General features: G+C 34.9%; 2 protein-coding genes across 3 annotated transcripts; one reads left to right on the forward strand and one right to left on the reverse strand.

Moving 5' to 3' along the window:
• Positions 1-3,387: 3,387 nt before the first annotated feature.
• LOC140958705 (uncharacterized) lies at positions 3,388-6,031 on the reverse strand. Of its 2 annotated transcripts, XM_073416261.1 has the most exons (3): positions 5,840-6,031; positions 4,584-5,566; positions 3,393-3,889 (listed from the first exon to the last, which is right to left on the reverse strand). In XM_073416261.1, the coding sequence occupies exons 2-3, from the start codon at positions 5,256-5,258 to the stop codon at positions 3,608-3,610; spliced, it is 957 nt and encodes a 318-aa protein (XP_073272362.1). In that variant the 5' UTR covers positions 5,259-5,566; positions 5,840-6,031; the 3' UTR covers positions 3,393-3,607. The 2 variants fall into 2 exon arrangements, with proteins under 2 accessions (XP_073272363.1, XP_073272362.1); XM_073416262.1 differs by having other exon boundaries at positions 3,388-3,880; positions 4,584-6,031.
• A 61,456-nt stretch (positions 6,032-67,487) lies between these two features.
• Positions 67,488-67,859, forward strand: LOC140959363 (uncharacterized protein At1g15400-like). Its single transcript, XM_073417216.1, has one exon. It carries the CDS (start codon positions 67,488-67,490, stop codon positions 67,857-67,859), a length of 372 nt encoding a protein of 123 aa, XP_073273317.1.
• Positions 67,860-72,089: the final 4,230 nt, after the last annotated feature.

A 72,089-nucleotide genomic window follows, 5' to 3' on the forward strand; every position in this document is an offset into this window, starting at 1 on the left:
GACATAAATTTTCAATTTTTTTGACGTTTATACACATTTATAAGACGTGTTATGAATTCTAAGGGGATCGTTACCAATACGAGACGTTTATGGGTTGTAAAAAGTGTCGTTTGAGTAGTAAACGAGGGCTGGACAGCAGGGAAGGAAGGGTATGTGGGGGCTTGAAAGTTAAGGTTTTCCTTGCATGTTATGGGTTGTAGTGATCGGTTTTGGTCACGGCTAGGTTGTAGGGTGCGCACGGCTGGATTCGGTTGGCTTGGCTGGTCCAGTAGGGTCTAGGGAGGATGGCTAAGGGTCGGGACGTGGTCTGGTGCAGCCGTGGTCCAAGATGGCTTGGGTGAGTGTATAAACATGGCTTAGGATTCAAAAATGACTTGGAAAAAAATATGGGCTCGAACCATGGTCCACGGGGGTTGATTCATGGTTCACGGGGGTATTTTAAGGATGAAAAATCTATGTTTAAAATTTGGGAAGAAAATTTTAAGTGTGGAATTAAATCGGGTTTAAAACGTCTCACGATTTTGTTATTAAGTTGAATAAATCGAGATGCTCGGGTTTAATTCTAAGAAAAATATTAGAAGCCAAATTCAAGCTTATATGATGTTATGGGTTAGGCTCGAGTCAAGAAAAGTAAGAAAAAATCAAAATCGAGAAGTTTGGAGTCCAGGGGTAAAATGATCATTTTACGTCTCGGGTAGTTCGAAAGGTCTGGCAGTGTCTCGGAGAATCATAATACATGATAAATGATATTTTAAATATTTATTTTGAAAGGCTATGAAATTTTATGATGAAAATTGACAAAAGCTAAAAAACGTGTTGCATGTCTGGTTTACAAAAAAATTATATTCATGCATGTATTTTTATAAGTGATGAATATAATGAAAGGTTGAAGGAGGTGACTTAATTGTGACTAATACAAAAGGATATGATGTTATGTAAGGCCAAGACTCAGTTGACGGGTGAGAGTGTCGCTGATGTCCTCACCGCCTGGTACCGTGGTTATACGTAGATGAATCCATCGATCTACAACTGATACAAAAGTCACAATTAATGATCTGAATTCAATAAAGAGAAACATATATGTATATGATAAGAGGAAAATTATATGATGAAAAAAGATTTAAGTTATGCATGTTCATGTTAAAGCTATTTTATTAAAAGTATTTTTCATGGTTGCTGTAGATGTATATGTATTATTTGTTATTTATGGTTAGAATGTGCCGAGTCATTAGACTCACTAGGTTTGGATGGTTGCAGGCGAGGATGATTTTGAGGGAGGCGCTGATGCTTGAGTGGATCGTGCCCGACAGTACACTCCCGAGGGGCATTTATTTTCCGCATTAGATTACGATTTAAAGTTTTAACGTAAAGATTTAGAGGATTATTTTAAATTGACATATGGTTTTGTGGTTGACAATTTATGAATTTTTATGCATTTAAGATTTTTAAATGTTGAGTTATTTAAATGAGAGTTCGAATTTCATGGTTTACGATTATAAAAACAATTTCCTAGTATTTATTTAAATTTTAAAGTTAAAAAATAAGTGACGTTTCAAAAATACTTTGATAATTATAAATAATTTGAAAACACCCACTTAAATAGGATTTCTCACTGCCAACAAAAATTCTTAGTATGCTTAAATATTAATCAAAATAAGTAATAAGACTCTTACTCTCAATTACAAAGATTTCACAGGAAATCTCTAAGAACAAATTGATCTTTAATAGATCATATAATAATTTATCAGTGTATGTTTGCTTTGATCAGTTTGGATTGCAGAAAGCTTTTTCAAAAAATCTGAGTATAGGAGAATTCAGAAAATCAGAGAGTCAAGTAGAGTTTAAAAGCTTGTCTAACTGATCTATGTATAGATTTCATATGCAACGACCATCTTTAAAGATTTCGTTGTTGTCATATCATCGTTCTTTCTGACAGATTTAGGTAGTGAACATGAATTCTATCATTTTGTTGGGAATCAGTGACTGTTATTACGGAAAACTTTATTCGATATTTCAGTTAGGCTCTGATTCTTAATCACTGAGTATATTAATAATCTTTATATAATTTTTGGATATGAGCTGACTGATCGACTGAATTAACTTGCTATCAGTTGAGCTTCATCAGTTGTCTTTTGTTCAGTTTGCCTATCAATATCTTTTTTTTCCTTTGAATAACGCAATATCAGTTAGGCTCGGTTGTCAATTGAACTCTGATTGACTTAGAAAATTTTTGCTCGTGAATATTCAGTTTTTTTTTTTGAATTCAGTTTATTAAAGTTTTGTAATTATATATTAGATCAGCAGTCTTGTTAAATCATCAAAACTAAAATATTCACACACACATAGATATTAATGTATATTTACATATGATTTTTTGGCTATAATGTTAATTCTACTACATTTTTGTTAAATGATATTAGTTAGATGTAATAAAGAAAATTATTACTATAGAGTTGATGTTATCTTTATATGATAATGATATTAGGATAAATTATTTATAATATTTTGTTATTTCTTCTATAATGTTTAATTTTATAATTTTTATATTTAAGTTTTTCATTTATTGTTCTAAAAAATTTAATAAATATACATAGTTTATTCGAAATAATTCAAATTTGAGAAAATGCAATTATAGATTGCAATAGAATATTTAGGTAGGATATGAATATCTAATCTCCCGATGGGTATATGGATGAAGATGAAATTGAATACTCGATTAAGATGAAGATGAATATAATAAATAAAAATAAAGACACAAGATTTAAAACTCTACTCAAACCCGACTAATTTTCATCCCCACCTACGACCTTTTCAAATTCGATAATCGTTTGACTCAGCTCAAGGAGAATAGCGACGTTCAAATCTCTGTTAAAACTGGCCCATCCAAAAATTACAGTTTTCCCAATATTTTAGTTTTTTTTTAATCAGTTTCGGTTTTGAGTTTATAAAAGTTCAGTTTTTTTATTTGGTTTTCAGTTTTAAGGGTAAAAAAAAGGCCGAAGCAACCGAGAAAATGAAATTTTAAAATTCTTTATTTTTGTTGTATTATGCCCAAACATTTCATAAGGCCTAGAGTTTAAATAATACACAATATAAAATAGGATTTTGAAAATATGTCTTCTTTCACTCACTTGCCTTCTCTTTTTATCTTCATTTTTCTCACTTTCTTTCCTTTTTCTCAATGAGGAACGAATGCAACGTGCCACTTGCAAAAAAAACGAAACGTGATACTCTCTTTTTTATCCTGCTTCTTCCAAATTTTGACTATCCTAAAGGTTCTAAATGATTTTTAAAACTTTTAGAAGCAATTCAATATCACTTGGTATTTTGAAACAACAACAATATTTTTTTTATCCAATTTATATCTTGGACCGTAAAAACCGAACCGAAACAGAACGGTTCATATATCGAATGAGGCATTCGTAAAACCGAAAACAAGAAAATGAAACAAAAATATTGTAAACCGGATGAACGGTATGGGTGAGTGTTAAACTAAATTAATAGTAATGGTGTCTATGCAATGTTCTAAAAAAAATTATAAGATGGAGATGAGTGATAAAAATGCATACTGAAGAAGAACATTCAATCACCAATTACCACTTTTAGTTTACTTGCTCCTCCCCACTGAATGCACATACTTGGCGGTTGATCGAGCTAAAACATCAATCGGGTCAATGCATTTTTGCCACAGAGGATCTTCTGGGGGTAAAACCTCCCGAAATTCATCGGAGGCAAGAATGACTCTGTTGACAGCTCTCACTAATAGAACTTGCAAGGCAATTCTGAACAAATTTTGTGCTCCTTCTGTATCTTTTCTTTTTAATGCTTCAACTGCTGGGATCACTGCATGTTCCATGGTTGCTTTGTCCGGCCGTATAACCTCAAATCCCTCAACATTAATATCACATATTAATATTGGACAGAGCATATGCCATTCTACTGAGAATCGTAAATGCTAGCAATGTTGCAGTTCAAAATATCCGTTTCATACAACCTGGTACTTGTAAGAAAGAATCAGAAATCTCAAGTCGTAAGCAAAAAGTAAATCGCTGAAATTGGTTAAGACTCGCCGATAGAAGCTGGAATCATTGATCAACCATACCATGGTTCATCCGTTAATAGGTCTTGTACACACCGCAGACTAACTGACCATGCCCATTAGTGGTTACCTTGAGAGTAAAGAGGAAGAAAAAGGCAGAAGTAGTAACTGGAACAAGGGCAAACCCCAGGAGAGAGGATAGCCCCCAACCCCCCTCCCTACAAACAAAAAAATTTAAAACTGTGTAATATCTGTAAACATTCAAGTTTTGCCTTCCAAATTCTAGCAAATGTCTTGTCCTCTCTCGTCATACTAATCGAAAATCCTAGATCTACCCTCTTAACTAGTTGAAGGACACCCATTTTATCTGGTGTTGTGCATCGAGAATTTGGTATTATATTCCAAGATAAAAATGCATGCAGCACAAAAATAAAGGGACAATCACAATATATAGAACATAACAAACTTATAATTTGTCAATCATCATAAGGAATAAAACTACTCCAAGCACATGAATCAGTTGAAAGGGGCAAACTCAGAATACCTCATTTTCAAGATTTTCTTGATAAAATCTAGTCACAATATCAACATGGGTAGCGAGAACACCTATACGCAAAGGGCTTCCAGCTTCAAGTGGCCTCAACTTAGCCTCCTTGAGTTCATTAGCCACACACACACCCATATTCAGGACAGGAACAGAACATCCCTCGGCAATTTCGTCATACCAAGAATGCAATACATGACAAGGCATTACGACACAAGAAACTCCTGATTTCTCAAGAAAATTCCTCTTACACCTTAACTTCTCAACCACTGAACTTTGAACAACACGTGTACTTGTGGGTTTTGCAGGATTAACATTAGGAAAAGAACCTCTTTCAGGGGATAAAAGATCCTTGCTTAGAGCGGGATCCGAACATAGGACAAAAGGGAGGCCGTTTTCTTCATCATCCAACTTAAAGTTGACCAACTTTTTAGCAAAACTAAGTGTGGAGTCCAATAAAACACCTCCAAGTATCCCAATCCCACTGCCTTGACTTTTTACGGGACCATTGAAATTCCTGTCTTTTGAAGATTTATTCAACAGAAAACTTGTGTTACTGTCAACTGGAAGCTTCACAGGGGATGGGTTTTTCTTCTCTTTCGTATGTTTACTCACACAAAATCTTATACTCCCATTTGTTATATAATTGAATAATGATGGGAAACACAATGACATTCTTGAATAAAGTTCACAACTAATTCAAAATTCAATCAATAATCTTAATCATAAAGATCTCAGATGTTCAAGCACAAATCTTGACGCTGGTAAAAGAAAATACCCACTAAAATTGGGAGCCTGAAGAACAGATGATGCAAAATCAGCTTCCATGCAGACATTTGCTTCAACTGAATCAGTTTCCCAGCGCCGCCCAAGACTTCATCCTTTCCAAAACATGGAACAATTAACCCGTTCTTTTTCAAGAATTTCTATCGAAGATCTCAACTTGACCAGCAGCCACTTCAGTTTGAGCAAATTTACAGTTCCTGTACAAAACCCCTTTAAAAAAATCGAACCCAAAGAATCTTGCTCTTCCCTTTGAAATGTCAAGAAACAACCAAAGAGGCCTTTAGAAGCAAGTGGATTTCGAGAAAATGAGGACCAAAAAGGATCCAACTTTAGAGAGTTCAACAATCATGCACCAAAAAATTAATCTCATAAATTTTCGAAAATATTTTCACAAAATATGTCGGATTGAAATGTTTGTATTAGCCAACAAATCACACACAATCTGTGACAGAATGGAAGGGAATCTTCACCTTTAATGTATTCGATAACAAATCCTTCCCCCTCGTCAACAATAATTCAACCATTTTGAAACAAAAAAACTAGAAAACAAAAGTAAAATTTAACTTATGCAAAATGCTTCCAACATAAAGCATGAGAGATTGGTAAGGTCCTTTAAAAGATGAATCAGACTACCGCAGATATGTGGGCCAATCTTTGGTACAAGCATATTGATGTTAGTGTAGATGTTCTGTAAGCCAACTGTTAGCTTGAGAATTTATTGTAATAAACAATCTTTATTTTAATATAATTTTTTTTAATGGTTTCTTAAACTTTATCTGTATACCCATGCAAGCAGCATAGATAAAGTCCTTGATTATGTTTTAATACAAATGAATCGTAATTCGATGTTGAAACTCATTTGTAAACACTGCATATTCTAAATTCGTTCCTAGTCGATTCAGCCGCCTAAAACAGGGATAAAGGTCGCTTGAGCCCGAGACTAGCATCTGTGATGTTGTGTACTGCGTTTCTTGGTAAGGACATAGAGATATCCAAACATGCAGATGGGTAGTCATATGATGATTATACCGAACAACCCTCCCTTGGACTTTCCAAGTGGTTATCATTCATCGAAAGGATATGTCCGTGGTTATGATTATATACCATTAGTCCTTACGACCCAGGACAACACTAAGGCTCCATATGCTAGGGCTGTGCTTTGACTCGTTTACCGGCTCCAGGAGAGTTATCAAGTGGCGAGGTTGGGTACAATTGCGACACATATAGGAGTCATTGCATTGTAGTCGGGGATTCACCGCTCACCTACGGGTGTGGATATCCTATGTGATATGAAGTAATAATAGTGCATGGAATCTCTAGCCAGAGTATGAGATGTACGTTGGAGAAAGAGTTTTCCAAATAGTACACGCGATGCCACTATTATATGTGTCACATAGTTATCGAATTAATATGCAACCCTAGATGAACCAATGGTTGCAGATTCGATCGGGATATATGAGATGAAGGGAACGTACTGGACGTTAATCATAATCGACTGGTTCTTACAAGCACTATCAGTTATACCTAGGGATCATGGGGCGATGCTACTAGACGCTCTTACCATGATCCGCTGGGTGCAATCAGAAATGAGTTCTGGCATTCTTGATCAAGGTGTTGATGAAAAGAATGGGGCTAACTAGGGTAAGCCCGAATAAGAATAAATGTTATTCTGAATCACAAGGAGTTGTGAACCCACGGCTAGCTGTATCCCTGAACCATTGAGGGTCACACAAGTACTGGATCATTTGTTCCCGTTGAGAGAATAAATTCAAGTAGTTGAATTTATATTATAGTAAATTCAAGGAGTTGAATTTATGATAATTAAAATTTGAGATAATAAATTCAAAAAGTTGAATTTATAAAATTTAAGAATTTAATTTATTAAACTCAAAAGTTGAGTTTATTAAATATTACATTTTGGAGGTGATAAAATTCAAGGAGTTGAATTTACAATTTATATATTAAATTAAAATGTTGAATTTATAATGGATTTAATTTATTAAACTCAAAAGTTGAGTTTATTAAATATTAAATCAAAATTGGTGGGAAGTATGTTTAAATGGGTTTGTAGGAGTACAAGTCCAACATACTAAATAATTAAAGTTTAATGGACTTTGATTAATTAATTAAACTAGTTGGACTAGTCCAATTAATTAACCAAACTCATTAAAGTTAATTAAATGGGTCCAATTATTTTATTATGGTAATTAGACCATAGATGTTTTATTTAAATGAGAGACCTTAAAATAATCTAGCCTCCATAGACTCCCCATCCTTGAAATTCTCAAAATATATATGTGCATCGAGATTGCATTTGATAAGGCATGCATTTAGAATCTTAAATTTATTTAATTAATTGGATTAATTAAATAAATAATGGATTAGAAAGATATTTAGAATATTTTATTCTAATGGCATGCAATTTTCGAGAATAAAAAGGAAGAATTCATTCGAAACTTTTTTCTTTTGAATTGAGAAAAAAAAATTTTGAGCTCTCGAAAATCTCTTATCAAAACCAAGAAAAATTTGGTCACTCTAAGTTTGAGAGTTGTGCCGGTTTTTAGTGTTTATTTACAACGAAAAATATTTTCTAATTTTTCTAGTGCAAATTAGAAGAGGAACAAATAATCCGGTCGTGGACCTGATTCGGAGATCGAAGAAAGTTCGTAGGGATTTACAACAAGAGCTAGGTCCGCTAATACCGGAGTAGTTGGAGCCAAGTGAATTAATTCACTAAAAGTATAAAAGTTCTAACAAGCTATGTATGTTTTGATTTTGAAAACCATACGAACGTCCAATCAAATATATTTTGATTGTCAAAATAAAATAAAATTTTAAAACTTCTAATGCATTTGAACGTGTAGAAAATGAGATCCAACAACTAAACCAAGAAATCTCTGGGGAGCCTCTCTCCCCTAAATGGCATGGCATGGCTTCTATCCCATGTAAATACAATTACATAGAAGTCCCACCCAAAAATTGTACTAAAAAAAAAAATAATAATAATAATCTCTGGGGCCCGTTTGGAAATTGTGAATAGTAAGGAGAAAAAAAATAGTAGTATAAATTTTTTTTTCTACCCATAAAAATAATTTCAGAAAAGTTGAACTTCTACAATTAAAATCAATATTTTCAAAATATATTTAATAAAATTTATTCATCATTACTGAAAAATAATCTTGTCTATACATTTGAGTACCTACAAAATACTTCCTAATCAATCTAAAAACTATACAAAAGCCAATCATATTTTCATTCTTTATGAATATCATTACAAGAATTCTATATATTCAATATGAAAATAATCGAGTTTTACCGAAAAATTGAAAGATCGTAAAAATAAAAAATTGTAAGAGTGGATAATTACCTTTCTTCTACATTCAAATTTTATTAAATTGAATGGATATAACTTTTACTTGTTGATGTTTTTAATTTATTATTTTAATCTCACTTTTATACTCAATTTTATATTTATATTTTTATTTTTTCTCAATTTAAATTGGGCTAAATAATAAAAAGTTTGGGCAAAACTCTGCTGACCAATATCCCAGCTTTGTCCCAAAGTAGTTGTATCCTTGGCTATAAGTCAGCCATTTGCTAATAAATTTTACCAAAATTTAAACAATAAAAAAATCCCTTTTAAAAGACAAACCATGTTGTCCAAAAAAAAAATTATACAATTTGAAAATAAAATTTTGATAGAGTCAAAAGCAAACAATGTTTTCATATACAGATTGGTTAAAGTTTGGTAGCTATCTTCTCTCCATCACACGACACTCTCACCGAATGAAGAATGAGAGAATGAAGAATATATTGTGTAAATATTTGTGTGTAATGATGACAATTTCAGAAAAAATAAACTTTTACAAATTAATAATATTAAATTTTTATTAAAGTACTCTGATTTATCAAAACTTTCTTCCTCTCTCCCAGGGTTTCCTCAGGCGGCTCTAGTGGCATTCTTCATTCTACCTTGGTTTAGGATCGACGTGAGGAGATCTCAAACCCGTGGCCTCTGATATCTATGTATCCAGATGAAGTGATATGACAGGTGGAGTCAAGTAAACTAAAGAATTGAAAGCCCACGATTGAGTCCAGTCCAATACATTTCCCCATTAAGCTAAACTCGATATCTATTGATAAGATTTATACGGATGAAATCATTGTAACGGTGAAACAGAATTGTTAGATATGTGTCAAGACCTGATTTGCTGCAGTTGTGTATATATGTTTAGCATCTGCTTTGGAAATCAACATACGAGTGGTTATGAAATTCGATTCACAAATTGTTCCTTCTCTCTTTTCTGTTTTCTAACTTGGTATCAGAGCCATCCATGGCTACCACCTTTTTTTCAGTGGACGCTATTGTCCAAAACACTAATTCCAATATTGTTCTCATCAATCCAGCCAACCAAATCAATTCTGTAAAACCCAGTGATGATAATAACCTTCTATGGAATATTCCATTAGGGTCTTGGTCTCGAAATTTTCATTATGGAAAATCTTCATGTACCATCACCAGTGATTTCAACAGAAGGTGATTCTGAATCTATAATCCTCAGTTTGTTACTTGGTGTCGATAAGATCAACTTCTATTCTCTTTTATTCTCGCCTCTATGACTGAGAGCATGCAAAGCCAGATGATTGGCTACGACATATCCACGCAACTTTGGACGAGAGTGTCACGGATTTTTGCTTCTTGTTCCAATGCACTATAAACTTTAGCTTCAAACCATTAAGAAAGGGGGCTTAATTATGAAGGATTATGTAGCCAAGATGAAAGGATACATGAATGTTCTCGCAGCATGTGGACATGCTAAGTCTGAAGAGGATCAAATTCTTTACTTACTAGGTGATGTTGGTCTAGAAAATGATTCAGTGGTTGTGCATGTTACCCCCAGAGTTGATTTCATATCCTTCCCAGAGGTTGGTGCCCTGCTGTAGCGCATGAAGGACGTTTGGATTCCTTTAATGTTTCCAGTGATAGTTCCACTCCTACTGTCAATATTGTCACTGGGACCTCATTCAAAAAGACCACCATTCCTTATCAGTCATTCCCATTTTCTCCAAGAGGTTGGGGTCGGGGACGGTCTAGCCGTGGTGGACGTAAACCTTGGCAACATAACAATGGTCGACCCATTTGTCAGATTTGTGGAATTTATAGTCATGTAGCAAAAATTTTCTACTATAGGTTTGACAAAGACTATGTCGAGAAGAAATTCAATCCTTCCTCATATCCTGGTGGCCTTCGATTCCCACCACCACCACAGCATCATCGTCCTCCTCATCAACATCCAGCTACTGCCTTCACCACAACTACCTCTGAATCTGTGAATGAAGATTGGTGGTTTTATGACTCCGGTGCTTCACATCATGTGACTAATAAGTTCGAAAATTTGTCCATTGGTTCCGAGTATTCTGTTAATTGTAAAGTTCACTAGAGCAATGGTGCGGGTTTGGATATATCTCATATTGGTCACTCAAAGTTTCAATCACCCTCTTCTCGTCGTACCTTTCTGCTAAAAAATATTCTTCATGTTCCTCTTATTACTAATAACTTACTTAGTGTTAGTAAGTTTGCTCAAGATAATAGGGTTTTCTTTGAATTTCACCCGTTCTTTTTGTCTTGTGAAGGACCTCACAACTTGAGTAGTTCTTCTCAAAGGGATCTTGCATGAAGGACTCTACAAGTTTGATCTTGGTTCACCACTTTCTGCTTCAAAATCTGGGCTCCCCTCGCCTTCTAATCCGATTTCCTCTCAGCATCCTCCGCGCTTACTTTCAATTAAAAGGCCTTCTCATGTCTTAGATGAATGGCATTTACGATTAGGTCATACTTCCATAGCTGCTGTCAAACATATTATTTTTCGTTGTAATGTTTCTGTTCCTAAAAATGATGTTATCAAATTCTGTTCATATTGTGAACTTGGTAAAAATCACTCTCTTCCTTTTCCTACTTCGAGCACTGTTATTTCTGAGCCTTTTGCCCTTGTATATTATGATGTTTGGGGACCAGAAAATACGACTTCATGTACTGGTTTTCGTTAATATATTAGTTTTGTTGATGCCTTCAGTCGCTTCACATGGATATATTTCCTTAAGCTAAAATCTGATGCCAGTAATGCTCTTCTAAAATTCAAAAAACTTGTTGAAGTTCAATTCAATAAACAGATAAAATTCTCCAAACAGATTGGGGTGGAGAGTTTCGGTCACTGTCTTCTTTTTGACAAGATAATGGAATCATACATCGATTATCATGTCCTTACACATCTCAGCAAAATGGAGCGTAAACATCGTCATATTGTAGAAATGGGACTTTCTCTTCTTGCTCATGCTTCGTTGCCCTTTAGTTATTGGGAAGATGCCTTCTCTACAGCTGTCTACTTAATTAATCGTCTTCCCACCACGGGGTTATATGGTAGCATTCCTCTTATCTGTTTATATAAGCATAATCTTGATTATTCTCTTCTCAAAATTTTTGGTTGTCTATGTTTTCCATGCTTATGTCCGTATAACAATCATAAAGTTGATTTTCGATCCACTCCTTGCACCTTCTTGGGATATAGTGACAAACACAAAGGATATAAATGCTTGAGTGCTAATGGAAGTTTTTATATATCTAGGAGTGTCAGGTTTGATGAAAATACCTTTCCTTTCAGTCGTGAATCTCAAGCCTCTATCACGACCGACCATCATAAGTCCTCAGATCTCTTTTATTTGTCAACTTTGTCCCCATTTACTTTTCATCCTCCATCACCTTCCATTTTCACCTCCAAATCCTCATCATGTCCAATTACCAATGATGATTTATCCCTTGTCTCTTCTAATTCTCCAGCTTCTACGCTCATGTCCTTTTCTTCCGTGTCTTCGTCCACCATGCTCTCTCCAGCTGTTGTTTCTCTGCCCAAAGTGAACTATCACCGAATGACTACTCGTGTCAAGGATGTTATTTTAAAGCCAAAAGCTTTTCTTGCTGCCAGCACTCCAATCTCAGAACCCTTAACCTTTCAAGAGGCTGCCATGAATCCACAATGGTGTCAAGCTACGGACAATGAGTTTCGTGCCTTATTGGCTAATCAAACATGGTCCTTGGTTGATGTTCCTAATGATACACCTATCATTGGTTGTCGTTGGGTCTTTAAAACTAAGACACATCCGGATGGTTCTATTGCTCGTTACAAGGCTCGTCTTGTAACCAAAGGATATTCTGAAACTACGGGGCTCGATTATCGTGAAACCTTCAGCCCAGTTGTGAAACACACAACCATATGTACAGTTCTTAGCATTGATGTTGCTGAACGATGGAAAATTAAACAAGTGGATGTCAACAATGCTTTTCTAAATGGCAATCTCAATGAAGTGGTGTATATGCACCAATCACCAGGGTTTGAAGTCAAGAATTCTAATACCAGATTGGTTTGAAAATTACATAAAGCAATTTATGGGTTGAAATAAACTCCTCGGGCGTGGTTTGAACGTCTCTGGAGTGCATTATTAACCATGGGTTTTGTTGCGTCCAAAGCTGATGCTTCCCTGTTTATCAAAATTGGTTCTAATTCTATTATTATGTTCTTGTGTATGTCGACGACATATTAATTACCAGGAAGTCATCATGGTCACATCAACGAGTTAATTCGTCAGTTGGACACTCAATTTTCTCTTAAAGATCTTGGTGATCTTTCATATTTTTTAGGCATTGAAGTTCTTCATCCAGCTGATAACTCTATGTTTCTTCATCAGACAAAGTATGCTCGAGAATTACTTGCCAAAACAAAGATGTGTAATGCGAAAGCCTTACTTGCTCTGTTGTCCTGTGGTGTTAAATTGTCCTCCAGAGATGGTGATGTTTTTGAAGATGTCACACTATATCGCAGCACAGTTGGGGCACTCCAGTATTTAACAATCACTAGACCATACATTGCCTATACCATCAACAAAGTCTGTCAATTTATCCAAGCTCCTCTCCATACACACTGGAAAGATGTCAAACGCATACTTCGGTATATCAACGGTGCTCTTGGTTTTGGTATTAGTTTGGATTATTCCTCTTCCTTTAATTTAAGAGGTTATTGTGATGTTGATTGGGCAAGTGATCCTGATGAAAGAAGATCTGTTTCTGGATTCTGCTGGTTTCTTGGGAATTCCCCTATCTCTTGGAGTTCTAAGAAGCAAACGATTGTTTCTCGTTCAAGTGCGAAAGCCAAATATCGTAGCTTGGAAAATGCTACATATGAATTGTTATGGATCTGTTCTTTTCTTTCAGAATTACATGTCACCTCCTCACAACAACCTATTCTTCGATGTGATAATCTAAGCATTATCGCATTAAATGCTAATCCGGTTTTTCATTCTCGTACCAAACACGTTGAATTGGATCTCCATTTTGTGAGGGAAAAAATTTTGCCAAAATCTCTAAATGTTCGACATGTCCCTTCGATTGATCAAACTGCGGACATTCTCACTAAGCCTTTAACAGCAGCTGCTTTTGCTCGTTTAAGATCCAAGCTTCGAGTAGTCTGCTCACTCCTGCTCAGCTTGAGGGGCCAAGTTAAGTAAACTAAAGAATTGGAAGCCCATGACTGAGTTCAGTCCAATACATTGGCCCATTAAACTAAACCCAATATCTATTGATAAGATTTACACTGATGAAATCGTTGTAACGTTGAAACATAATTGTTAGATATGTGTCAAAACCTGATTTGCTACAGTTGTGTATATTTTTTCAGCATCTGCTTTGGAAATCAATATACGAGTAGTTATGAAATTCGATTCGCAAATTGTTCTTTCTTTCTTTTCTATTTTCTAACTGGTGGAAGCACTCAAATTATCATGACAACCCAGTGATGAACCAATATTAACGATCGGGAAAGAATCTTTGAAAATCGGTGAAGAGCGTATTGGGAATATTCTGGTGGCTAAAATCTTATCCCCCAAGGCAATTAACCGTGAGACTTTAGTGACTCACATACCTCGTATTCTGCAAACCACCAAACATACTGAAGTCGGTTCCATACGAAACGTCCACTACTCTTTTTTCTTTATAATATAGTAAAAAAAAAATTCCATCTCTCGTCCGAACANCCTCTCAAAAGCATCATAAGTCATAAAATCTTTAAGTAATCATAAATCATAAACTTAATTTATTTGCGAAAAACTAGCGACGGTCCTCGGGTTGTGTGCATCTTCAGTCCATCTGATTCAACCATCAAGTCCTCTATTAACATCAACATCATGTTCACCTGCATCGATCACACCTAAGGAGTCTATTGACTCAGCAAACCTTAACCATGATAACAAGTAATACATATACATTCACATGTAACAGTGAAAATATTTTTAATAAAATAGAGTTTCATGAATATACATAAACTTAAACATTTTTCTTTCAACATATCATATCATATTTCCTTTCATTATATACGTATATGTGTCCCTTTCATTGAATTCAGATCCTTAATTGTGATTTTCGTATCAGCTGTTAGTCGATGGATACATCTACGTATAACTATGGTACCAGCGGTGGGGACATCTGCGACACTCTCACCCGTCAACTGAGCCTTGGCCTTACATATTATCATATCATTGTGTCATCATATTATTCACAATCAATTCACCTCCTTCAACTTTTCATATTTTCATCACTTATAAAAATTCATGCATATATAAATCATTATCTTTTAAACCAAGCACGCAACATGTCTTTTAGCATTAACATTTCATCATAAAAAAATTTCATAAACATATAAAACCATTTTTAGGTGTAAAATAATCATTTTACCCATAGACGCATAATTTTACATAATTATCACTAGACCTCGAACGACGTCCCAAATTATTCTAAACTTAACCTATTACCTTAAAACACTCCCTTAAATATTCCTTAGGCTTAAAATTTATCTTTTCAATAATTTCCTCGATTCGTTTTTAAACTTAGACGTACATCCCGATTTTGACTCGTATTTATCCGAAACTTAACCAAAACTTATCAAATTTGAACCATAGCTTAATGAAACTTAAATAAACCATATACGACCCAAATCAAGCCAATCAAGACCCATGAACAAGCCTAGGACACCTACTGAATTGCAGCCCCTATTTTTCGAAAAACCCTAGTGTGTATTCCCATTCAACCCTCGGCCCTAACCACTAACCAGCCTGTCCGGCCCTTAGCTAACCTTCCTAGGACCATGACCAAGCCCTAAGGACCCTACTGGACTGAGCCTAAAGGACCTAGAAGCCCCAGCCCCTCAACCCAGTCGCATGGCATGCGCACGGCTCCCACATGCCATGCGATCACCTTTGCCCTTCGAGCCAACCCTCATGCAGCCATCTTAGGACTATCATGCAGCCCTCTTAGGTATCCTAGTCATGCTCTAATAGTAGCTAGAAACCGTAACCAACAAGGACTCCTAGCCGAGGACCCTTAGCCGCTAGGGCTCTTTTTTTTTTCTTTCCATGTACGCCTTCGCCCCATGTGGTTTCAACCCTCGTCTAACCTTCCATGGACCCTAAACACGTTAGAAAAGCGACCCTCCAAGTTACCCTACCATGGCAGCCTCTTTGTGCATCATTAACTTAAGTTTTGAATCACAAAACCATGAGTTGTATGCATGTATGCCCGTAAAAACGAAAATAAAACGTGTGCATCATAGTGTTCATGCAAGGTTAATCAAATATACATAATATAGTGTGATAGATGAGAAAAAAGAGATTAAGGTGTGCCTTGCATTTATTACGCACGAAAACATTTTGCGATGCGAGAACATCGACGTATAGGGGGACTTGCTGAATTTTCTTCAAGAAAACGTGACTTCTCCTTCAACATTTCTCGTGTGTGCGTGTGTCTTGGCTGCTAGGAAGAGTCCTTGTGCTTGCGTGTGTGGTGTGCGTGAGTTGTGAGGGTTTGGGGGTAGGGTTTAGGGCATTTTATTTTAATTAAAACTCATAGTGGAAGATTAGGCCCATTAATCTAGTATAATAGGCCCATTAAGCACATTAGTTAATAATTAAAATATTTTGTTTAGGAAAGTTTGTGAAAAAAATAGCCGAGTTCTCGAAAAGTTCATATTTTTATCGAAAATCGAATACTGGTTTAAAATACATCTCGACGTATAAAATCACCTCAAAACGCCTCATTTTCGAAAATACCACATATTATATACCATATATTAAATAATTAAAAATAATTATTTAATAAAAATATTTTCCCTCATGTGGTCTCTGGTTTCCGTTCCTCGATTGCATCTCGAATAACCTTTAAAACACAGTTTTACGCATTCTAATAGAAAACCCTAATTTAAACATGTAATCATGCATATCATATTTAATTCATGCAATTAAAATAATTTAATTAGTCATTTTCTATTTTCCTTAGATTCGCATGCAGTTAGGTTATGTTATCGTATTTTTGGACCTTACACCATACTTCCATGGGAGACAATAATTTCTTGCTGGAATTTAAATCTCTAGACGATAGAAAACGAGCCATAAATGAGGGCCATGGTACTTTTTTTTAGATTTAATCATATTCCGGAAACCGTGTGGCTTGCAAACACCGAGCATGATGAATTTTGATGAAATCTCTATTTGGGTTTAGTTTTACAATCTATCATTAGTGTTCATGCATGAAGATTTTTTGGAGAAAATAAGCAGCAAAATAAGGTTTGCGGAGGTGGTTGATAAACGTGATAATGGCCTTGCGATGGGATGTTATGCAAGAATAAGGGTTCGTATTGATATTAAAAAATCTTTGAAGAAACATATTTGGTTGAATATTAGTCAAGAAAACAAGGCGATTATTGTTCTATTATCTTATGAAAGACTCCCGGACTTTTGTAATAATTGTGGCTGTATCGGTCATTCCTTCAAGGACTATGAAGCGGTCCCGATGGAAAAAGGAAAGCTAAACTATGTGTTAGCGAAAATGATAATAACAATAGCGTAGAAATAAACTCGTAAAGACGAAGCAGTAACCGAAACAAGTGTACTGTTTACAATATGAGTATCGTAAGGAAAAAAACATCCAAACCGATGCCTGTAGCATGTACAGTTTCCTTAAAACAGATTCGTCCCCTCCTGTATGTGCTTCGAGGTTGCAACGTACGTGTATTTCCCAGGATACAGCGGACGCCTGTTCAAAAATTTTTGGTTTAGAACAACAATATCAATTCCAAACTTGATTATTTTTTGATAAATTAAAAATGATTAAATTCAAGATGATTAAGTCATTAATAGAGAAAACCACAATAAATTAATCCTTAAAAAACACTCCATCCGTCGCAAATATATATAGATTTGTTATTTTTCTCACACAAATTAAGAAAGTCATTGAAAAACAAAGATTACAAACAACATTCTATTTTATTCCTATTGAGTTGATTCAAAAATTTGTTACATTATAAAATTTAGAGAGTGTTTGAGAGAATTTTTTTTTATTTTAAAATAATTCTTCTAGATATTTTTGAAAGTAGGTGAGAAGAAAAAGTAGGGAGTATTTAGAAATAAAATATGTAGGACTGAGCGTTTTTCACTCTACTAAAAGATATAGCTTGTGGTAATTGTGCAACTCCAATATTTTAAACTATATAGCAACACAAATGTAACATCCCGAAAATTTAAAGGTCCACGCGAACCACATGCACGCAAGTTATTAAATTTCTTGTGTATTTCAATTAATTGTTTTAATTGCTTGGATTAATTGTGTTATGCATATTGACATGTTTAAAATATACTTTTCTGCATGGTTGCATTAAAATGTATTTTTAAAGGTTATTTGAGTTGCGATCGAGGAACGGAGACCAATGGCTGAAAAATGAAAAATGTTTTTATTAAATAATTATTTTTAATTATTTAAAATAAGGTTGATGCTTGAATGATTTATTTTGAGTGGTTAAATGATTAATTGTGTAATTTTGTTTGATTTCATGATTTAAAGATTTTCAGACGAATATCGGTGGTTGGCCGGGGACGGAAGACCGAAGACGATTAAGGTGTTAAAGATTTAAAAGCTAAATTTTTATTTTAGTTAAGAAAATATTTATTTTAAATATTTTAAGAATTATTGCATTTTTAAGGTAAAGTTAAAATTAGGGATTTTATGTATTTTATAAGGGGATTTTTGAAAATATATATTTTAAATTTTATAATTTAATCTTAATGATTTTATTAATTTTAATGGACTTAATTTATTAATTAAAAAAATATTAGTTTGATTAAGTCCATTAATTAAAAAGTTAAAAAACTTTTTTGTTTTTTTTATTTAAAACTAAACCCACACACACCCCTAAACACCTACACACACAAACACACCGAAACACACACTAGTTACGTAAAAGAAAAATTGGGAAGAAACTAGCAGCCAAAGTAGGGAAGGAAGGCAAGGAAGTTTTCGATTTTTTTCTCATTCGTTCTTCGATTTTCTTTCTCGTTCTTCCTGCTTACAATGATCATCCGAATCCCGTGCATCTCAAGGTGGATTTTTGGTGGGGTTTTGACAAGAAAAAAGGGAAGAAAAAAAAAGAAATTGGCATCAGTTCGTCGCCGACTTTCACCGCTACGGTATTCGTATTTCGAGCGTTTTAAACGCAAAGGCACGCCTTAATCTTCCTTTTTCTCATCTATCACACCATATTATATGTATGATGCATGTTTGCATAAAAAATATGAAACACTACCTTGTATTTTCGTTTTTATGGCTTATTATGCACAAAACTAGAATTTTCTTTTTTTAAAACTCTTCATAATGATGCACAAAGGGACTGGCATGGTAGGGGTACTTGAAGGGATGTTTTTCCACATGTTTAAGGGTCCCTAGGTGTATGTTTAAAGGCTGGAAAATATAGGACACCATTATGAACGAAAATTGTATGTTTTAGAGTCCTAGGGTACGGTTGAAGGGCTACGCGTGTTTGGGGCTGGTAGGTTCAGTCCAGCAGCATGTCATTGGTTTGTTCTAGGTCCTAGGATGGTTGGGTAGAGGCTGGACATGGTGGTTAAGGGTTGGAGTCGAAATTAGCCTAGGTTCGAATAATATTAGGACTAGAACTCTTGATGCAGAAAAATTCAGTAGCTTCTTAGACGTGTTCAAGGGACTTAATGGGCTTGATTTGGGTAGAAAATGGTTTAATTAGGTGTTGTTAAGCTTTGGTTCAAGTTTGGTAAAATTTGGTTAAGTTGCGAGTCCATACGAGTCAAAACCGGGAGGTACGCCTAAGTTTAAAAACAAATCGGGGAATCTATCAAAAAGCTAAGTTTTAAGCCTAAGGAATATTTATGGAGTGTTTTAAGGTTATATGTTAAGCTTTGAATGATTTGAGAAGTCGTTCCGAGTTCTAAGGATAAATACGAAAAATTATGCTGCTAGGGGTAAAACGGTAATTTTACACCCGAAAATTAGTAAACGTCATGGCAGTGTCCTAAATACTGTTTTATATGCTAATATGAAAATTTTCAATGATTATGGATGTTTATGAATTTTTATATGTTAATATGTCAATTTTAAATGTTTATGAATTTTTAGGATGTTAATATGTTTATTTTTAATGTTTATGAATTTTTAATATGATAAAATGTTATTTTAAGTGTTATGATTTAATATATTAAAATTTTGGTTCTAAATGTTTATGAGTGTTTTTATGATTTAATATGCCAAAACGTTTATTTGAAATATTTATGATTTAATATGTCAAAACGTTTATTTTTAATGTTTATGATTTAAATGTTTATTTTAAATGTTTATGATGTCAAAATGTTTATTTTAATTCGTTTATGGCTTTTTATGATTTTTATATGTTAAAACGTTTATTTTAAATGTTTACGGATTTTTATGATTTAATATTTACATTTAAAAGATATGTTGCATGCTTGGTTTAAAAGAAAAACGTTATATGCATGTTTAATTTTTATTAAGTGATGAGAATACGAAACGTTGAAGAAAGTGAAGTAATTGTTACTATATATGTTGAAGATATCGTGAGGGTTAAGGTCCTAGTGGAAGCCCGACGATCGTGTTTCCATTGATACGGATATGAATACGTCAATATGTTAATACGTTGGCCAAGGCTCAATTGACCGGTGAGAGTGTTTTGATGTCCCCGCCGCCTAGTACTGTTGTTTTATATAGATGGATCCATCGTCCAATACGAATACGAGTCACAATTATCGATCTGAATTCAACGAAAAGAATATGAATATGATTATGTTGATACGAACATGGATATGGATACGAATATGGATATGGATATGGATATGAATATGTTTATGAAAAGTTTATGAAATTGTTTATGTTTAAAGTTGATGCATTATTATGAAAATGTTTTTATTTAAAGTTTATACATCATGAAAATGTTTATGGAAATGGTTATGATTAAAGTTTATGCATCTTCATGAAAACGATATTTGAAGTACAAGTATTTTTCACTGTTGCATGTGATCTGTATATGTATTACTTGTTATCAAGATTATGATGTGTTGAGTCTTTAGACTCACTAGGTGTGATTGATGCAGATAATTATGTTAATAATGTTAAGGGAAGTCTTGGTGGTTGACTTTGCTGGACTAAAGGTGCACATAACCCGAGGACCGACGCTAACTTTCCGTAGTAGTTTATGATTATGATTTATGTTAAAAGATATTTTTACGACTATTTATTTATGTTTACGAGTGGTTTTTGAGAGGTTATAGTATGGGCTATACTTTTCAAATAATGCTTTATGTTTGGTAAAATGTTGGATGGTTTTATCCTTCAACTATTTTTCTTTGAAATTTCAAATGTTAGTTGATTGTTTATTTTTAAAATGGTGCAATGTATTTTCAAAGTATATATATGTATATTTTGAATTATAGAGATTAAAGAGAGAGAAAAATAATTTCTAGCACGTTTTAAAGAAACGAATAGCAGACGTTTCAACAAACATCATGTTTCGATTACTCTATCAACAAAGACAATTATTATACTCAACAATCTCCCTCTCGATAATTGCATTCTTTTCAATCAATTAGAATTGAACCCGTTATATTGGCTTTGATACCAATGGTAGGACCGAACGCTTGACGTTTTACCAAATGATATAGCTTGTGGTAATTGCGCAACTCAAATCTTTTAAAATGCACAGCAGCACAAGCACCACATTTTGATTAATCTACCAAAATGGATAATTGTTGAACCCAACAAGTTTGAGGGTTTGGAAAAAAATTGCTTCCAATTATATATATTTTAATTACAACAATATCCTTAACCTACATAACATGTATCTTGTTTAATTATCTAAATTTTGATACTCACACAATCAACAATATATTTATATAATCATTATTACATTTTTAATATTTTGTATAACATGAAAGCTTGAAAATTTATATAAGATTATTAAAAATAAAAAAATAAATGAACAAATATATAAAAAATAAATATGGAAAATGTAAATTATAAAAAAATTTATTTTTAAAATATGAAATTCTTTTGATAAAATATGAATTTAAATTTTATAAATTTCATTCGAAACTTTTAAAAATTATATATATATATATATATATAAATTAATATTTTATTAAATCTCAAAAAATATTTATAAAAATTTAGTGTAATTGTGGAATATGATATATTTTTAAGGATTCAAATGTTAAATTGTAACTTTAAATCTTTATTAAAAAAAAAAAAACAGAAACATAAAAAAGCTTCTCAATTTTGCTTCGAGCTTTTGGTTAAAAGTTATAAAAGTTGAAGCAGAAGCTGATTTTCACAAACACCCTAAAACACTTCCACTCATCTAGAATTCATGAATGTGCTTTTTAGAAGCTCTATCAAACACTCTCTTGGTTAATAATGATATATCAATATAACAAACTATTTGTACAGACTGGATTATATATTCGAGACAATCGAAAAATATATATACACATATAATTATGTTGGAACATTTTAAGTTTTGGTGATTAAATAAGATTGCTGATCCGAATGATGATTAAATAACCTAATCGAACTGAATTCAAGGACGAAAGCTGAACTAAGAAACCTAACTAATTACAAAGTTATATTGATAAAACATTAGAAAGATACTGATAGCTAAATCGATTTTTGGTCGACTGATGAAGCCCAACTGTTAGTCTATTTAGCTGATCAGTCGTACCAAATCAATATATTACCTGAAAAATCAATATGATCAGTGATTAAAGAACAGAGCCCAGATGAAATATCGAATTTTTAAAACCTAAATGATATCCATGTTCTTATTTAAAAAAATTTAGTCACGATCAATAACAATGCACTGGGCTTGGCCTGCCCTCTTATTTCGTAATGAAGCCCTTTTTTTTAAAAAAAAAAAAATTGAGCTTGGAAATTGTTATGAAATCAACAGAGTTAGCTAGGTCAGCCCATTTCATCTTCAAAATAAAAGGTTCAGCCCATTTCATCTTCAAATTGATTCTAATAATTATCGACTTACTAGGTCATCCAAATGTCAAATTAATTTTAAGTTTGATCATGCAATAATTATATAATATAAATAGCTACCATTTCGTTTTCTATTAAACAAAAACAAGAAGCATATATAGAGCTTGAAAGCAATTTATATAAATTGAATATATTACATGTTTCCTCTGTACATATATACACACAGCCCATGAAAACTTAAGGTTCTTAATAGATAAATTTGAAATCGGTTGATTTTGATTATATTTTTATTGTTAACGATGAAATAATTGATGAAATCTCAAAACTAAATTCAATATATATAAGAAAAAATATAATTTATGTCTTACATATTTATCTCTTTACGACTTTTTTGTATGCGTTGTCAAATTTAAGTTTTATTATACTATCTTTGATTTTTATTATGCTATCTTTGCTTTTGACTTTTTTCTCTGTGTAATCAAATTTCAGTGTCATATGAGCACTTATATTGGAATAAAGACTTAACATGCTAAAAATTCTAAGATACATTGTTAAAATTGAAAATTGTCAATATAAGTTATTAATATAGCAACAACAAAAAAATTATTGGACCAAAATTGTAATTTTACAAAGTATAATAATTAAGCTTTAATTATTATCTTACAATTTGTGTGGGCCCTCGAATCATAATATAATATTTATCACTTTAACTTACAGTAGTGGAAGCGTATACAATCCTTTAATTTATAAAAAATAACAAAAATACAAATTTAACACTACAGTTACGGACTTGTAAACCAACATTTTCATTCTCAATTTTCATCCTTTTCGAAGTCTTGAAATCATGTAACTGGAATTTACAACAAATAGAAAGAAAATATAAGTTAAGTATTTGAGGATTTAGTGGAGAAATAAACTAGGCATATATAGTTAACAAATCAAATAATAATATATCAATGTCGTAATTCAATATGAAATAACATGTATCAGTTTTAACTGATCGTCACAAAATATCTTATCATGTGAAATACAATGAGTGTTTAAGACTTTGAAGTGAATATCATGGGGTAAAGAGGTGGCTTCTACCAACATTTGGTGTAGCACTTTCTCCATGTACTCGAGTGAGATCCGTACAATCAATCATTTATGAGTCATTGTGAACTCATAATTTCATACCAAAGTCATGTTGTTTAGATGAACCATATATCGAGTTTTAAACATCTCACATTTCCGGGTTTAAGTTGCGTTGTCCATTGAACTATAAATCTTGTACGTAGATTTCTATCCAAGGTTCTAATCATTCAATCAGTAGTAGTCAATCGATAATCATTCAAGAATCAATAAATCCAAAAATTTAATATGGAATATAATATGACCAATAAAATAAGAAATGCACAATATAATTCAATAGATATGAATACATCGTTAGTTATGAAATTTTATATAGGCCAAATGCCAAAGACTATTATATGATTGAAGAAAGCGGCAGCAAACCCTTTCTAGATAGCTTACTTTTCGTCTCCGTTGATGAGCTCAAGCCAAAATAATTTACTATAAATAATTTGAATAATGGTAAACCGTGTAAGATTAGTAGTAGATGTTGAAACACTTTGAAATTTATTCTTATACAAAACTTGTACCGAAAAATTTTGGTTAAAATTTGATAAATCGTATTAAAACAAAAACATGTCCGAAAATTACGAAACTTCACCAGATGTTCGCAATTATGTCAGAAATGTATTGGAAAATGTAAAACCCGACTTCTGGTTGTCTCGTCTACTACACGCGCCAATGGGGCAGCGTGTGTGGTTGCTTCGACGACCACGCACGGCCGAACTTTTCCAGTCTGATGTAGTTTAGGACGACCTACAAATTTTATGTTTACACTTTTTCAAATTCAAACTGGATCAATAACAAATTTTAAAAAATTAGAATGACTGTCAAGATGTTTCGGATGGGCAAAAACTGTGCTTCTGACAACGGTTAAGATGCTCGGTTAGCATATATTCAAACTAGAAACATTTTAAATACTTTTTATTTTTAAACTAAAGTGAAAATCATTCAAAAAGAAAGGGTAAATCAAGTTAGAAATAACTACCGTAAAACATATTTTCCAGAAACACTCTTCATGGTTTTGATTTTTTTGCACTATTTCAGCTGTCTGTTTTGATACACCTCCAATACCAAATGTTTTCTAGTTTAGTATAGGAAGGTTTGTGAATTTTTTAGGAATTTTTGAAAAGGTTTTTCTATTTTTCAGATATTTTCTTCACTTTCGGGTATTTCCCTAGCAAATTTTCCAGCATATTTTTATGGTTGTTTTTGTTGAAAAATAATAGTTGTGTTGAAAAATAAAAGTTGATATATTTGAATGTTGAAAAATAAGAGTTAATATATTTGAATGCTGAAAATAAGAGTTGTAAATATTGAAAATTAGTGTGTGATGATGTATGTAATGATGTATTTATTTTTGGATTATTTCCAAAAAAAATTCTATAAATAGATCTCTCAATTTGTGAAGAAAATCACAATTGAGAAGAGAGAAAATTTTATAAAGTGTGTAGTTTGATAAATTTTGTGAGTTTAAAATTTTTACTTTTTACCGTAAATTTTTACTTTTAATACTTTATCAGCACGATACTCGAAGGTTCGGTTCTCCATATTTTTTCAAGCTCCAAAACGCAAGAAAAATGTAAAAATATTCAAAAGTAAGAGTATTTACTTTACTGTTTATTTATTTTTATTGTATATATATTTAATGTATAATATCATGTTATTATATAAAAAGAGTCTATGACACCTCATTATAATAACGTGATGTGATATGATATACATAATTATTTAAAAACGATTAACATTATATAAATCATATTATTACTATAAAATTTTCATATACATACATTTATTTTTTAAGAATTTGTAACGGTCATAAACGACTAGTTTTTACCCTATAAATATGACTTCACAAACACATTCAATCACTCCAAACTTATTATTTCTCCCCTAAAAATTTTCTTCATCAAAATTTTCGAAGAAGAAGAAGATGGCTCTTACAAGGTTATTTTATATAATTATTTTAGTTATTATACTCATTAGTCTTGTATTTATCGGAGAATATCCGTCTCACATTTTTTCTTTATTCTTAAGAATACTTGTACTTGTAATTTATCCGTTACTTTTTATTGTCATATTAATAGAACTTAACTAATAAAATGCATTGTTGTTTTTCTAGTACAACTATGTCAAATTTGGGAAAACTCGAATTTGTTACGTTCGACATTACAGGAAAAAATTATATGCCATGGACTCTCGATGTAGAAATGCATCTTGAGTCATTGGGTCTAAGCAAGATTATTAAAGAAAATGATATATCTTCATCACAAGAAAAAGCAAAAGCTATAATATTTTTGCGTCGACATCTTGATGAAAGTTTAAAATGTGAATATCTTATCGAAAAAGATCACATGGCTATGTGGAAAGGATTAAAAGAAAGATTCGAACATATAAGGGAAGTTATACTTTCTGACCGCCCGTGATGAATGAAATATGTTGAGATTCCAAGATTTTAAGAAAGTCAGTGATTACAATTCGGCGATGTATCGAATAATCTCGCAATTAAAATTTTGTGGACATGAGGTTACGGAATCGAAAATGCTTGAAAAAACATTTTCAACGTTTCACGTATTAAATATAACTCTACAGCAACAAAATAGAGTGCGTGGATTTGCGAGATATTCTGAACTTATCGCCTGTCTTCTTGTGGCGTTAAAGAACAACGAGCTGCTAATGAGAAATCATCAGTCCCGACCCATTGGATCAACAACATTTCCAGAAGTAAATGCTGTAAGTAAAAATGAATTTAAACCTGAAAACCAAAATCAAATTCAGAGACAAGGTTTTGGTCGAGGTCGTGGTCGTGGACGTGGAATTGGTCGTGGTTGCTGCCCTGGTTTTGAAAACAGTCGAGATATTTATTTTTATAACTCATCTCATAAGGGCGTCATGAACCACCCACTGAAAAGGCATCATGAGAACATGAGTGTTAATGAAAATCTTTCTAAACGATTTGAAAGTTCTTGTTTTAGATGCGAAACTCCAGGACATTGGTCTAGTAATTGTTGAGCCCCCGAGCACCTTTGTAAGATCTATAAAGAATCGATAAAGGGGAAGAAAAAGAGACCAACTTCACTGAACACAGTGGTTGTTTGAGTGCTTCAACTCATTTTGATACTGCAAATTTTCTGAATGATTTCTCTGGAAATGATCAATATGCTGGTGGAATAGAAATGAAAAATATTGATGCTACAGATTTTCTCAATGATTTCTCTGAAAATGAACAATATATTGGTGGAATATAAATGTAAAATAAGTTATTTTTCATGTACTCATATGATAATGTTTTATTGTACAATTATGATATGTGTTGTATTTTTCAATAAATTACATATGTGTCAGTAATTTTTTCATTGCATATTTTTTTTGAATTTCAAATATAAAAATACTATGAACAAAGCTAAACAAGGAACTAATCCCATGGAAGTTTGCATACCTGATAGTGGTAGAACGCACACTATTCTCCGAGATAAAAGATATTTCTTGGAACTAAAACCAACAAAAACAATGGTGAATACAATATCAGGTCATGTAGACTTGATAAAAGGTTGTGGTAAAACACATTTTTTGTTACCTAATGGTACAAAAGTTTTGATAAATGATGCTTTGTATGCACTACAATCGAAAAGAAATTTGTTGAGTTTTAATGACATATATTTAGATGGGTATGATACTCAGACAATAAATGAAGGAAATGAAAAATATATGTGTCTTACCACATATAAATCAACAAAGAAATATGTAGTTGAAAAACTACCAATGCTCCCTACTGAATTGCATTATACTTATATAAGTCCAATTGAATCAAACATGTTAGTTGATAATTATTCAATATTGATCAATTTGCATGATCGATTAGGACATCATGGTTCAACAATGATGCGAAGAACTATAGAAAATACACATGATCATCGGCTAAAAGACCAGAAGATCTTTCAAAATAATAAGTTTCAATGCAAAGCTTGTTCTCTTGGAAAACTTATTATAAGATCATCACCAGCTAAAATCCAAACTGAATCACCCATGTCTCTTGAACGTATTCAAGGTGATATTTGTGGGCCAATTCATCTACCATGTGGACCATTTAGATATTTTATGGTAATGATCGATGCCTCCAGCAGATGGCCACATATATGTTTATTATCAACCAGCAATGTGGCATTTGCAAGATTACTTGCTCAAATAATAAAATGGGGAATCAAATTTCCAGATCATACAATCAAGAAAATTAGACTTGATAATGCTGGTGAATTTACTTCCCAAAATTTCAATGATTATTTTATGTCAACGAGAATAACTGTTGAGCATCCAGTGGCTCATGTACATACACAAAATGGATTAGCTGAATTATTGATTAAATGTTTACAACTGATTGCTTAGACCCATGATTATGAAAACAAAACTCCCTGTTTCTTTATAGGGTCATGCAATTTTACATGGTGCTGCATTAATTCGCATCATACTAAGTGCATATCATAAATACTCTCCATTGCAAGTTGCATTTGGTAAAGAACCAGATATTTCTAATATGAGAATTTTTGGACATGGTATATGTGCCTATTCTACCGTCTCAACGAACAAAAATGGGACCTCAAAGAAAAATCGAAATTTATGTTGGTTATGATAGCCCATCAATCATTCGATATCTTGAGCCTCAGACAGGCGACATGTTTACAACACGTTTTGCTGATTGTCGTTTTAATGAGAAAATCTTCCCATTGTTAGGGGGAGAAAAGAAAAATATCGAAAAAGAAATTACATGGTATACATCATCATTGTTACATCTGGATCCAAGAACTAAACTGTAGGGGCCTAAAAATCCTTACTTGAAAATTTGCGGAAAATTTAAAATTTTTCTATTAAAATAAATGGAGTGCCTCATTCATACCAAATACTGATAAAATATTTAACGATCAAAACAGCAGCGGAAGAAATTATTACTTGCCAAAATAACAAGTTAAAGTATTCAATAACTAAATATTTGAGCATCAAAATGGCACGTGCTGAAACTGAGGTCCTCGGGTGCCACTTCTGCCGACTCGAGCTAGCTCACTGGTCCCCGCCCTCGATCCCGACATCATCAGTACCTACAACAATCAAGTCTAGTGAGTCTAAAGACTCAACATGCATATATCGTAAATAACGAGTAAATATAGTAAAATTTGCCTGGGAGTAAAATTTCATATCATGAGGCATATCGTAAAATGTCGTGTCATGATTAATTATAATACGTGCATAGCTGAACTGAAAATCATAGTGAAACTGTTTGCTCCTTGGAGCCCTGTACTGAAATAGCATATAATAATTTTCTGTGAGATTATGGTCTACGCAAGTGGTCCCTGAACTAACTGAACTGAGCTGACCGATACTGGTGACCGGACCGATACTGGGGATCGGATTTACGTCTGATCAGACTACTGCCACAGTACTGGGTGAAACAACTGAACTGACCGGTAACTGGTGACCGGGCCGATACTGGGGACCGGACTTAAGCATGATAGTAAAGTGACCACAAGCAATATCGCATAAATCTCCAAATTTGTATTTTGCACGTAATATAATTAAATAACTGAATTAAATATCCTGTACCCATTTTACTGCTTGGATTGGATCGCGCCCAGGCTCGCTGCAACCTAAATATGCCATGAAAAATATGCAATAGATTTATGGGACCAAACTATACAAATAACCTTAAAAAAAATGTGACAATTACGCCTACCGACTTCGTATTAATTCGTGACTCCGAGCCAACCCGAACCAACACTGAACCATCATGTAGTCATGACTAAAATACGTCTAAAATGATCAAATAATGCTCCTAAAATGGTGAGGGCCGAAATCTAGGTGAATGGAGGCCAAAACATGAAACGCTCTTTCGAGAGTCAATTTGGCACATCGCACCGTAAATTCTCGTACGACCTCAAAAATGATCCGAATCACAAACGGTCAGAAACATGACCTTCCTAACTCGATGAGGCACTGTCCAGTCCAAGGCCATGGGCTAAAAGCCAACCGAGAACTCGAACGAGCCACTGAACCGTCACAGCAAGTTGCTGTCCAGAAATACAGCAGCTGTGCTTTGGTTTCCTGTGTCGTTTGCGAGGCTAATGGCCATTGGGGCTTGAACCACCGACCAGAGACTCTTACCAACATCCCAAGGAATGATTTGAACCATGGCTAAGGGCCCTAGGCCAACCAAGATCCACACCATTCCACAAAATTGAAACAACACATGTTGTCAAAAACGAAGGGGCCGAGAGGGGAGGGACTGTTCTTGCATTTTATTTAAAAACTGATGCACCATGGATCAAGCCACCAAAAGGGCGACTTAGTCACGTCTTAGACATACTAGGGAAGTGTTCTAACCATGGCTATAGGCCCCTAGGGCAGCCATGATCAAAAACCTTTCCCTTTGGCAGCAAACTGAATTTTCGAAACTCATATGGACACACATGGGGAGTTGCTGTCAATTTCGTATTCTATCATGCATGGGGCTTGTTTGAATGGACCAACATCGTCTTAATGCATCTTAATACATGTCTAAATGTCGACTAGTGAGCCTGGAGTCGAACCATCCACCTGAAACAACAAAACAAGAGAAACCGTGAAGCTTGAAATGGAGGGGCCGAAATCTGCATGTTTATTTTTCTGAAAATTCTTGATGTGTTTCGGTTTTTACATGAAAGGATGATCCTGAAACAGAAAAATAATGATAGTATGACTTGATTGAAGAGTCAAGGAAAAATAAATGCATGCCTGGTTTCGTTTGAAAGAAAAACGAAAAGAACGAGACGATCCGGCGCGGAGGAGGTGGAGGGATCTTCTTTCCTTTTCTTCTACTAAATTTTCTCTCTAGTTTTCTCAAGTTCTAGCCACGATTTTTCTCTCCACAAACACTCTGAATTTCGAGACTTATGGAGGGGGAATGGTGGTTAAGAGGGTGAGGAGAATGGGTGCAAAATATAGGGAGAAAATATCAAGACCAAGTCTACTCTTTTTTGAAATTTGAATTCTTGTTTGATATCAAATGATTTGTTGGTGCTTGTTGGGGTGAGGTGGCCGATCATAATACCATCTAGACTAGGTGAGGATAAGGTTGATCATTAATTAAATGGTGCTCCCAAAAATAAAAGAATTATCCTACTAATTAAATACAAAGAAAGGGTCAAAGGTAAGGTGGCAAAGAGATGTTGTCTAGACATAAGGGTGGCCGAAATTTGGTGTAAAAATGAAGGGAAATTGTTGATTATTTACTAAATTTATAACCCTTAAAAGCCTTACTTATTCTTTACATAATTTAGTGAACTAATTCCTTAATTATGGAACTTAAACCAATTTATTTTCTACTCACCTCAAGTTGCTTAAATAAATCCTCAAACCTCCTTAATAACTTAAATTAACTTACTTGCTAGCTAAATTAAATTCTGGAAAAGTTTCTTGAATCTAAAATTTTATCTCCACACTCCAACTCCAGTCCGGCCTCACTGAAATAACTGAAATGATAAAAATTTAAACTACTCCGTAAAATAATCAAATTTAGAAACTCATGCAATAAAAATCATTTTAATTTAATTTCTAGAATTATGCATGACTTATACGTAGTCTAAGTTACAGGTTCTACATAAACAATGTGAAAAAGATGTATAACAAATTGTGCACTTGCAAAGAATAGCAAATCAGATACCAGATGCATTTGCAGACACAAAAAGGGTAACTAAATCATATATACATTATGTAAATGCCCCTACTCGAATTGAAATTTCAAAGAAACAAATTAAAGACACTTATTATGTCATTAAATGCCTGAAGCGTGGAAAGCCAATCGGTTCCAAGGATAAAAATCCTCGAAAAAGAAAAATCATAGAGAAACACGATGATCACAAAATAGAGAATGATATTCCGACAGAAATACATGATGATGAAAATGTTCCGTCAGAACCATAAACTGATGAGAATCGTGAAATTTCTATCAATTATATTAATACTGGAAAAATATGGAACCGAAAAGATACAAAACAATTGATTAGATATTTTCTTACAATGTGGCATTTGACATCATAAATGACAATGAAAATTATGAATCAAAATCATTTGGTGAAAGTAAAAATCGAAACGACTGGATAAAATGGAAAGACGCTATCCAGGTTGAATTGTATTCGCTAAATAAGCGTAACTTTTTTGGGCCTATAGTCTTTACACGTGAAGGTGTAAAACCTGTTGGATACAAATAGGTTTTTATTCGAAAACGAAATGAGAAAAATGAAATAGTAAGATATAAAGCTCGACTTGTTGCATAAGGTTTTTCTCAAAGGCCTGGAATTGATTATGAAGAAACGTATTCTCCTATTATGGAAGCAATTACGTTTCGTTATTTGATTAGTTTGATGATATCTGAAAATTTATAAATGTGTCTTATGGATGTTGTAACAGTTACTTATATGGATCACTTGATAATAATATATATATGAAAATCTCTGAAGGATTTAAGATGTCTGAAGCACAAAGTTCAAAACCCAGATAATGTTATTCTGTGAAATTTTAAAGATCATTATATGGGTTAAAGTAATCCGGCCGAATGTGGTATAATCGGCTAAGTGAACACTTAATGAAAAAGGGATATGTAAACAATTCAATATGCCCTTGTGTTTTCATTAAGAAAACAACATCCGGATACGTAATTATTGTTGTATATGTTGATGATTTAAACATCATTGAAACGAATAAGGAAATTCAAGAAGTTGTGTCGTACTTGAAGGAAGAATTTGAAATAAAAGTCCTTGGAAAAATAAAATAATTTCTGGGTTTGCAAATTAAACATAGAGAATGTGGAATATTTGTTCACCAATCAAATTATACAGAAAAGGTCCTTAAACGTTTTAATATGGATAAATCAAATCCTTTAAGTACTCCAATGGTTGTTAGATAATTAAACATAGAAAATGATCCATTCCGTCCATGTGAAGATGATAAAGTTATTCTTGATCCAGAAGTATCATATCTAAGTGCTATTGATGCCCTTATGTATCTTGCAAATTGCACAAGACCTGATATATCTTTTGCTGTAAATTTATTGGCAAGATTTAGCTCATATCCAACAAAAATACACTAGAACGGAATTAAACATATATTCCGTTATCTACGAGGATCGATAGACTTGGGACTTTTGTATTCAAAAGATACCAATCAAAGCATAATTGGTTATGCTGATGTTGGATATTTATCTGATCCACACAAGACACGTTCCCAAACAGGATATGTATTTACTCGTGGAGGCACTGCAATTGCTTGGCGTTCACAGAAACAAACACTTGTAACAACTTCATCAAATCACGCCGAGATTATTGCACTACATGAAGCAAGCCGTGAATGTGTGTGGCTAAAATCAATGACCGAATATATCCAAATCTCATGCGGATTATCATTCGACAAGAAACCTGTGATACTATATGAAGATAATGCTACATGTGTTGCTCAAATGAAAGTAGGATACATAAAAAGTGACAGAACTAAATATATTCCCCCTAAGTACTTCGCATTCACCCAAGAGCTTGAGAAGAATAAAGATATTGATATTCGTTACATTCAATCAAGTAAAAACTCATCAGATCTCTTCACAAAGGCACTTCCTACGACAATATTCAGAAATCATATATATAACATTGGGATGCGTAATCTATGAAATTTGTGAAGAATTGTTCGTGTTAACATGAAGGGGAGTTTACGTGACTGCACTCTTTTTCCATTACTATGGTTGTTTTTCCTAGTAAGGTTTTAACGAGGCAGTATAAAACATGTAATGAAGACAATCATTGCATCATGATCATCATCACAAGGGGGAGTGTTGAAAAATAATAGTTGTGTTGAAAAATAATAGTTGATATATTTGAATGTTGAAAAATAAGAATTAATATATCTGAATGTTGAAAATAAGAGTTGTACATATTGAAAATTAGTCTGCAATGATGTATGTAATGATGTATTTATTTTTGGATTATTTTCAAAGAAATTCTATAAATAAGTTTCTCAATTTGTGAAGAAAATCGCAATTGAGTAGAGAGAAAATGTTATAAAGTAGGTCTCTCAATTTGTGAAGAAAATCACAATTGATGTATCTTATGTTCTTGTTAATATAACTATTATGTATTTCGATGATGTGTGTTGTGTATTATCATTCTTCGGGGGCTGTTTGTGTTGGACATATTACAAGACTAGTGCTAAGCCAGGATAGAGGTGAAGGACTAGGTGTGTCAAGTCAACGAAGTCCTGTAGTTGATAATGGATAGAGACAATATAGCTTATTTCGTATTCGAGTTGTGAGTTGTGTAACTATTATATTGTCTATGATACATTGCTGTAAATAGTATGTTGACTGCACTATTTTTTATCATATATGCATTATATTATTACGTCAACGAAATTTTTTTTAAGCATATTACGTCACGTATTGTATGATTACGTGGCGAGGTTTGAGCCGCCACAACTATTAATTTAATTGAATCAAATAAACTGAACCAAAACTAATTGAGAAACTGGTTTTAATTTGTTTAAATAATATCCAATTCGATTAGGTCAATTATATTAAGTGTGTAAACTATAAAATCATCATCGACAGATGTCAAAGTTCTTTGTAACATTTTTTTTTACTTATCTTTCTTTGTAACATATATATATTTTACATATCTTTGTAATAAATTCAATCCGTACGATTTGTTTAGTAATAAATTCAATTTGTTCAAATTTCAACATTACCATTTAATGCATTTAAATTTTAAAAAATTTAATTACTAGACCTTGTAGTTTTGTTGTTTGTACTATATCCAATTATGTTAAATCTCCTATTTGCATAACTACCACCTATAAACCCATTATTTTCTTGGGCCCCTCCATTATTTTTTTGGGCCCCTTCCAAATCCGAGCCCGAGATGGTGGCTTACATGGCCAAGAGGTCCGGCTCTAGTAGAATTGATTCAAATACCTTCATTATTGTCATTGGTTGAAATATATTGTAACGTCCCGAAAATCTGAAGGTCCACATGAACCACATACATGCGAGTTATTAAATTTTTTGGTATTTTATTAAATTGTTTTAAAGCATTAAATTCATGTTTATTTCTTTAAATTGTGTTTAATTATTTTTATTCATTTTATTGCATAATTCATGCATGATAGGATTTAATTCATGAAATTTTAAAAGTTCACGCATTAGGGTTTCTAGGTGCATTTCTCGTTCGATCGAGGAACGGAGATCGGAGAATTTAAGGAAAATTATTTTATTACACGATTTATTTTTATAAATTAATTTAAAGCATTTTTAAGTGTATGTATCAAAAATAGGATTTTATTTGGGTATTTTTACCCGCAGGATTTTATTTTTAACGGTACGCAAATTTTATTGAATCGGGGGACTTTTTAATGGTTCGGCTATTATTTTCAAAATTTTTCCAACTCGAAATATTTTTCGAGAGTTGGTTTGAGCTTAATGAGCCTACTTTTGAGTTTATAGGGCTTAATCATCTTTTTAATCTTTGATTAAACAATTTAGGCCCATTAACTAATATTTTATCTATATAATTAACCCTTAAACGCACCATTACCCTAAACCTAATTACGTTACACAGCCGACAACCCCTTTCAGCATTCCCCACCCTCGGTTTCAGAACTCAACAGCTGAAGGCTTCGGCTCTCTCTTGATTTGCAAGGAAAAACTTCATCCGGGTCTCCATTTGCATCATTCTTGTCTTCAAATCACCAAGGCACGCTTGCATCTTTGTTCCTTGCATCATTCATGCCAATATTATGTCAAAGTTTGTGTAAATGCATGGAAACCCTTCGATCTATCATGTGTGCACGTTTTAGTGGAAAGATTTACATAAATCCTTGCACTTTTGACTCACTACTCACGTTTTATTTATGGTGCGCAAGGGCCTGCGGTTTTGGTTGATTAAGGGCTGTACATGGTGTCAAGGGGAGGTCTTGGGGGTTTCGTTGGTTGCTGGTTTGTGCAGGAGAAGGGCCGAGAGTAGTGTGCCTTTGGGATTGGCTCCTCCTGAGCATTTGCGAATGGGGTTGAGATGTGGTGTGCATGGGAGTATAGATGTGAGTCTTATGGGTCCAGTAGGGTCTAGTAATATGCTAAGAGGGAGCCATGGATGTGTGGTTGAGAGTGAAGCTCGATCTTGTGAAGGGTAGCTCGTGAAAGGCGGTTGAGGCGAGAACCGAGTATCCTTCGGGAAATGGCGTGTGCGGCAGCAAGTTTATAGGATTAGCTTGGTTTAGGGAGTTCATTTAGTCCCTTGGTGAGTCATAAGGTTGGACATGTGGGGGTAGGAGAGTGAACCGAAGGTAGAGGCAGGTGGGGACATGTGTTGGTTTGTTGGTTGGATAGGTGAGTGGCCGAGGATTTGCAATAAGGCAATAGGTTTAGCCGTGAGTTAGGGGACTAATTTTGAAAAGTTTAGAGGCTGTTAGAGGGTGTATTAAGTATGGTAAAAAGTTGGGAGAAATTTGGTTTAATTTCGAGTCGATTCGGGTTAAAACCGGAACCCGGTCCAAGTTTTAAAACGAATCGGTTAAGTTGTGATTTTGGCTCGAGTTTACGTCTAGGAATACTTTTAAAAATGTTTTGGGACATTTTAAGGAGTTTGGTAAGTTTCGGGTCAATTTTAGAGGTCCAGGGTTTAAACGTTAATATTTGGGTTTCCAGGGGCAAAATGGTCATTTTGCACCCGGGGTGAGATTTTGGTCCTAGCAGCGCCCTGAGCACAAATCATGATATTTTTAAATGTTCATGCATCACATTTACGATTTTTATGCCATTATAATAATTAAGGTGCATGCTTGGTTTAAAGGAATTAAGAGAGAAAAGTAAGAACGTGAAGAGCACTCCGTCTCCGCCGCGCCGCGTCGTTATTTCGTTTGTTTTCTGTCAAAACAAACCAAGGCATGTTTATATCTTCTTTCACTCTTCAATCAAGCCATATAGGTATTTTTAAATATCGCAAGTACATGATTTTAATGCAAGAAGATCGAAATTGTTCATATTTAATGATGTTATTTATTTATATTACGTGCAAAAATATTAGTTTTGAGATTTATGCGATATTGCTTGTGGTCACTCTACTCTCATGATTAAATCCGGTCGCCAGTTACCGGTCCGGTCGTCAGTTACCGGTCAGTTCAGTTGTTTCACCCAGTATACTGTGGCAGTAGTCTGATCAGACATACATTATTAAGTCCGGTCGCCAGTTACCGGCCCGGTCGCCAGTTACCGGTCAGTTCAGTTCAGTTCAGGGACCACTTGCGTAGACCATAATCTCACCAGAAAATTATTACAAGTTATTTCATTACAGGGCTCCAAGGAGCAAACATTTTCACTATGATATTTTCAGTTCAGTTATGCACGTACTATAATTACCATTGAAATGATATTTTACGTTACACCTCATTACAGGAAATTTTCACTTGCATTCGACTTTATTATTTATTTACTTGTTATTTACGATATATGCATGCTGAGTCTTTAGGCTCACTAGACTTGATTGTTGTAGGTACTGATGATGNTAAATTTTCCGCAAATTTTCAAGTAAGGATTTTTAGGCCTCTACATATATCTAATTAATATTAAACACTATATAAATATACAAGATGTCGATTTTAAATTTATGTTTTTTATTATTTAGAACTACAAAAAAATCCATGAATTTGAAATTTATCAATCTAATTACAACATAAGATATAATTTAAGATTTTACAAGGTTTTGATTCGATTTTGGTTCTGAATGTTTAATTGTAGGAATCATATAAGTTCTCGATTTTCATTAGTATTCTCGAACAAAAACATAAAAACGATTTGGTCTCGATTTTAAGTAGACAATTCCAAATCCGATTCATAGATCGTTTCTTAGATCAAACTATCTAATAACTCGAACATATTTGCGCCATTAGATTGTCTTTGTTGACTGCCCAAAACAACTTGTGGAGATCAAAGTATTTTATTGAATTTAAAGATGTCAAACGATGTTTTGGGGTTTAAACTGACCTAAGTCATGCATGTTTCATTTAGGTCGCCAAAATTTTTTATATCAAAGGAAATTATAAAATATATAAACTTTTAAATTAAATTCTTAAAGGAATTAAGATTAATGCAGCTTAATTTCTGACATGGTCGGTTAGTATTTTATATGTTTTTTTTTATTACAAAGTTGGGGGGACATGGAATCTCATACCTCTCCCACTTAGCTTAAAATAAATATAAAATCACCGACTAAATTAAGGACAAGCAATTTTTGACTCGTGGATTTGGTAGTTATTTCAGTTACGAAAAATGAAAAAAAAAAATATGCATGCCAACTCCATTGAAAAGTTAAATAATTAATTATACAATTTCATAAATGAAAATATGTCTGCCTATTTCATTTAAGAATAAGACTTTTGTGAAACGGTCTCACGAATTTTTATCTGTGATATTGGTCAACCTTATCGATATTCACAATAAAAATTAATACCCAAATTAGATATTCGACCCATGAAATTGATCTGTCAGACCATCTCACAAGAATTTTTGTGTTCATTTAAATCGTGGATAGAATACTTGTCATTTTAACACAAATAATAGTTAATAGATAAATTAGATCGAGCTTGTTCTTTGTTTAATTATTAATGAGGCTTTCTTTATAATGCCACTAAAATTAAACTAGGTCCACGTCAAGGCTAGAGCACATAAAACCTTTCAAAAATCTATAAATAAGTCGATAATTTTTATTTTTCATTCAAATATTTTTGTTTTCAGACACTTAACTGACTTAAACGTCAAAAAATTTTCGCTGAATATACTCCGGTTAATTATCAAGTTTGTCTGATTAGCCCATTGCTCGGTATATATGTTTATGTATGATTGAGGAAATGAAATATGTCTTTTCGTTCAGCGCTGGTCCCTTCGACATACAAAAAGTCATTTTTGCAAGTGGCATTTGGCCAATATAAAACTTCTAGCAAGTGGATTTTAATAGTTCGAATTATCAAGGGAGGGGTGGGTCAACTGTTGAATTTTCCATTCATAAGCTGCTCGACAAATTAAATAAATTCTCTATTAAAGAAGTAAGATCTAGAGAAAGTTTCTACAAATCATATGATCAGAATGAACTGAACATGACTAACTTCTGACTCGTAACATAAAAAATATATTTTTAGAGCGAGGTCTCGAGTTTGGAAATCGAGATCCAATTGTAACGATCCTCACTTACAGCTCAAAATAAACTTACACACACACAAGTTTCATGAATAATTTTTCATATTAGGTTTGAATTCAAACTAAAGTGGATTTCTTCTAAGATTTTGATTTGTAAAAAATATATATGGTCATTCAATATCAGAACAAAAATTTGTGGTCAATTGCTTATCCTTGTATGATACTTTAACTCCGATCTGACACTGAATATTAAAGTTTGGGCAAAGTTTGACAAATTTGATGAAGTGATCACACTCAGTGTTGACATTTAGAAATATATATATCGAATAAATAATTAATGGTGGGATGGACTTTTGGTGTATTTTGGATTATATATTTTTTGGAATAATTCAAAGGCTTAATAATAGGCACCACACAATTCTAATGATTCATTGATAGTTTCCTTCCGGTTTAGAAGATTAAATTTGATGTTGATATGTATATATATATATATCTTTTGAAAGCAAAAGGATATATATTTTTAATCTCAATATTTATTGTGATTATAGATATAATTTTCTAAACCATGGTTATAACTTTAAAGTTTTATATCCACTAACAAATTTTTTTATTTATGAAACTATCTTAAAAGTCAATTTTGTGAGATAAATCTCTTATCCGATCAGACACATGAAAAATATTATTTTTAATCCAAAAAGTATTATTTCTCATCATAGAAATAGACCGGTCGACCGATCTCATAAATATAAATCCATGAGACCGTCATACAAGAAATCATCTGACTAATAATGCATACTATAAAATGATGCCACAACAAACAAAAAACAATATAAGCACATGAATTTTTTACTCATAAAATATGAATCAAATTTTAAATTATAACTTAGTCATATAAATTTTAGAAACCAACAAGTCTCTTTATCCATATTTTCAACTTATAAGATATCACATATTTATCGAGTCATTTTCATGCCACACGAGCTAATGTGAGTTACGGCCATCTCAATCCATAGTCGCACTTGTTGGATAAGTGGTTAGTAGTGAATGAAAAGAAGTGGGAGCTGTCCCACATTGAGAAATGAGCCAATTATAATCTTCCTTATTAGCTTTAAGTTTGAGCTAAGGGTTTGGACCTCAAGGGAAATAGAAGTTTTTGGAAGGGAGAAGACGCTGGTAGGCTGGGTCTCGGTGAAACACATATGTGCAGCCGACCGGCTTGGCCCGGTGCAAGGAAGTCTTTTGGACAAAATTTATTTGAAAAATAATTTTTATTTTTGAAACAAGGATTTGCATTCAGAAACTTTGTGTCACTTCCGAACCAGTGCGTCCAAAAGTGTTCACCCTTCAGTACGAACCAGTGTGTCTCGTATGACTGTCCTTTAGCATAGAACCGTGCGTCCTATGTCTTATCACAGAAGGGTGCGTCCCCTAGCTTATCACAATCGGTGACTCACTCTTTAAATAATTTCTCCGCAAGCATTCATCATATACTATCACATACATTTTCTTCCTGAACCTTGAAAGTTCAGGCATATACATTGTTCCCTGACATACAGCACTTGAGGTGCTGCAATTTTTGAATCGGAGTTGTTGTATCTTAGGAACGATTATCATTCCGTATAGCACTTACATACGTGCAAATTCCTTGCCTCAACTCATACTCGCTGTGTATCCAAGATCAAAACAGAAAGACATATAATAATTGAGAGATGAATTTTTTTCTTTCTTACTGATCTTCATTCTACCAATATGTCGACTGTTTCATTCACTCCCGTGTCTACTGTCCCTGCTGCTCCCGCTCACGGCGAAAAGCCTCCAAAGTTTTTTGGTGCCGACTTCAAAAGTTGGCAGTTGAAAATGATATTCTATCTGAACACGCTGAGCCTGTCCCGGTTCCTGACAGAGGCCTCTCCTGTCATCTTCGAAGGCGACACAAACCCGCAACGAAAGACTGTTGTTGATGCATGGAACCAAAGTGATTTCCTCTGCCGCAACTATATTCTGAACAGACTTGACTACATGTTTTACAGTGTCCACTGCTCTGTCAATACAACCAACGAGTTGTGGGACTCATTGGAGAAAAAGTACAAGACAGAAGATGCAGAAGTCCAGAAGTTCGTTGTTGATAGATTTTTGGACTTCAAAATGGTGGACACCATATAAGCCAGGTACGAGAAATTCAATTTATTATTCATGACTTATTGGCAGAGGAGATGGAAATCAATGAACCATTCCAATTGGCGGTTATTATCGAGAAACTGTCAATTGTCATCAATGTGGAAATACTTCAAGAATTACCTTCACCACAAACACGAGGAGTTAAAACTTTAAGATATGATTGTGAGGCTTCGAATTGAGGAAGATAGCCAAAAATCTGAAGCCAAAACATACAAAAAGACAATGGAGGTCGAGGCCAAGGCTAATCCGTCAGAATCAAGCACTAGTCACAAGAGAAAGCGCCCTCAAAATGATAAAAAACGACGGCAGGCCAAGAACTTTAAAGGAACGTCTTCAGAAGAAAGAAAAAAAAATCAGAAACTAAAGCAAGCCAATGTCATCGAGGAAATGCATGTACCAATAGACCTGTTTGAACTTGATCTATCCGCAGTTGTGTTTGAATTCAATTTGGTGGATAATCCAAGGTAATGATGGGTAGATACAAGCTCCAATAGCCACATCTGTACTGAAAAAGATATATTCTCATCCTACACTTTCGTAAGTGAGAGGAAACTGTTTATGGGAAACAGAAGTCGTAGGAATTGGCGAAATGGTACTGAAGATGACTTTCAAGATAGAGATATCATTGAGGAATGTATTGCATGTGCCAGACATTCAAAATAACTTAGTTTCCGGATCCTTGTTGAGTAAGGCTGACTTTAGGTTTGTGTTTGAATCAGACAAGTTTGTCCTAACTAAAAATAGTGTATTCGTAGGCAAAAGGTACAAAGATGATGGTCTCTTTAAGATGAATGTAATGAGTGTTATCCGCCATGAGGCGAATAATAAAGTTAATGATTTTGTTTACTTGTTTGAAAGTTTTAATTTATTGCATGAAAGATTAGGACATGTTAACTTCAACACCTTATACAGACTTGCAAATTTAAATGTACTACCTGCATTTAAAAGAAATACATGAGATACGTGTGAGATTTTTGTTGAAGCAAAGATGGCCATAACTCCATTCCATATGTGACAAGAAGTACTAAACCACTTGAATTGATTCACATTGGCGTAAGTGATTTAAAACTTGTGCAAACTCGAGGTGGGAAAAAGTACTTCATAACATTCATTGATGATTGCACAAGGTTTTCTTACGTCTATATATTGAAAATTAAGGATGAAGCTTTAGAAGCTTTCAAAAATTATAAGAATGAGGTCGAGAATCAACTAAGTTTAGAAATCAAAATGATTCGAAGTGATCAAGGTGACGAGTATGTCGTTCCATTTGAAGAATTCTGCACTAACTCTGGCATAACTCATAAAACTATAGTACCATAATCACCTCAATCAAATGGAGTTGCAGAACATAAAAATCGTACTCCGAAGGAGATGATGAACGCATTATTGAAAAATTTTGGCTTACCTCAAAACCTGTGGGAAGAAGCAATCTTATCTGCAAACCACATTCTTAATAAAATACCACACAAAGAGAAAGTGAAACTCTATATGAATTATGAAATGGTCGCAAACCATCTTACAAATACTAAAAGTGTGAGGGTATTTGGCTAAAGTAGAAATACATAAGCCTAAACAAGTTAAAATTTGATCCAAAACAGTTGACTGCATTTTTATTGGAATGCGCATAATAGTAGTGCTATCGCTTCTTAGTGTACAAGTCAGTTATTTCTGATGTTAATGAAGGAACAACCATGGAATCAAGGAATGCAATATTATTTGAAAGCGACTTTCCTTGTAATGAAAGGAAAGAAGGTTCTAACAAACAATCCTATGAATCCACAATTGATTCCATTGAAATCAATGATGAACCAAGACGTAGTAAGAGAGCAAGAGTTGAAAAGTCTTTTGGTCCTGATTTTCTGACTTACATGTTAGATGATGAACCAAAAACTATTCAAGATGCTCTATCCAATCCAGAAGCTCTTTTCTGAAAAGAAGCAATAAAAGATGAAATAGATTCCATCATGCATAATAATACTTAAAAGTTGACTGATCTTCCTCCGAGTTGTAAGCCTTTAGGATGGAAGTTGATACTTAAAAGAAAATACAAAGAAGATTGATCTATAGATAAATACAAAGCTCGATTGGTAGTTAGCTAAAGGGTTCAAACAAAAGTAAGAATATGAATTTTTGACACATACTCTCCGGTTACTAGGATTATATCAATTCGTGTTCTCATAGCTATGGATGCATTGCATAATCTCGAGATTCGCCAAATTGATGTAAAGACATCCTTCTTGAATGAAGAATTAGAAGAAGAAATATACATGAAAAAACCTGAGGGGTATGTCGTACCCTGACAAGAAAAGAAGGTGTGTAAACTTTTCAAGTCACTATACGGAATCAAACAAGCACCTAAGCAATGACATGAAAATTTTGACAATACAATGAAGTCAAATGGTTTCAATATCAACAAATGTGACAAATGTGTCTATATTAAAGGTATTGAAATTCTTTATTTGATTGTCTACCTTTATGTTGACGACATGTTGATTATAGGAAGTAATCATAAGTTGATTATGAATACCCAGAAAATGTTGAAAAAATATTTTGATATGAAGGACTTGGGATTATGTGATACTATATTAAGGATTAAAATCTCTGAGACACCTGATGGAACTATTTTATCACAAACTCACTATATTGAAAAGGTACTTGAAAGATTTAGTTTTTTTAAACAGACGTCCTTCTAGAACACCTATAGATTTAGGCCTTCATTTAGCAAAGAATCGAGGATAAAACTTGACTGTGCAAGGATAATACGTAGTCTACTGTTCTTGATTAACTGTTTGCATATACAATGAATAAGTTAAGCAGGTTCACGGGTAATCAAAGTAAGGATCATTGGAAAGCTTTAACGAGGGTGCTTGGATATTTAAAATATATATTGAACTATGGTTTGATATATCCTTCAGTTTTAGAATGATACTGTGATTTCAATTAGATATCTGACACAAAAGACTCCAAGTCCACTAGCGGATATGTATTCACAATCGGTGGAGGAGCGGTGTCATGGAAATTTTCTAAGCAAACATGTATAGCTCGATCTACTATGGAATTAGAGTTCATTGCTTTAGATAAAGTTGGGGAAGAAGCCGAATGGCTAAGAAATTTTCTAGAAGATATTCCTTGTTGGAATAAGTCAGTGCCTTCTATTATTATTCACTATGATAGTCAATCGGCAATAGGAAGAGTACAGAGTAGTATATACAATGGTAAGTCTCGACACATTTGACAGAGACATAATACCATAAGACAATTGATCTCGAACAAGGTTATTTCTATTGAATATGTGAAATCAAAGGAAAACCTAGCGGATTCATTGACTAAATGAATAAATAGAGATTAAATATACAAATTGTAAAGATGAATGAGCTTAAAACCCACAAAAATATATTTATAGCATTAACCCAACTTTGTAAATTGGAGATCCCAAGACCTTAGTTCAATAGGAAAACTAAGTTATAAATATTAGTTTGAGTACTTGGAATTAGTGAATGCCCATTCCTATAAAAGTTCAAGTAGAAAAGACATGCAACATGTGGCGACTAAATTAAGGACAATAAATTTTTGACTCATGGATTTGGTAGTTATTTTAGTTACGAAAAAGGAAAAAAAAATGGCATGCCAACTCGATTGAAAACACTACAAAAAAAGTGTTTCTAGAAGCAATTTTTTAGGAGAACTTTTAAAACCGCTCATGCAAATTGAACAACAAAATCGATTTTACTTAAACCGTTTCTATTTCCTTACTTTTAGAAATGGTTTCATAACCGCTTTAGTTGCGTCATTTTTAGTATCGATTTGTGACAACCGCTGCTATAAATTGCTCCTATTGATTTATCTACTAGGACTATTCTGGAAACTACTCTAATTGAATATTTTTAATAGCAGTTTCACAAAATCGGTGTTGTGGATCGCTCTTATGGCTCTGTTTTTTAGGACTGATTTGAAAATTATACCTATTGAATACATTTAGTATTGGTCGTATAAATCGTTTCTATAAATTGCTCTTATTGATATAACTATTAGGAGTGTTCTGGAAATTGCTCATATTGAAGACATGTAACAGCGTTTTTCACAGAATCTGTGTCATGGACCGCTTTTATTGCTCTATGTTTTTAGGATAGGTTTAAAAATTGTACCTATTGAATACTTTTAGTATGGGTCGTGTAAACCACGTCTGTAAATTGTTCTTATTGATATTGCTATTAGGAGCATTCCAGAAACTGCTTATATTGAAGACATGTAACAACGATTTTCACAGAATCGGTGTCGTTGCTCGCTTTTATTGCTCTATTTTTTAGGATAGGTTTAGAAATTGTACCTATTAAATACTTATAGTATTGGTCATATAAAACGCTTTTATAAATTGCTCTTATTGATATAACTATTAGGAGCATTCTGGAACTGCTCATATTGAAGACATGTAACAATGGTTTTCACAAAAACTTTGTCGTGGACCGCTTTTATCGCTCTAGTTTTTAGGATTGTTTTTAAAATATATCTATTGAATATTTTTTAGCTTTTGTTTTATATACCGCTAGTGAAAACTGCTTTTGCTGATATAACTATCACAAGAATTTCGTAAATTGCTCATATTATATATTTTTAGCAGCGATTTTCTCAAAAGTGGTGCTATGAACCGCTTTTGTGGCTCTATTTTAGGATTAATTTGAAATTATATGTATTGAATACTTTTAGAATTTTTTGTATAAATTGCTGCTACAAATTTCTTTTGTTTATATAATTATTAGCAGCATTCTGAAAAACTACTCATACTGAATATTTTTAACATCGATTTGCACAAAATTGGTCCTATGAACCGTTGTTATTGCTCTATTCTTTTACGATTGGTTTGAAAATTATGTCTTTTGAATATTTTTTGTAGTGCACAAATTCTGTACACGTATAACCCATTCATTTATTTAATTATTAAATCATTTGATTAATTGATTTTTTACCATGCATGATTTATTTAAATGCATTATTTTAAATTACTTATGTTATATGATGCACGTTAAAATGTTTTTCAAATTTCATGTTTCAGGCGATTATTCAAGGTGGGATTGAGGAAAAGACCCGGTGACGATTTTGGGCAATTTTAATGGAGTATTTTATTTTTAAGTTAAGGATGGGGCATTTTAACTAATTTATTCAGTTTAGCATTTTTTTAAAAGCCTTATTTATGTATTTAGTGATTTAAGAGTTTAAAGCTTTTAAAATTAGCATTTTTGGGTGTGTTATTTTGATTTAGGAGTTTGTTTAAAATTTATGTGGGTTGAACTTTTTATTAGCATTTTAATTAGTTGTTTTAGCTAAAATCTCTCCTAATTAAAAACCCACACACACGTTACACACACTCACACACACTTACACGTTTTTACACACACTAAAACACACAACACACTCTACACATCTTATTTTCAGATTCTTTTTTTTTTTAAAAAGAAAGAAAACCTAGAGTTCTCCTTTCCAAGAGCAGCAGCCGCCCCTCTCCTATATTTCTCAGCAAATGTCGTTGATTTTCTTCAAAGAAAATCGAGCCACCATCGTCCTGGATCAAGCCTCGCATCGTTCCCGCGTCGGTATCGTCGTTTTAGTATTTTAATCATCAAAAGGCACGTATATACTGTTTCTTTCTGCGTCGATCATGTCATAGTATGCGTTGCAATGTATTTTGTATGAAAATCATGTGGATGTTGTGTAGAAGTTTGAGCAATTATGTTTAGATCACTTTTGAAACCGTTTTTGGATCTAAAATCACGTTTTTTGCTGTCTTTTTAAATACTGCGAATTTTCGGTCATGATTTAGAGAAAACTTTCAACACAAAAATCGTAGAACTTTTTGATACCTTCGATTTGATATAAAATTCGAAAATTTTGGATGAAAATGAATGAGTTATGACCGTTTTAGTGGGCTTGTTCAAACTGCGTTTTTTCGAAAAATATGTTATTGATGAATTCTTGAAGTTTTATTATTGCAGGCTTCGTTGGGGATCAACGGGTGATCACTGCTGCGTATAGGTATATTGTTAATGATGTTGGGATGGTCATTGACGTTTCGTTTTGTGTCGTTAGGCACTTGGGAGAACGAATAGTCGTAAAAACTATTTTGGTGTCAAAATTTGAGATTATGGGTTTTATTGTATTGCGTGAGGTGTGTCGTTTCTTTGGGAACGTTTGGGACGTTTTTATGGAGTCGAGTCAGTGTCATAGTGTCCTAGGATGAGTCTCGATGGATTGGTTAAATAATCGTATTATTTTAGTTAGGACTATTAAGATGCAAGTCGCAGAGTCCAGTACACTTGGCGCCCGAGCGGTAATTTCTTACCGCCCGATCGCCACCTTCACTGTTGAGAGTTTCATTTTTGTAAGCTCGGCGCCCGAGCGGTAATGTTTTACCGCCCAAGTGCCACTCTTTCTATTCGAGTGCAGGTCTCCAGAAGACCTGGCGCTCGAGCGGTAACATATTACCGCCCGAGCGCCACCCCATCTGTGAGAATGTTTGGTTTCCACTCATGTTCAAGTTCAAATAGTGAGTTCAAGTCTTTTATTGTTGGGAAATGTTCACACTTCATCTTAGAGTGTGTCTCGAGGTTTGATGCCATGGTTAGTACGATTAAACCAGGTCAAGTCCCGAGTGATCTAGAATGTCATTAGCTACTTAGTCACTTTGGTGGTGAGCTTGAGTACCTAAGTCTAAGTTATGCAAGTTAAGTATCGTAAAATCATGTTAGTCTGTGCAGCAGCGGCCCCAAAGCAAGCTCCAACGAATCCCTCAACGCCAAGTAAGTATGTTCGACGTGCAAAGAAAATATTTTCAAGTTTTTGAGGTATGCTAATTGTCTTGTGACCAAATTATGTATGGGGTTGGAAATCGTTAAATCATGAACGGGGACCAATCCACCCCGTTAAATTATGAACGGGTTTAGATCAGGATTGGAAAGCGTTAAAGCATGAACGGGGGCCAATCCACCCTTTAAAGCATGAACGAGGATCTCATGTATGTGGCAGTGGATACGTCCCTATCTGCCCAGTATTGTGGTTTGTCTGATTAGGCATTTATTATGTATGGGTCACTTGCTTTGAAACATGCCTCTATGCGAAAATGATGAAGTTATGTATGTTCAAGTATGCAAGCATGTTTAAGAAAAGTTTTATGTTGATGGCACGTCTATGTATGTATGTACATATGTTCAAGCTTTTGATATGCAAGTTCAAGTTTCAATTATGTAAGCTCTATTTTAAAGTTGCATGTGATTTTATTACGTATTGATCGATGCAGGCGAGGATGTTTATGAGGAGGCTGGAGGTGGGGACCAAGGAGCAGGCTTGGACTGAGCGGGAGGCTAAACCCGAGGACCGCCATGTTTTAAGTTTTATGAAAACATTGATTTCTTATGTCAAACTTTAAATTTCAAATCTTTTGTTGCAACAACTTGAGAGACGTACAATTTTACTTCTTTTATCGAATTTTGAATGTTCACTTTTTATTTAAGAAAATTTTAAATTTTTCCGCAAATTTTAAGTAGTAAAAGTACGGTACGTTACAGTTGGTATCAGAGCGGTGTTCTTGTAAAGGGTTACGCCTACTGCCAGTCGCAAGAAGCTCACGAAGTCACACCTTAAGTCTGTAAGTTTTAAAGTTTTGCATTATGTATGTAGTAAGCATTGAATCATGATTTCAGCATGTCCATGTTTTTAATTCAAATTACGTGCATCTTATGCTATTAGTATCATGTTCATGCATATTAGGTTTACGTGGTGGGTAAATTGTTGGAACAGTATGCCTCCCAGACATGTGATTAACCGCGAAGCTAGAGAGGAGAACCGAGAGGTTCGAGATGAGGAGAGGGTCACTCCTCCTCGTCCATCTCCAGATATGCAGGCGCAGATGCTTGCAGGTATGACGCAGTTCTTCACGCAGTTTACGGGGAACCAGGCTGCAGTGAATGCAGGGGCAAGGTCCAGACCTGAAGCGGTGTGTGAGAGGTTTCAGAAGATGAATCCTAAGGAGTTTTCGGGAACTACGGACCCGATGGTGGCAGAGGGATGGATTAAGTCCATCGAAGTGATCTTTGATTTCATGGAGCTTCAGGATGCAGACCGAGTCCGTTGTGCCATATTTCTTCTAGCAGGGGATGCCAGGCGTTGGTGGGATAGTGCGTCGGTGGCAGTTAATTTGCCGACTTTGTCTTGGAATGGGTTTAAGGAAATATTCTTCGCCAAGTACTTCATGAGGAAGTACGATCCAGACTTACCAGAAAGGTCATGTCGCTGCGACAAGGAGACAACAGCGTGGCAGACTTCGTCCAGAAGTTTGAGAGGGGGTGTTACTTTGTGCCCCTGATAGCTAATGATGCCCGGAAGAAGTTGAGGCATTTTATGGATGGATTGCGGCCGGTCTTGCGCCGTGACGTTCGAGTTGCTGGTCCTGCTACTTACTCAGTTGCCGTATCGAGAGCTTTGGCGGTAGAGCAAGATCAGAGGGATATTGAGGCTGACAGGCAGGGCAAGAGGCCTCACCAGGCACCACCGCATCAGCAGCAGCAGCATCAGAGGCCCTAGTTCAAGAAACCTTACCAGGGACAGCAGGGGAAGATGCCTTATCAAGGACCACCGAAAAGGCAAGGGTCCTATTCAGCAGCAGAAGGCGCCTCAGAGACCTGGGAATTTTCCAGTGTGTCCTAAATGCAATCGCCAGCATCCGGGAGAGTGTTTATACGGATCAGGCAAGTGCTTTAAATGTGGAGCAAGTGACCACATGTTGAAGGAGTGCCCACAATGGAAGCAGCCAACCCAGGGCATGGTATTCGCCATGCATGCTCAGGAGGCGAACCCAGACACTACCTGTTGACGGGTAATTTATTTAATTCAGTACAGTATTAGATTTTTACCTCGCATGCTCGTTTTTTTTTGGGTTTATTAAGTTGCTAGTTGGAATTTTGGTATATTTTGTTGCATAAGATTTAGGATAGAGCTTTTGGGATATAAGTTTCGTGTCGTGCTAACGTCTCTCGGTAAATATCTTCATTAAGAGATTAGCCACGAAGGCCCTGATAGATTCGGGAGCCACTCACTCTTTCATCTCGGAGGCATTCGCTAATCATTTAGACATCAAGTCTATCGGCCTTGATGTGAACTATTCAGTGACAGTCCCATCAGGGGTACAACTGTTAGCTACCAGTGTGGTCAGAGATATTGATCTAGAACTGCAGGGCCACCTGGTGTATGCCGACCTGATAGTATTGCCGATGCCAGAATTCGACATTATCTTGGGAATGGACTGGCTGATGAAGAACCGAGTCCTGATTGACTTTCAGAAGAGATCAGTGTTGGTCAGACCGATGGGAATGGAGCAGTTTCTATTTGAGCAAGACAGATGGAGAAGCTTCCCTCGTTTGATCTCCTGCATGCAGGCACGAAGACTTATTTCTAAGGGGTGTCAGGATTTCTTGGCCAGCATTGTTTCGGCACCTGATGCGCCCACTCCATCCATATCAGATGTGCCGGTAGTCAGAGACTTCCCAGACGTCTTTCCCGACGACGTCACAGGTCTTCCACCAGATAGAGAGGTGGAGTTTTCTATTGATGTTATGCCAGGCACAATGCCAATCTCCAAGGCACCGTACCGATTAGCTCCAGTTGAGATGCTAGAACTTAAACAGGAGATACAGGAGCTTCTTGACAAGGATTTTATTCGCCTTAGTTTCTCTCCATGGGGCGCACCAGTGCTGTTCGTAAAGAAGAAAGATGAGAGCATGAGGCTGTGTATCGATTACCGAGAGCTGAACAAGATAACGATCAAGAACAAATACCCACTTCCAGGGATCGAGGACTTGTTCGATCAGTTGCAGGGAGCTTCAGTGTTCTCTAAGATAGATCTTCGATCGGGGTATCATCAGCTGAAGGTGAAAGATGCAGATGTTCACAAGACAGCCTTCAGAACCAGATATGGGCATTACGAATTCTTAGTGATGCCATTTGGACTGACGAATGCCCCAGCAATTTTCATGGACCTCATAAACCGAGTATTCCAACCTTATCTTGATAAATTCGTCATAGTGTTTATTGACGATATCCTTATTTACTCGAAGAGCCATGAGGAGCACAGTCAACATTTGAGGACGGTTTTACAGACTTTGCAGAGTCGCAAGTTATTTGCGAAGTTCAGTAAGTGTGAGTTTTGGTTGGAGAAGGTAGCGTTTTTGGGGCATATAGTGTCTAGCAGTGGTACTGAGGTAGATCCAGCTAAGGTAGCAGCCATTAAGGAATGGGTCGAGCCGAAGAATGCTTCAGATATCCGTAGTTTCCTAGGCCTAGCAGGCTACTACAGGAAATTTATTCAGGGATTTTCTTCGATAGCAGTGCCACTCACTTCACTGACACAGAAGAATGCAAAATTCGTGTGGAGTGATGAATGTCAGAAGAGCTTTGATACATTGAAGCAAGCTCTTATTTCAGCGCCGGTATTAGTCATGCCAGCAGGGCAAGGCGACTTTGTATTGTACACCGATGCATATAAGCTCGGTTTAGGCGCAGTATTGATGCAGCATGGTCGGGTTATAGCTTATGCTTCCAGGCAGTTGAAAGTGCACGAGAAGAACTTCCCGACTCACGATCTTGAATTAGCCGCAGTAGTCTTTGCGTTGAAGATTTGGAGACACTACTTGTATGGCGAGAAAAGCCAGATATTCATAGATCACAAGAGTCTCAAATACTTCTTCACATAGAAAGAACTGAATATGAGGCAGAGGTGATGGTTGGAGTTAGTGAAAGACTACGACTGCGAAATTAGCTACCATCCGGGAGAGGCTAACGTTGTGGCAGACGCCCTGAGCAGAAAAGTCGCAGTCATAGCACAGTTGTCAGTGTAGAGACCTCTTCAGTCCGAGATTCAGAAATTTGGTCTAGAGATTTATCGTAAGGGTAGAGCTTCCAGACTATCTAATCTGACAGTCAAGTCTGATTTTCTAGACCATATCCGTCAAGGACAGTCTTCAGATGAACAGTTACAGAAGTGAAAACTGAAAGATGAAGCCAAGGGCAGTGTGCTCTACTCAGTGTCAGACGGTATTGTGAGATACAGGGGAAGAATGTAGGTGCCTAACGTAGATTCGATAAGAGAAGATATCTTATCAGAGGCACATGCATCTCCGTATTCAATCCACCCAAGCGGTACCAAGATGTACAAAGACCTGCAGATTTTGTATTGGTGGCCAGGGATGAAGAGCGACATTCGCAGATTCGTGTCTGAATGCCTCACTTGTCAGCAGGTGAAGGCAGAGCACCAGAGGCCAGCAGAAATGCTTAAGCCACTCCCTATCCCCGAGTGGAAATGGGAGAATATTACCATGGACTTCATTGTCGGTTTGCCGAAGTCAGTCAGGGGTTTTAATGCCATTTGGATCATAGTGGATCGACTCACTAAGTCAGCGCACTTCTTTCCAGTGAAGACGACTTTCTCCATGACGCAGTATGCGGAGCTTTATATTAGGGAGATCGTTCGATTGCATGGGATCCCAGTTTCCATTGTGTCCGACAGGGACCCAAGATTTACTTCGTCCTTCTGGAAGAGTTTGCACGCGGCCATGGGGACGAAGCTGCAATTCAGTACAGCTTTCCAACCGCAGACAGATGGCCAGTCCGAGCGAGTGATTCAGATTTTTGAGGATCTATTGCGAGCATGTATGATCGATTTCCAAGGGACGTGGGAATCGAAGCTACCTCTAGTGGAGTTTACATACAACAACAGTTTTCAAGCATCCATTGGTATGGCTCCCTATGAGGCATTGTATGGACGAAAGTGTAGATCACCGATTTATTGGGATGAAGTCAGAGAGAGAGCAGAACTTGGGCCAGAGATAGTTCAGCAAACTGCAGATGTGGTGGTCAAGATCCGAGATAGGATGAAGACCGCCCAAAGTCGCCAAAAGAGCTATGCTGACAAAAGGAGGAGAGATCTCGAGTTTGCCGTGGGTGATCACATTTTTATAAAGATAGCACCAATGAAAGGTGTTATGAGATTTGGGAAAAGAGGCAAGCTGAGTCCGAGGTTTATTGGACCGTTCGAGATTCTTGACAGAATTGGGACGCTAGCGTATCGTATTGCCCTTCCGCCGAATTTGGCCGGCGTACACAATGTGTTCCACGTCTCGATGCTGAGGAAGTAGCTAATCCTTCGCATATTCTGAGCTATGAGCCGCTACAGCTTACTCCAGACCTGTCGTATGAGGAAAGACCCGTCCAAATCCTAGACAGGCAGGAGCGCAGACTCCTGAACAAAGTGACCAAGTTGGTCAAAGTCCGGTGGCTAAACCAATCCGTGGAGGAAGCACTAAAAAAAAATACTCTTACAGAAGCGGTTTTTTTCAATTTTAAGATCGGTTTTTAACCGCTCCAGCACTTTTCAATTTTAACCGCTCCAGCACTTGGAAGCTTAGTAAGATAAGCTAAGCAATTCACTAAAATTCTTGACCTTGAAGTTGAGAAACGAAGGAGAGAAACTTGAGGGAGAAAGGGCATGAACCGATCAAAATGAGAAAAGAGGAGAATGAAGTGTGTGGAAGCATCTAGAAGGCATTTATACTACCTTCTCACACCCAAAAATCGCATTTTAGAGTAGTAACTTTGCCCTCCTAGCGCCGCGGCGCAACTTCCTTGGCGCTGCGGCGCCCGCGCTTTGGCGCTGGCAGCGCTGCCTCTACACGCCTAAGGGCTGCAGCAGCGCTGCGGTGCTGTCCCTGCACCTCAAAATGACCACCAACTCACCTAAAATCCAACCTTTACCAATGTCATACAATACCAATGAAATTGAAAATCCCAATACATTCTCAAATCATCCACAAAACCATTACAACAAGAACTCATCCCCCACCATAACCATAACTAATTATAAAACATAACTCCAAAACAATAGCCAATTTTTTTGCCATTTCAATAAACATAACCACAAACAATAACCATTTCTCATAAACTCAATCACCAATACCATAGAAATATCTATTACCATACCACACAATAATAACCAAGAATATCTAATAACCATATTTCTTAAACACCCAAACCAAATAATAACATCATAAACAATAACATGATAAAAGGTTGGGATATTACAAAGAAGCTGGCTCAAGTCATAGCTTAGCTACACAAGAACTATGATCCTACTAGTCCAACTACCTTCAATCACAAAGCAGTTTATGACCAGTTGGACATGGATCTCATATCATTGCAGATGAAGATCAAAGATTGGGAAATTGGTCAAGAGTTGATTATTCCAACAAACTCCCAAAGTTCTACCTTAGAAGAGCATGCTGAACCATCAACTCATCAGCCAAAGCCATCCCAGGAAGCAGTTGCTGAACAAACTGAGCAAGTAACTATTCTTTCTCCAAAGGATGCTCAATCGTCACCTTCTACACTTCAATCTCCTCCAGCAGATCTTCAACTCTACACCGATGCTGAGTTGTCACTAGCAAATATCAATGAAGTGATACAGTCAGTTGCCGATGACATACAGCTGAATGTGATAACTGAAGAATCAGTTGAAGACCCGAGAAAAACTGAATATCCAGCCTCAAAGGCTTTCATTTCAGAAGTTGAAACAGCAGTTCAGTCATCTGCCACGACTGAACAAGTATTCCAAGCTAAAATTGAAGTGGCTCAGTTGCAATCAGAACCAACTGAAAAAGTTCCAACTAAAGTATCAGCTGCCAAACCAATTGAAGAACCTACCAGCTCAACTGTGGTTCAAATTCCCACTTCTTCTCAAGAACCTCAACAGAAAGTAGTTGAAGAAATTTTTCAGAAATGGTTGAGACTGAATTACAAAATAGGGCCTTGGTAGTTTTTAATGAAGCAGACAAGGAGCAAGAACCGGAATCATCTGAAGATCTGTCTCCTCAAATTCTGATGGCTACTGAAACTATGATAGAAGACATTCAGTCCAACCTTCATCATCTGATTTCATCTATTTCTGATATAAAGTCAACCCAATTGTTGCACACATTAAAGATGGACTCTATGAAGGAGAATACAATGAAGAACCTAAAACAGGTTACAAAGGATATCACTTCCTTATTCTCCAACTAGATCAATTGAAGAAAGACCGAGTGACAGTTCAAGCACATTTACAGACTCAAGACATGTTTAAAAATCGCATTGAATTTTTGGAAACCACAGTGACAACAAGAATGGATCAGATGCAAGAACAATTAATGAATGCTATATCTAATGTCACCTCTGAAGTCCGTGCATTATCCCGCAAAGTTGATGGGTTTGATAAAAAGGGGGAAGAGGAACATCAGCAACTATCTAAGAAAAGACCAAGTCAACCAACTGATCAAGGACCAGCTGATAAGAGAACAAAGAAATAAAGAAGTCCAGATCCGTTAGAAGACAATCTTTATTTTCAGTTGAGAGTTTTTGGCAGATTTTCAGTCAGTCAGTAGAAGATTTTTTATTCAGAAATTCTTTCATTCTTTGTACGAATCTGTACACTGAATAAGTTATCAATAAAAGGTTATTTTAACTACGAGAAGTTCAATTTGATCAGTTCATAAATTCTAAGGTTTTTCAAACAACAATAAAGGGGAAATTGTTGAGATCTTAATTTCGGAGTTTGACAAATTAAAGCGTGAAAAGATTGAACAACTGCTCGACTTGTTGCACAAGGTTTTTCTCAAAAGTCTAGAATGGATTATGAAGAAACGTATTCTCCTGTTATGGATTCAATTACGTTTCGGTATTTGATTAGTTTGGCGGTATCTGAAATTTTAGAAATGCGTCTTATGGATGTTGTCACAGCTTACTTATACGGATCACTTGATAGTAATATATATATATATATGAAAATCCCTAAAGGATTTAAGATGCTTGAAGCACAAAGTTCAAAATCCAGAGAATGTTATTCTGTGAAATTGCAAAGATCATTATATGGGTTAAAGCAATCAGGCCGAGTGTGGTATAATCGACTAAGTGAACACTTAATGAAAAAGTGATATATAAACAATTCAATATGCCCTTAAGTTTTCATAATAAAACAACATCCGGATTTGTAAGTATTGCTGTATATGTTGATGATTTAAACATCATTGGAACGAATAGGGAAATTCAAGAAGTTGTGTCGTACTTGAAGGAAGAATTTGAAATGAAAGACTTTGGAAAAACAAAGTATTGTCTGGGTTTGCAAATTGAACAAAAAGAATGTGGAATATTTGTTCACAAGTCAAATTATATAGAAAACCTCCTTAAACATTTTAATATAGATAAATCAAATCCTTAAAGTACTCCAATGGTTGTTAGATAATTAAACGTAGAAAAGGATCCATTCCGTCTATGTGAAGATGATGAAGTTATTCTTGGTCCAGAAGTACCATATCTAAGTGCTATTGGTGCCCTTATGTATATTGAAAATTTCACATGACCTGATATATCTTTTGCTGTAAATTTATTGGCAAGATTTAGCTAATATCTAACAAAAAGACACTGGAACGGAATTAAACATATTTTCCGTTATCTACGAAGAACGACAGACTTGAGATTTTTGTGTTCAAAAGATACCAATCTTTGTGTTCAAAAGATACCAATCAAAGCATAATTGGTTATGCTGATGCTGTGTATTTATCTGATCTACACAAGGCACATTCTCAAATCGGATATGTATTACTCATTGAGGCACTGAAATTTCTTGGCGTTCACAGAAACAAACACATGTAACAACTTTATCAAATCACGCCGAGATTATTGCATTGCATGAAGCAAGCCGTGAATGTGTGTGGCTAAAATCAATGACTAAACACATCCAAATCTCATGTGGATTATCATTCGACAAGAAGCATGTGATACTATATGAAGATAATGCTGCATGTGTTACTCAAATGAAATAGAGATATATAAAAAGCGACAGAACTAAACATATTTCCCCTAAGTTCTTCGCATTTATTCAAGAGCTTGAAAAGAATAAAGATATTGATAGTCGTTATATTCAATTAAGTAAAAAATATCAGATCTCTTCACAAAGTCACTTCCTACGACAATATTCAGAAAGCATATATATAACATTAGGATGCGCAATATACGAAATTTGTGAAGAATCGTTCGTGTTAACATGAGAGGGAGTTTACGTGAATGCACTCTTTTTACCTTACTATGGTTTTTTTCCCATAAGCACATTTATTTTTTATATCTAACTTGTTATCCATAATAACTCATAAAATATGAATCAAATTTTAAATTATAACTTAGTCATATAAATTTTAAAAAAGCAACAAGTCTCTTTATCCATATTTTCAACTTATAAGATATCACATAATTATCGAGTCATTTTCATGCTACACAAGCTAATGTGAGTTACAACCATCTCAATCCATAGTCGCACTTGTTGGATAAGTGGTGAGTAGTGAATGAAAAGAAGTGAGAGTTGTCCCACATTGAGAAATGAGCCAAGTATAATATTTCTTATTAACATCAAGTTTGAGATAAGGGTTTGGGCCTCAAGGGGCACTAAAAGTTTTTGGAAGAGAGAAAAATCTGATAGGCTGGGTCTCGGTGAAACACACACGCGCGGCCAGCCGGCTCGTCCCGGTGAGAGAAGTATTTTGGACAAAATTTATTTAAAAAATAATTTTTATTTTTGAAACAAAGATTTGCATTCAGAAACTTTGTTTCCTTTCCGAACCAGTGCGTCCAAAAGTTTGCACCCTCCAGTACGAACCAGTATGTCTCGTGTGACTGTGCTTTGGCGCAGAACCGTGCGTCCCATGGCTTATCACATAAGGGTGCGTCCCCTGAATTATCACATAAGGTTGCGTCCCCTAGCTTATCACAACTGATGACTCACTCTTTAAATAATCATTACAAGAATAAATGCTTATGGTGACATTCATAAATGTCATCATATTCAATATTTAGTGACATTTAAGTTTTAGTGACATCTCCAACAAATGTCCTCTTAAACTTCTTGACATTTTTTAATGTCATTATAAGATGTTAATGACAACTTCATACTTGTTACTAATTATTCATATAATGACAATTTTAAATGTCAGAAAAACTCATGTTTTAAATACATTTATACATGCCTTGTTATTATAGTAATAATGACAAATTTATATGCCAGTTAAAATCATTTATAATGACAACTAAAAGTGTCGTGTATGTTATTTATAGTTACAATAACAAATGTGGGAATGTTTGGGTTGGATAAATATTGGAGAAGGGAAAAATAGATAAAATAAATGTGGGAATAAAAAAACATATTAGATTAGTTATCCTGATATTTTTAATTGATGTCATTTTTTATATGGAGAGAAACAATTATTTTCCCTCCTCCAATATTTATCCAACCCAAATATTCCCACATTTATTTATAGTGACAAATTTTAGTTTTTTAATGATTTTTTACGATGTGAGAAAAATAATTGTTTTCTCCATATAAAAAATGACATCAATTAAAAATGTTAGGATAATTAATCTAATATGTTTTTTTAATTTTACACATTATTAATTTTTTACAAGTGTCATTTGTAAATATTTGTAACAACATTTAATTAAAAGTGTCTACAAAAAAGTGTCACAATAGCCATTTATTGTTGTAGTGAATTCCTCTACAAAGCATTCATCATATACTTTCCCATACATTTTCTTACCGAAACTTGAAAGTTCAGGCATACACATTGTACCCTGACATCCAAAACTTCAGGTGCTGTAATTTTTGGATCGGAGTTGTGTATCTTAGGGACTTGCCTTTCCGTATAGCACTTACACACGGGCAAATTCGTCTTGCGGAAAAAAGATTTTCCTTTCCTCATCTCATACTCGATGTGTATCCAAGATCAAAACAGAAAGACATATAATAATCGCAAGATGAATTTTTTTGTTTCTTACTGATCTTCATTTTGTTGATATGTCGACTGGACCATTCACTCATGTGCCTACTGTCCCTGCTGCTCCTGCTCACGGCGAAAAGCCTCCAAAGTTTTATGGTGCCTACTTCAAAATTTGGTAGTAGAAAATGCTATTCTATCTGACCACGCTGAGCTTGTCTCTGTTCCTGACAGAGGCCTATCCTGTCATCTTCGAAGGCGATACAAACCCGCAACGAAGGACTACTGTTGATGCATGGAACCACATTGACTTCTTCTGCCACAACTATATTCTGAACGGACTTGACGACATGTTTTACAGTGTCTACTGCTCTGTCTAGACAGCCAAGGAGTTGTGGGACTTATTGGAGAAAAATACAAGACAGAAGATGCAGAGGTCAAGAAGTTCGTTGTTGGTAGATTTCTGGACTTCAAAATGGTGAACACCAAATCTGTAATAAGCCAGGTACAAGAAATTCAAATTATTATTCATGACTTATTGGTAGAGGGGATGGAAATCAATGAACCATTCCAAGTGGCGGATATTATCTAGAAACTGTCATCAATGTGGAAATACTTCAAGAACTACCTTAAACACAAACTCGAGGAGTTAAAACTTGAAGATATGATTGTTAAACTTCGAATTGAGGAAGATAGCTAAAAATCGGAAGCCAAAACATACAAAAAGACAATGGAGGTCGAGGCTATGGTTAATCTGACAGAATCAAGCACTAGTCACAAGAGAAAGTGCCCTCAAAATGATAAGAAACGAGGGCAGGCCAATAATTCAGAGGAAGTTGTTACAACTGTGGCAAACCGAATCATATGGCCAAACATTGTCGTCTTCAGAAGAAATAAAACAAAAATCAGAAACTAAAGCAAGCCAATGTCATCGAGGAAAGGCATGTATCAATAGACCTGTTTGAACTTGATCTATCCGCAGTTGTGCTTGAAGCCAATTTGGTGGATAATCCAAGGGAATGATGGGTATATACCATTTCCACGAGCCACATCTGTGCTGAAAAAGATATGTTCTCATCCTACACTTATGTAAGTGATAGGAAACTGTTTATGGGAAACTCTACGACTTCTGAAGTCGTAGGGATAGGAAAAGTGGTACTGAAGATGACTTCCAGGAAAGACATATCATTGAGGAATGTATTGCTGATTGCACAAGGTTTTTTTACGTCATAACATTCATTGATGATTGCAAAAGGTTTTTTTACGTCTATATATTGAAAAGTAAGGATGAAGCTTTAAAAGCTTTCAAAAATTATAAGAATGAGGTCGAGAATCAACTGAGTTCAGAAATCAAAATGATTCGATGTGATCGAGGTGACGAGTATGTCGCCCCATTTGAAGAATTCTGCACTAACTCTGGAATAATTCATCAAACTACAGTACCATAATCACCTCAATCTAATGGAGTTGCAGAACGTAAAAATCGTACTCTTAAGGAGATGTTGAATGCGTTATTGATAAATTTTGGCTTACCTCAAAACCCGTGGAAGGAAGAAATCTTATCTGCAAACCACATTCCTAATAAAATCACACAAAGAGAAAGTAAAACTCCATATGAATTATGGAACGGTCGCAAACCATCTTACAAATACCTAAAAATGTGGGGGTGTTTGGCTAAAGTAGAAATACCTAGGCCAAAACAAGTTAAAATTGGACCCAAAATAGTCGACTGCATTTTTATGGGATATGCGCATAATAGCAGTGCATATCGCTTCATAATCTACAAGTCAGTCATTTCTGATATTAATGAAGTAACAATCAAGGAATCAAGGAATGCAATAATTTGAAAGCAACTTTCCTTGTAATGAAAGGAAAGAAGGTTCTAACAAACAATCCTATTAATCTACAATTGATTCTATTGAAATCAATGATGAACCAAGGCGTAGTAAGAGAGCAAGAGTTGAAAAGTCTTTTGGTCCTGATTTTCTGACTTAAATGTTAAATGATGAACCAAAAACTATTCAAGAAGCTCTATCCAATCCAAAAGCTCCTTTCTGGAAAGAAGCAGTAAAAGATGAAATAGATTCCATCATGAATAATCCTACTTGGGAGTTGACTGATCTCCCTCTGGGTTGTAAGCCTTTAGGATGCAAGTGGATCCTTAAAAGGAAATATAAAGAAACAGATCTATAGATAAATACAAAGTTCGATTGGTAGCTAGCTAAAGGGTTCAAACAAAAGGAAGTATATGACTTCTTTGACACATACTCTCCGGTTACTAGGATTACATCCATTCATGTTCTCATAGATATCGCTACATTGCATAACCTCGAGATTCACCAAATTGATGTAAAGACAGCCTTCTTGAATGGAGAACTAGAAGAAAAAATATATATGGAACAATCCGAGGGGTTTGTTGTACCCGGACAAGAAAAGAAGTTGTGTAAACTTTTCAAGTCACTGTACAGAATCAAACAAGCACCTAGCCATGGAATGAGAAAATTGACAATACAATGAAGTCAAATGGTTTCAAAATCAACAAATATAACAAATGTGTCTATATTAAAGGTACTGTAATTCCTTATGTAATTGTCTGTCTTTATGTTGACAATATGTTGATTATGAATGCCTAGAAAATGTTGAAAAAATACTTTGATATGAAGGACTTGGGGTTTTGTGATACTATATTAAGGATTAAAATCTATGAGACACCTGATGGAATTATTTTACCACAAACTCACTAAATTTAAAAGGTACTTGAAAGATTTAGTTCTTTAAACAGTCGTCCTGCTTGAACACCTATAGATTTAGGCGTTCATTTAGCAAAGAATCGAGGATAACTTGTCTCACAACTTGAATATGCAAGGATAATAGGTATTCTAATGTTCTTGACTAACTGTTTGCATATACAATGAATAAGTTAAGTAGGTTCATGAGTAATCCAAGTAAGGATCATTGGAAAGCCTTAACGAGGGTGCTTAGATATTTAAAATATATATTCAACTATGGTTTGATATATACAAAATATTCTACAGTTTTAGAATGATACTATGATGCCAATTAGATAACTGACACAAAAGACTTCAAGTCCACTAGCGGATATGTATTCACAATAGGTGGAGGAGCGGTGTCATGGAAATTTTCTAAGCAAACATGTATAGCTCGATCTACTGTCGAATCAGAGTTCATTGCTTTAGATAAAGATGGAGAAGAAGCCGAATGGCTAAGAAAGTTTCTAGAAGATATCCCTTGTTGGAATAAGTCAGTGCCTTCTATTATTATTCACTGTGATAATCAATCGGCAATAGGAAGAGCACATAGCAATATATACAATGGTAAGTCTCGACACATTCGATGGAGACATAATAACATAAGACAGTTGATCTCGAACGAGGTTATTTCTATTGAATATGTGAAATCAAAGGAAAACCTAGTTGATTCATTTATTGAAGGAAAAAATTGAGATTAAATGTACAAATTGTTAAGATGAATGAGCTTAAAACCCACAAAATAAAATATTTATAGCGGTAACCCAACTTTGTGAATTGGAGATCCTAAGACCTTGATTCAATGGAAAAACTAAGTTGTAAATATTAGTTTGAGTACTTGGAATTAGTGAAGGCCCATTCCTATAAAAATTCAAGTAGAAAAGACCTGCAACATGTGGCGAGGTTAAGTTTTTTTCAATGATTCCTATACCTAAGAAGTAGTGTATGGCATAATACTTTAGATAGGATATTACCTATATAAGTAAAAAGTAATTGCTGTTTCAATGAAAAAAACTTATGAATCTAAGATATAGTCCAAGGCCGAAATAGACACAATATAAGAACAATAATAAGTTAGAATTGTTGTAGTAAAAGTACTATTGACTTGGTTTACATAAACGGTTGGCTAGTTCATGACATCACGTCACTATACAACTAGTAAATCCGATAGTATATTACTAAGAAGGTTTAAAGTCAAAAACTACATATCCTGATGCAATAATAATTCACAAGAGCTTTCAAGTGAATCTGTATACATGCATAAATTTCATTTATGTATGAAATTGTTGGATAAGTGGTGAGTAGTGAATGAAAGGAAGTGGGAGCTATCCCACATTAGGAAATGAGTCAATTATATAGTCTTCCTTATTAGCTCCAAATTTGAGCTAAGTACTTGGGACCCAAGGGCACCAGAAGTTTTTAGAAGGGGAAGATGCTGATAGGCTGGGTCTCAGTGAAACACACACGTGGGCACGTGCGCGGCCAACTCATCTCGGCCCGGTCCGATGAGGTGAGGTCTCTTGACCGTATTAATCTTTTTGGACAAAATTTATTTGGAAAATAATTTTGATCTTTAAAACAAAGATTTTCGTTCGGAAACTTTGTGTTCCATCTAAACCAATGCGTCCAAAAATTTTCACCCTCCAGTCCGAGCCAATGCGTCTTGTATGACTGTCTTTTGGTACAAAACCCCGCGTCCCCTGGCTTATCACAACCGGTGACTCACTCTTTAAATAATCATTCTGCAAGCATTCATCATATACTTTCGCATACATTCTCTTGAAAGTTTAAGTATATACATTGTCCGCTGATATCCAGAACTTGAGGTTCTGCAATTTCTGGATCGGAGTTGTTGTATCTTAGAGACGATTGTCATTCCGTATAGCTCTTACATACGAGCAAATTCGTATTGCGGAAAAATGATTTTCTTTGCCTCAACTCATACTCGTTGTGCATCCAAGATCAAAACAGAAAGACGTATAACAACACTTTGAATCCCAAACTAGTGAACGAGGATTACAAGACATATGTTTTTGGTGGCTGGTGCAAGCTTTCCTTGGAGCCTTGGAGGCTAATACATTTTGTATCCTCGAAACCAACTAGTGCAGATAAATATCTCAATGTTGATTTATTAATGTTACTTCATATATATGTATTTATTTTAATGCTTTAATGAGATATTAGAAAATTTTAAAAATATTAAAATACTTGAAATATATATTATTGTTTGTCGAAATAGCCTCAATTAAAAGCATTTAATATTATTACAAATTTAACTACAAGAGTTTTTGTGACGACCTGTTACTTAAAATATTACTAATTTATTATTTGCGGAAGAATAAAAAAAATTATTATGTAATTAATTATAAACATAGCTCTTAAAATAAAATAATGATCACCATGCGTTTTACAAAATAAATTTAATAATAAAACTCCAACATTTGCATATCAAAATCATAAAAATCTCAAGTTAATAACGACTAATTCAATTCGGAAAAGTCTAACAATAATGCATAAAAATCAGAGTAATAGTTTCAAAACGTGCATAAAAAAAATATCATGATCTGCAAAGTCCTCGAGTTTGCAATGCCACTGGTCCGAGCCTGCTCACTGGTAACCTTCTTCTGTCTCCTCATCTAAGTCATCTGCTTCGATCAAGTCTAACGAGTCTAATGACTCAGCATGCATAAACCGTGATAACAAGTAATATATAAATAAAATTCATGCAATTTAAATATAGCTCGTACATAGCATAATATGAGCATAAATATGCATAACGCGACTTTCCTGCATAAACATTTTCATAAAATCATATTTTCATGCTCGTCATACATAATCGTAATCGTAAATTGCTTTGCGTAGAGTCTGTTCAATGAAAGTGACCCATGACATAAATTGTCTAATCAAACTAACAACAGTACTGGGTCGGTAGGGATCACCATTGCCCTTGGACTGGATGTCAACTCCCTAACATATAACATAATTCCCCCGAAGAGGTTGGAGAGGTCTCCGGACACGTTCTCCGGCTTCAAAATCGAGAAACATAATTGACCATAAGACAAATTGCATACCTCAAAAATAATTATTTTTCACGTCATACTTACTTACGGACATCATGGACCTCGTTAGATCATCTCAGACATGCTGCCACAACATCCTTAAATAATATCCAAAACAACCCCTAAAGATGCATTTGGATGCGTACGATTCTCGAATTAAATAGAACAAGGAATGACACTATGACACATATGCTCTCCGCACGACTCCCTACTGATTCCAACTCGAACCAAGCCTGAACCAAACCCTAAACTCGACCTTTAGACATCACTTAAGACCTTGGTTTTTCCAGCCAAAGACTCACGCTCCAACCCTAAACAAACCCTAGCCGTACGCAGTCCCTATGTGACACTCACACATGTGCGCTGTTGCCGACTCAATTCCAGCAACCCTGCTGTCCATCCAGGCCCTAAGAGACCAAGAACAGACTTATCCAAAGACCCTAATACCCCGCATAGACCCTAGCCACGAGCCCTGGTCCAGCCATGCACTGAGCCGCATGGCCGAAGCCGCGCCACCCCTGCGTGCAGCAATTGCTTCTTACGACTTCCTGCTGTACCAGCAGCCTAACGACCTATCACGGACCACCTAATAACATCTAAACACACCTCATAATTGAATCATATGTAGCAGCATGCCTTCGGAGCGGTCCAGCGAAGCCTGATATCAAGAAACTCAAGAAAACATGGAAGTTCATACGTATTTTGTATCAAAAACGATATCAATAACGTTATACCACTAATATAATCAAACCAACAAATTTTCATGCAAATTTCATACCAAAATACAATATATAATGTGATTGATGCGTCAAAGAAGGGTTTAGACATGTCTTTGCTTTTCAAACGCACGAATTATCGAATATCGACGTAGGGAAGACGGAGACCGATCAGCTGCGTTTTCTAGCTACAAAAGTGACGAAAATCTTCAGGAGAGGTAGGGGGTTTTGGTAATGGTGGCTGCTAGGAGAGGAAGCCAAAAACCCAAACCTAGGCTTGAATCTCTCAGCCGCTATGTGTGAGTGAATCCTCCTATTTAATACTAAAAAAACATTAACTAGTTATTTAAATTAAATCACCACTTTTAATTAAAAATTCAAATGACAAGATTAATAATTAAATGCCACAATTTTGAAACATGACAATTAAAAAATTCAACTAATAAATTAAATGTTACCCAAACTAATTAATTAAGACAGAAATATTATAAACATATTATCTCTCAAGTGAAAGGATTAAATTCCTTTACCTAACCAAATTTGCTAATTAAAATGCTTAACATTCTTTTATTTCACTTGATAAATTAAATTTGATCTTTAAGTGCTAAAATACATAAACCATTTAAAATTAATGATTTCCTCACTTAAAATAAAAATATAACATTAAATTTTAGCATCTCAATCGTCTCCAGTCTCCTTTCTCGGTCCGACATCGAACATTCTCTTGAAAAGCTAAAACTCGAGAAAACATTTTAAATTGATAAAAATAAACATATAGCATGCATTATCTAAATCATTAATTAAATAAATTAACAATTATAATCATGCACGATGTTTACGTGTACTGTTTTTTGGTACTATTGTTTTTCTAATCATATCCAAATTTAAATTACCATTTTATTCTTTAACATTAAGAATTATTAAAACATTATTAACTTTTTTTTCTTGGAAGGTGGTAGAAAAACAAAAGAAATTATCTGTTTGGTCTTGTAATTTGCAGGTTTTTTATTCTTATCATGTCAATGATCAGTTCAAGGTTATAGTTCATTAATTTGAATTTTTTTTTTTATCAAACTTTAGTTTTTTTTTTTCCATAAGATTACTAGTGCGTTATTAGAAAACTATGGCAGCAGCACTAAAATAAAAAACTAAAAATGAAAAAACGTGTAAGTTATATGGTTCTTAGGGATGTAAACGAGCTGAGCCGAACAATATCATAGTTGAGATGGATTCAAGCTTTTATCATGAGGTTCGAGCTCGACTCGTTTTGAAATTACGAAGCTCGCGAATAGCTCGAGCTCAATTTGTTGATATATCGTTTATCATGTTTAAAGCTCGGCTCGTCAATCGAACTCATTTTTGAGCTAGTTAAACAAACTATTTTTGGAGTCACAATTAACATCTCGTTTTATAGTTTCTCATTTCTTTCTATTTAACTAATCTAGCAATGTGGGATAAACTACACTCATGACGCAAAAAATAGCCCAACAAACTATTTGTGCTCGAGCTTGAGTCACATAAACGGCTCGCAATTTTAGGAGCTGATTACCATTATGCTCGAACTCGATTCGATAAATTTAACAAACGATATCAAGTTAGTTTTTTATTGAGCCGAGTTTCGATAAACTTACAAACGACTTGTAAAGATGCACACACACTCTTTGGAATTATTATATTTAAATAATTATTGAATTGTATGAAAATAATAATGTTTTTAAAGAAACGCACATCCCGAGATTCTCCGGTTTCTCTAATAAAGTAAAAAATACACAGCCGACATTCCAATAAAGGATCCACGCTATTTGCCAACCCCACCACCATTTACATTACATTACATTACATTATATTACATTACAACAGCAAATTCGCAGAGCTAAAGCATGGCAGGCTTGCAGAGATCTGTAGTATCTTTCAGGAGACAAGGATCTTCAGGTTTGGTTTGGGACGAAAAATTGACTCAACTCGTCAATCAGCAGGAGAAAGAGAACAATAAACCTCAACTTGAAGGCCAACAAGATCCGGACGCGACGGTGCCCACCAAGAACTCACCGCCGCCACCCGGATTGACGATCGAGAGGAGCCGATCCAACGGCGGAGGAAGAGGCTTTCGTACTGGAAGGGTATCTCCCGCGATTGAGCCGCCGTCTCCTAAGGTTTCTGCTTGTGGGCTTTGCAGTGCCTTTGGTAAACAAGATAAGAACCGCCGCCGCAGCCGCATGCCCCCGGCGAGACCCGGCAAGCGCGTGGTGTGACGTCCTTAGAGAGGTCGGAATCGGATGTCTTAGGGGCGGCTGCGCGTGGGTGCCACGTGATCATCATCGATGAAATTGAGGTGTAGTAGTTTGGAGTGTGAAAAGATAAAAGAAAATGATCGTGTTTTTCATCTTTTTTTTCTTTTCTTAATAATAATTTGCGTAGGTTTTTTTTTAATTATATAGATAATTATGTAATATATATTATATTATCTGTACGTGGATTTGAAGATTGCTACTTTAATTTGTTGAAGTTTTTTTTCATCTGCATGTCTATATTCATAAAATAGATTAATTCGATCATCCATCATTAAAAAAAACAATATTTTTTGTAAATGAACTCTTAAAATAAACGATACCGATTTATTTTTATTTTCTGAAACTTTATTTTATATCAAAGGTGTGTTTATAGATCGAATTCAAGTCTGTTTTATATTACTTTTAAATAATTTGGTTTACAAAAATCTTAGGTTATAATAATATGTAAAGGAAGAATTTGAATTATCTCCCGATCCTCAAAATATAATTAGGTTGAACTTTGAAATCAAATTTGAAATCCATTTAGTACTGGTAATGACTTTGTCTGTGTAAACTTTAAAATCATTTTTTTAAACATTTACATACATTACTTGGACTTCAGCCACCGTCAATCTTCATGCATAAAAAGCCACCAGTGCAACCTTCTCTTTTAAAACATAACAGGATCCAAGAAACCAGCTTCAAAGAAATTGATATTTTTCACTGATCTTGGTGGCTTAGTACTAGACGTCCCCTACCAATTATAGATAAAATTCAATTTAAATATTTTATAGCGTATAAATATAAATAATATTCCAAGTATCACACTCGACAATCAATATCTCATTAACTGTTCCAATCGTATAATTCTGAAAAAGTTGAACACCTGATTTTGACATCTATATCAATTGTTGAAATAAATGTGTGACTTTACTAAAAATAATAAGAGGAAAATTTAAATCTTTTATATTCTTTGTTACGTTGTGATTCCTTTCTTAACTCGAACAAATATCTATCCCAATTAAAATGAGTTAGCTGCCTATGCGCCACTGCTTCACCAAACCAACAAGCTAGCCTACTAGCTATTCTAGCCAAGCCCAAGTAATAGCGTAGAATAGATCAGTTGAGCTCTTTACATTCCCGGACTCAGTGCCTTGGACTGGCATGCTTGACGGATTTAATCAGCTTGGAAGTATCTTTGCAGTCCGTAAAATGCAAATAAATATTTCCATCTATCAGAAGCAAAAAGATCAAAGAAAGAAGAAAGAATCCATTGGGTATAAAAAAAGATCTTCTACTTTTCGGTGATACTTTTTGTGTTTCGGCGGAGTCGAAATCCTCTTTTTTAAAAGCCCGGCATCAAATACTTCATCCTCGTCTTCATCATACGAAGAAATCATTAGTTCGAGCCTGATTATCCCTAAACCCAATGTATTTTTTCTATTTGGATTTGCTCCCCCGCCGTGAGTCAATATTGCACAACCGCTAACAACTCCTTCTCCTGTGCTGTGTATCTCTTCTCAGCATCATTGAGTTTGCGACTCTCATAGGCAACTGGGCGCCCATCCTGCAGCAACACTCCACCAATAGCGTAGTCGGACTGCAGCTCTGGGATCTATTGAGCAAAGAACTTTCTCTGCCATCTAACCTGCACACTCCAATCAATCTAAAGAAAGGTATGCCTTAATCCTCGGTAGTTCCGTAGCAGTTTTTTTCAGTCGATATTTTTAATGAGTATGATACCATTTGATCCATCTTTTCATCCGATATTGTTGGCTCATGTGTGACAATATGAGATAATAATATTAAAATAAAATATAAAACTGGACATCGAGATTTACGTGAAAAAGGGTAAAAACCACGGACAAGATGAAAATAATTTCACTATAATATTTTATAGTGTACAACCATTCACTGTGTTTCCAAAGAGAAAATATACTCTCTTAATATAGGAGAACAAACACATCACATATATTATAAAACTAAGAACTTAAATGCTATAGGTGATTTCTAATGTCTGAATGCAAAACATTCATCAAATCCTTCGACCAAATTTGACAAACATCTGCCAACATTTTTGACTAAATGATATCTATCATGCAATGTATTATTTTTTCCGATATTTATCCCACTTGGAGATTTGATTGAGAATCAAACACATCTCCACAGATCCTTTAAATCTTGTCATTACCTGCTGCTTACGTTTCTGCTAAGCCACTTGAGGATCTACACCACTCAAACTTATCAATATGTTCACTGGCTTAGTTAAAACATCAGTTATGTTATCCTTTGTATGGATCTTTTGAATATCAACACCTTCTTCTATTACTTCTCGCACGAAGTGAAATTGGACTCCAATGTGATTCGTCCTGGAATGAAATGCTGGATTTCTTGCAATGTGCAAGGCACTCTGACAGTCAAAAAACAAAGGAACATTCTCTTGTTTGTGATCAATCTCCTCCAATAACCTTTTAATCCATATTGTCTCATTACATGCTTGAGTAGCTGCCATGTATTCTGCTTTCGTTGTAGATAACGCCCCAATTATTTGTAGTTTTGAAACCCAAATTACTGCTCCCCCTGCAAGTGTAAACACATAACAAGTAGTAGATTTCCTCTTAACAAAATTACCTGTATAATCTGAATCAACATAGCCCCTGATTGTAAAATTTGATCTTCCATAATATAATGAAGCATTTGATGTACCCTTAATGTATCTAAAGATCCTCTTAACAGTACTCCAATGCTCTCATCCAGGATTCGCCATATACCGACTAACTGCTCCCACTGTTTGAGCAATGTCCGATCTTGTACAGATCATGGAGAACATCAAAATTTCCACTGCTTATGCCTATGGTACTCGAGACATCTTTATCATCTCTACTTCATTGCTAGGACACATCTCGGAGGACTTGAAGTTAACAGGAAAAAGGGTCGAAATAGGCTTACTGTCTTGCATGTTGAAGCGTTGCAAGACTCTCTTTAAATACTTTTTCTCGAAATGACAAATCTTTGTGTTACTTCTGTCTCGGTGAACTTACATCCCTAAAATATTGTTTCCTGGTCCCAAGTCCTTCATATCAAATTCTCTAGCCAATTGTGCCTTCAATCCTTGGACCTGATCTTTGTTATGGTCTCCTACCAACATGTAATCCACATACTACAGCAAGATGATATAATCATTACCAGACCTCTTGAAATATGTACAAGAGTCTGCACTCAGTCAGTTGTATATAAGGCTCATGATATACGAATCAAATCTCTTGTACCAATACCTCGGCGCCTGTTTGAGATCGTACAAAGATTTGTTCAACCTGCAAACCAAGTTCTCTTTGCATTTTTTCGCAAAACCTTCGGGCTGGAACATATAGATTTCTTATTCAAGATTTCCACGAAGAAATGCCGTTTTCACATCTAACTGTTCTAGATATAGGTCAAACACATCACACAATTTCATCACTACTCTGACTGTTGTAAGCCTAAACACATGAGAAAATATCATATTGAAGTCAATTTCTTGTTTCTGAGCATATCCTTTTACCACCAATCTAGCACGATATCTTTCCACTTGGTTATTGCCATCACTTTTGATCTTATAGACCCATCTATTACCAATGGCTTTCCTCTCTCGTGATAGTGTAACAAGATCCCAAGTTTTATTCTTGTCTAATGCCTCCAATTCTTCTTACATTGCTATTATCCACAAGGATATATCCGAGTTTTGAGTAGCCTCGTGGAAACTTGATGGCTAATCATCCTCTGATAATAAACAACATACAATATTACTTTCAGTGACATAATCTGAAAGCCAACCTGAAGGTCTTCTGTCTCGAGTTGACTGCCTCACATGGAAACCTCAGACTCAACATGTTCTTGTTGTTCATACTCTGGTACTGCTTCACAAGAAATTTGACCTTCGTCCTCTTATTTTCCACATGAAATATAGTAGTTTCTGAATTCAACGTGCCTTTGTCTCTCTTTACTTTATATTCCTCGATGTTAATATATCTGCTGATGACAAACATATGGACAGTAGGATTCCACAAACGAAACCTCTTTACTACATCATCATAACTCAAAAATATACACTTTCTGGATTTTGAATCCAATTTTGATCTTTCTTGATCATTATACAGAACATACACAGGATTTCCAAGCTTCCCAATTCACATCTCCATCAAAGTCTTCAGATCAATCGTCATTTAAGGAGAA

Source organism: Primulina huaijiensis, chromosome 15 (assembly GCF_012295235.1).
Source record: "Primulina huaijiensis isolate GDHJ02 chromosome 15, ASM1229523v2, whole genome shotgun sequence".
NCBI classification, from domain to species: Eukaryota; Viridiplantae; Streptophyta; class Magnoliopsida; order Lamiales; family Gesneriaceae; genus Primulina; species Primulina huaijiensis.

What these genes read in the sequence shown, in the direction of transcription:
- LOC140958705 (XM_073416261.1), bottom strand. Translation starts at nt 5,258, where the DNA reads ATGTCATTGTGTTTCCCATCATTATTCAATTATATAACAAATGGGAGT. An exon ending in AAGAAAATCTTGAAAATGAG is followed by an intron (nt 3,890 to 4,583) that starts GTATTCTGAGTT and finishes ATTAATGTTGAG; the next exon opens with GGATTTGAGGTTATACGGCC.
- LOC140959363 (XM_073417216.1), top strand. Translation starts at nt 67,488, where the DNA reads ATGGCAGGCTTGCAGAGATCTGTAGTATCTTTCAGGAGACAAGGATCT.